Consider the following 72089-nt stretch of genomic DNA (forward strand, 5'->3'; position numbering starts at 1 on the left):
GGCTGCCAGCTCGGGGTCCCTGACCCTGGAACTGCTTCCCTTCACTCCTTTTTACCTTTTGTGCTGATGCTCCTTTCTCCTTGTCTCTATCTGCAGCTCAGTCTTTATTTCTCCCCTGATTCTCATAACAAGGCTCTTGGGGCTATCAGAACCCTTAGGACCACACAACTCAGCCCTCGTCTTACCCAAGTGCAGATGGAGCCAGAGAGAGGAACAGACTTGCCCAAGATCACTCAGCTTCTGTTGACCTCTCCCAAGTCCCTCTTTCCTGATTTTCAATTTCTAACTATTCCATGTGTCTTGGTCTCCACCTCAATCTTTGTTTCCTTTTTCTTTTCCTTTCTCTTCTCTCTTTGGACCCAGTGATGAAGGCCATCTACCTCCTAGATGGGACTACATCAGCAGTGTGTCCATTCAGCTTCCCCACCTCCATAGTTGGGCATCTGGGTTGACCAGCATGGAAAGGGGAATCAGAGTGGGCAGTGCCAGGCTCAGAGGCGTGTCTAAGCTCCCTGGACCTGCGCTCCACTCTGGCCCAGCTGGCTCAGCTGACTGCTTCAGAGTAAAGCACAAGTGAGAGTGAGAGGAGAGTGAGCCTGAGCCTGGGCCTTTGGAAGCTGCTCAATCTCAGCCCCTGGGAAAGTGGGATCTTGAATGGGAAGGGGAACCTCATCTCTGATGAGGCCTGGTCAGTCTCTCCACAGTTTACCTGCAACAGGCCAAAGCTGCTTTTCCTTCCAAGTAGGGCAGATTTCTCACAAACAACCTCATGCAAAGTTTAGACAAGTGGGGCTTGCTTGGTAAGAACTGCTGGAGGCCAGAGAGGGGACAGCCACAGACTTGCTGAGAGAACAGCTTCTCAGAAGTGCTATAACTCTGGCCTTCCAGCAGAGGGAGTCCTGTCTTTACAAAAGGTGTGTCCTCTTTTTCCCTGCTGCCCTCCCAGCCAAGGAGACCAATTCCCCTGACACTTGATGGGGTTAATCTGTACTCTAGCTGCAGGGAGAGGAATCCCCCAGGGGTCCTAATAGTGGTTAGAATTTGGTGTCCTCTTTAGGAAAGGTAGAACAATCAGAAGTGGAAACCCATCTGATCCCCTTGAAATGAAAGGCTGTTAAATATGACCTTGCACAAAGGAGAGAGCGAGCAGAGTGAAAGCAAGGATAAAAAAGCAAGGAGGTCTAGGACCTGCAAAAGATGTTTTGGAAATATGGTTATCAAAAGAGACACAAATTGGAAACCAAACCTGTCCCTCCCAAAGCAGAGCATTTGGTCATCTTTATTATGACACTGATACAGACTGAAATTTCTCCACAATTCCTGAGCAGCATCCATCCACTTATCATTTATAGACACCAACTCCTAACTTGCAACTGGGTTATGCAAGGGTTGCTAAGGAACGAGGGGAGATACAGTAGGTAGGGCAGGGGTTGCTTAGTAACTAGGAGTCCCTTGGTGATGGAGTGGCCAGAGCAGGTCTGGAACTGATGAGGGTCTGCGAACAAAGTCAGCCCACACCTGAGCCTCCTGTTGGCCTCTTGGCCCAGAGGTGACAGAGCTTGCCTCTTTAGCTCCCCGGGACTGTCCCTCATGAAAAGTACACCCCAACTCCCTGAGTGTCCTCTGTAAGCTCTTGCCCCAACCATTCCTCCCCAACCTCCCTCTGCAGGAATCTGATCAGATTCCTGGACTCGGGACCAGGTAGGACTCCTGAGCAAGCAAATGGGAATCTCACACTGGGGAGACAGGGGACTCTGGCCTCACAGTGATGTAGAGCTGGGAAATTTGGGGTTTGGGTGAAAGAGGCTACCCTAGACAAGCATCTCTGACATATTTTCAGTTCACAGGAAATGTCTTCATTTCTGAGTCTCCCATTCCAGGCAGGTCCTCATCCTACCTTCATACCTGCGCATAGCTACAGGGGTGCACCCCACACTTTCCCTTCCCAAGGCTATCCTGGGGGCTGGGTCTCTACGCTGCCCTGGCTTGGGTCTGCTATGGCTAACCCAGGTTCTTTGCAGCCTCCCTTCAGATGACTTCACTTCAGCTCAGCCTAATGGAGACATAAAGCAAGTATTCGGAGCCCCAGTCTGGCTTTCTCAGGAATGCCCCATTCTCTGCACTCCAGGCACAGAGGTGTCCCTGCTCTCTCCCAGACACCCTGGACAGTTACACCCTTCCATTCCTCGCAGCCTGTCTCCCTAGGCTGAAGCACCTATCCCACTGCTTCCCCTGTCAGACCCTCCTCCATTTTCCAGATCCTACCTATCTGCAATTTCCCCAGTGGTGACTCTCCCAACTGGATCAGAAGGAGCTGTGCATCCCTGTACTCTACTGGCCTCACTCAGCATGCCTTGACTCAGGGCTCGGACCCCAGAGAGGGAAAGAGTGGAGCTGCCCTCTGATCCACTGCTTCCTCTACTTCCTGGCAGTATGTACCCTTTGTAAATTGAGTGTTTATACACAGAAAAAGTAGTTTAAAACAAAGCCCTTTATGCAAAACATCTCTGACAAAGTATTCAAGTCATTGGGAAGTTTGCCCCTTAGAAGAAAACTGGAACATTCAGTTTTTGAATTACTTTCAAAATGTTTGAATTTTATATATATATATATATATATATATTTTTTTTTTTTTTCTCCAATTTTTAAAATTTTTTTGTTGTTCCACTTATTTTATTTATTTATCTTTATTGTTGAAAGTATTACAGATGTCTCATTTTCCCCCCAACTGACCCCCTCCACCTCGCTCCCACCCCCTCCCCAGGCCTTCACCCCGTTATTGACTGTGTCCATGGGTTATGCGTATATGCATATAACTTCTTTGGTTAATTTCTTTCCATCCTCCACCCCCCTTCCCTCTTTCCTCTGAAATATGATCATCTGTTGCATGTGTCAATGTCTCTGGATCTATTTAGTTCATCAGATTCTTCTGTTCATTAGCTTCTTCTTAAAGATGACCCTTCAACATTTCCTGTAGGGCTGGTCTGGTGGTGATGAACTCCTTTAGCTTTTTCTTATCTGCAAAGCTCTTTATCTGACCTTCAGTTCTAAATGATAGCTTTGCTGAGTAGAGCAATCTTGGTTGTAGTTCCATGTTTTTCATCACTTTGAATATTTCTTGTCACTCCCTTCTGGACTGCAAGGTTTCTGTTGAGAAATCAGCTGGCAGTCATATGGGTGCTCCCTTGTAGGTAACTAACTGCTTTTCTCTTTCTGCTTTTGAGATTCCCTCTTTGGCATTTTAATTATGATGTGTCTTGGTGTGGGCCTCTTTGGGTTCCTCTTGTTTGGGACCCTCTGTGCTTCCTGGACTTGTAAGTCTATTTCTTTCCCCAGGTAGGGGAAGTTTTCTGTAATTATTTTTTCAAATAGGTTTTCAATTTCTTGGTCTCTTTTTCCCCTTCTGGCACCCCAATAATATGAATGTTGGGCCAGCTGAAGTTGTCCCAGAGGCTCCTCATATCTTCATATTTCTGGATTCTTTTTGCTCTTCTGTTTGGGTGCTTTTTGTTTCCTCATGTTCCAAATTGCTGATTTGATTCTCAGTGTCCTCTATCCTACTGTTGATTCCCTGTAAATTTTTCTTCATTTTAGTTCATGTAGTCTTCATTTCAAATTGTTACTTTCTTATGTCATTGATGGTCTCAGTTGTTTTCGTAATATTCTTACTAATATGCTTGACCATTCTTATAACCATAATTCTGAACTCTGTATCTAGTAGGTTGCTTGGTTCTATTTCATTTAGTTTCTCTTCTAGAGATTTCTTCTGTTGTTTCCTTTGTAACATGTTTCTTTGCCTCCACATTTTGGCTGCTTCCAGGTGTTTGTTTCTATGTATTAGGTAGAGCTGCTATGTCTTCTGGAATTTGTAGAGTGGCTTTGTGTAGTAGGTGTCCTGTAAGGTCCAGTGGCTCAGCCTCCCCAGTCACCTGAGCTGGGCCTTCTAGGTGCTCCCCTGTGTGGGCTGTGTGCACTGTCCTGTTGTAGTTGAGCCTTGGTTGCTGTTGGCATCACTGGGAGGAATTGACCCCCAGGCCAATCAGCTGTGAGGACCAGCTGCAACTACAGCCAAAGAGCTGCTGTGCTGGAGACACCCCTACGGATCAACATTTACTTCAGTGGGGCTTTGGTGTTCACCAAGTGCACCCCTTGAGTGTGTCACTCGTGGATGTGGTAGGGTTGTAATCCAGCGTGGTCAAATCTGACCACCAGGTGCACTGTCTCTGGGGACTCCCAGGAGGTGAAAAGTCAGCCTCTGCCAGTGCCTTGCCCAGAGCCACCCAGCATGAGCTACATAGCAAACCGTAGTTGGCTGCTTCTTGTGTTGGCTTGGAGGTGTCCTGGAGAGGCCAAGCTATGAGCCAGTGCAGGCGGCCGCTAGTGCCAGGCCTGGGGCTGTTTCTCAAGCTGTATCGGGCCCGCTGTTGCTTGTTTGAGGGATTTTAGGAAAGTCCTAAGCGTAAGGCTCTAGAGGCCACTTGCATAGAAAAGCCCCTGGAAATGGCCTAGATGAGCTTGCAGGTAGAGGGTGGGGGGCCTCCGGGAATCACGGGGCGGGGCCAAAGGTGTGAGTCAGGTGCTGGAGGTTCAACTATGGTGCCTGCCTGCCAGCTGTGTGCGGGGAGGACTCGCCAAAGGGGCAATGACCGCTGCCAGCTCTTCTGCCTGGGAGGAAGCTGCCCCTCCACCTCCCGCCCCAACTTTAGGCACGTTAGTTCCTCCCCGAGTGTCCCAGGTCCTTTCAGGCTGCTGCCCGGCGCTGGGCTCAGAGGGAGCGCGCCTGAGTGAGTCCATGCTTGGGCCCTTTAAGAGGAGCTGCTGGGGCTCCCGCAGCCTCCGTGACCCTCAGCCACAGTCCCCGCTGGTTTCACAGCCCGAAGTTGTGGGGCCGTCTCTTCCTGGCCCTGGAGCCCTGGGCGGGGGGCCTGATGTGGGGCTGGGACCCCTCCCTCCCCCCAGCAACCCCACCGCCCGGATCCCCTCCTGGGTTTAAACTGCGGCACCGGGTGTGGGCCGGCGGCCGCATCTCGAGATTCAGCCCCGCTCCGCCCGCGTCCCTGCCCCTCCTCCTGGTCTCGATGCTCCTTCAGCTCCCTGGCTGTGGGGCTTCTGTTTGGCCAGATCTCAGGAGGCTCTGAGTGACGGTGGTTCTGTATTTTAGTTGTGATTTTGATGTGGTTGCGGGAGGCGGCGGGTACAGCTGTTACCTACGCTGCCATCTTGTTTCCTGTCCGAGAGTACCTGAATTTTCTATTTTTTAAATTGATTTTAGAGAGAGAGGAAAGGAGAGGGATAGAAAGATAGGAACCTTGATGAGAGAGAAACATCAGGAATTGAACCTTACCCCCAGTTTGCATTCTTTTTAAAAAATGTTTTTATTGATTTTTGAGAGGAAGGGAGAGGGAGGGAGAGAGAGGAACATCTATCAGTTGCCTCCGGTACCACCCCGACTGGGGATCAAACCCACAATTTGGGTATGTGCCCTGACCAGGAATTGAACAGAACTGGTGACCTCTTGGTGCATCAGACAACACTCAACCAACTGAGCCACACAGGCCAAGGCACCTGTTTGCATTCTTAAACAACATAGAGTTGTTTTGCCTGTTTTTGAAACTTGTATACATGGAATCACACAGTAATGTACTCTTTTGTGTCTGGCTTCTTTCCCTCAACAATACTTTTTTTAGATTCATTTATGTTGTGCAGTGTAGCTTCAGTTTATTAATTTTCATTGCTGCATAGTATTCCATTATATCACTGCAACACAATTTGTTTATCCATACTACCTTTAATAAACATCTGGGCCTGTTTTCAGTTTGAGGCTATTACAAAGAATGCTGCTGTGAACAAGAGTACAGGCTCTTGGTGCACACATGGCAGCCCTCCTGTGGGGTGTGAAACTACAGTCGGAGGGCTGTGTGTTCTACTTCCCTGGAAAGTGCCAAACCATTTTACAAAGTGAGTGTGCTATACTTCTTTCAGCCATGAATGAGAGTTTCTGTTGATTTCTACTGTTTCAACAGAAGCAATTTATTAAAATTAAGAACGGGTACTTATTTGTTTGGTGTCTGGCATATTCTCTCTACTGGGAAGCTCCACCGATGGGGGTAAAAAGCCATAGTTCACCAGAGTATCCTGGCATCCACTGCCTAGTGTCTGACATGTTGCAAGTGCTCAGTGCTTGTTTATGGAATGAATGGGAAAATAATTCTGTCTATTGAATATTGGGTCTCACATGCTAATTTGCCTATTTTATAAATAGAGAATTTTTGTGGAGAGGCTTCCTGACCTGAGGCTCGCGTGTTTGAAATTCACCCTGACTGGCCCCACTTTGTCCCACCATCTGCTGCTGTCCTTGTCTGTCTGGAGGGGTTGGGGGTAAATTACCATCAAGCCCACTGAGGGCAGCAGTGATTCTTTCCTCCAGGGCCAAGTTCTGCAGGAAGCAGACAAGGCATGGACCACCATGCTCCCAACAGCAGCTTAGGGGGACTGGGGCCCGTTTGCTACCTGTGCTAGGCTCTCTATTCGAAAGAGCAGCAATGGGACAGAACTAAAGGGTGTTCTGGCCAATCAGGAAGCTGTGGTCACGGGGTCCACTGACGGTGGAGTGCCCTGATTGTCCTGTGGGTCTTGACCCCTCACAGAGACCATTGCTTCTACAGAAAGACTTCAGGGCTGTAGAATAGGACACAGCCTTGTAGATTTCCAGAGTGGGATTGAGGGAGAATGGTGGTGCGAGGCTGGGATTATCCTGTTCCCTCCATCTCCGCCTGCAGGATTGGCTTTGCCGTGGCCTGGAGTCTGGCCCAGGATGAGGCCTATGTGGTAGTGAGCAGCTAGAAGCAGCGGAGCGGGGACTGGACAGTGGCCACACTGCAGGGGGAGAGGCTGAGCCTGAGGGGCACCAGGTTCCGAATGGGGATTGTGAGGATCTGGAGCAGCTGGTGGCCACAGTGAGGGGTAATGGGTAGAAGGACACAGGGAAGAGAACATGCAGGACCTTTTCCTTACTGCTCAGCCCTGGGAGGAATTGGGACCGGGATGGGGGTCTGGAGGCCCTGAAATCATGATTGCTCACAGCCTTTTTTTTTTTTTTTTTTTTTAAATATATCTTTATTGATTTCAGAGAGAGAGAGAGAGAGAAAGAGAGAAAGAGAAACATCAGTGTTGAGAGTCATTAATCAGCTGCCTCCTGCACGCCCCCCACTGGGGATGGAGCCTGAAACCCCGGCATGTGCCCTGGCTGGGAATCAAACCATTATCTCCTGGATCATAGGTCGATGCTCAACCGCTAAGCCACGACAGCCAGATGATTGCTCACAGTCTAACTGAACAGACACTGGTTCTCTGGAAAGTGGCCTGTTCATGAGAGGAACCTCGCCCCTTTGCCCCTCCCCCACACCCTGAAAGAACTATGGTTGAGGTGGTATCTAAAGGATTTTCCCCATCCCTAGCCTCCAGAGGCGTTCCTGTAGAAGACCCTGCTCCCCTGAGGCCCTCAGCACAGAGAGCCTACCCCAGGCCTATCCAGGGCACCTATCTTCACCAAGAGTTTGGATCTCACAGGAACGTTGTCACCACTCATGGTTGAGACAATATCTACTTGGCAAGGTTTGCATCAGTTTGCAGGGCACCTGGCTACTCCCCTCAGGCAGTCTCCACACTCACCTACCCCTTCATGTCATTCCTCCCCTCAGGCTCTGGAGCACAGTGGGAGTGTTGACTTCCTGGTGTATAACACCTCAGTGGACCCTCCTTAGGGGGAGCACCCTGGGGGCCAGTGAGGAGGTTTGGGACAAGGTGAGGGATTGCTGGGAACTGGCTGAGGGGCTGGTGTGGGGCTCCAGGAAGGTCTACCCTCACTGAGACTCTCCCGTCCTCTCCCAACTTTACTGTAAACGCTGGCATTGGGGCAGGCATGACCACTCCTCTTCCCACCCCCAACGTGTCCTGTTGCTACTTTCTGGCTTGTGTCTTTTTAAAGCTAGTTCTTATACTTTTTCTGCTTTCTTTTCTCTTCCTGTCCCTTTTGCATTTATTCAGCAAATATTTAGTGAGGAGTGTGCCAGACATGTTCCAGGCTCTGGAAACAGAGCTGTGGGATTAAGTCTCTGCTCTTGGCAGGACTCATGAATCCTAAAGCCTCTGCTCTCTGTCAGCAATTTAAGTTCTTACATCCTTGTGTGGGACTTACATTGGTGGTGGGGCTCATCTTTGCTGATTCGTACTTGCTGCTGAGATTCTCTGCCTTTTCTAGACCATGGTTCCTCATTGTCCCTCAGATGCACCTGCTGCACCTGTCAGACCTGGACCCATCCATCACTTGCCTGTGGGATCAGATGTTCCAACTTGATATGAGTCCACCTAAGGATCCTGCCACCTGGTGAACAAGGTTCCAGAATGCCTTGAGGTCTATCTTGGGCTTCATTACTCTCCCACAACTCCTGTTCCATTCACTCCTGTGTTTTGTATGCACAAGATGAACAGATGGAGTTACTTTCTTCCTGCCATTGTTAACATTCCCTTCTGCCCCAAGCACTGGGCCAGGGTGTTTCCTTCTGCCCTCCCCAGCTCTCTGCACTCTGTGGACATGATCTCAGGCCTGCCCCTCCTGCTCTCTGCCCTTGGCAGTGTCCTTCCCTTTATCCTCAGGGATGACCTGAAATCTGAGCTCCCCGCAGCTGCTGCCAGCAGCCTCCAGGCTGTCCAGCTTCCTTAATGCTTCTGAAGGATCATTTGTGATTGGGTAGCTGGCATTTCATTGCTGACAGTTTCCTAACTTTCTGGAGTCATTTGCCCTGTTAGTGTCTCAGTTCATGGGCTCATGACTCTTTTTCTCAGAGCTGTTTGAGATTGTCCCTCCTGAAGCTGGGTGCTCTTGCTGACAGAGGCCTTTCTTTCTCTGCCCCTCCCGTCCTCCAGGGACTTGCTATTGCATATGCGGTTCCGCACCCTGGACAGAAATCATCCCCCAATTATACCTCCCACCACTTTGGAGGTGGAATAGTCACAAAGTGAGTTTAGAATTTACCTGATGCTCTGCTTTTACCTGAATGCAGTTTTCCAGAAATGTGCTGTGAGGGGAATTCCTTCTCGCTCATCTTATCCTTGGGCCAGTCTGAGCACCACCCCAGACAGACCCCTGTTCTGTCCAGCGGGTAGGGGAATCTCTCATCTACCCCTACCCCCCACTTCTATCTCCTTTGTCCCTTCTTAAGGACTCTCCAGCATGCAATCTCTTCAGGCTCATGGTCCCTACTCAAGGCTTGGTGGCACACGGGGCTACTCTTCCTTCTTTGCTAATAGGGCAGTTTCCTTTAGCAAGGGCGGGACTCTCCCTTTTTCCTTGTCTCACCTTTGGCTCCTGAGTCTAGGAGGGGCCTTGTCTCAGCCCACCGTCCATGGAACTGATATACATGGAGCTTAGGGCAGACATTCTGTGGGCCGTGGAACCCTGTTTTGAGCCTAACTCTCAATTTTTTCCTCTTAAGTACTTCATGCTGGTCCCCTTTAGACATCTGAGCCACTTCCTCTAGTCCTCGGGGTCATCCCTACACTGGAAATCTGTCATCAGATGGACCTCGGCAGCACTCAGTGAAGCATTTCCCTTGCACACACTTAAGGTGATGAGTGGGAAAAACAATGGACAGGCCTGGTCAGTTACAGATGTGCAATCTCATTCCTTGCAGGCACAGGACACAGTTGACCTCACTAAAGATAGCGCCCCACAGGAGGCATCTGGTGACACTTTAGTGCCAGCTGGCACTCTGTCCTAGACGCTGGCTCAGTCTCTGCATCTTTCCTTGATAGTTCCTCTCTTACTTCTCCCCTGTTCCTAGACCCATTGGACAGAGGGTCAGGGACCCATATGTCTGAGCCCAGATCCAGGTTTTAGTCACAGACAGGATCAGCATGGGCACCTAATTCACAGAATGGCAATTCTCTGTTATGTCTCCGTCTTCGTGTTTGGCTGCAGGAAAGCTCAGAGCCAAGTCTGCAATAAACTGATGTGTTTGTGGCCCTCACAGCATACATTTTTGTGAAAATATAATAGAATAATGCTCAGTCCTTACCACGTGCTGGGAAATGTGGGCATCAACCTCACTCTTGCTTTTTCTTATTTTTCAACACTTATTTTTCCTAGTCTCCAGTTCTTCACGCAGAATGTCTATTTGATTTGTTTTGTGTTGTTGCATTGTACGTATGCCTTAAATTCTACCGGGACAAGGCAAGCATAAACATACAAAAACACAGAGAACAAGATGACTCTTCCAGAAACTGGCCTTGCACCTGCTACCTAGGACTTTCCTTCCACCTGTTCTTCAATGTTTTTCCAGTGCCCTCTGCTTGTTCTCTTTTATTAAAGGCCTGAACATTTCCTTCATTCAGCCCAGTCCTGAGAAGTTTGTATTTTCGGGGCTCTGCTCACAGGCCTGTCCCTTAGCCTGCCTGCCTAGTAAACCATTAGCAAGTCAGAAACACATCTTGCCTGGGTCAGAAGTGGGATTAATGTCTCTGATCTGCACACATCTGGATTTGCACTGACTGTGTCTCTCTTCACTCTCTGCAATGTCCCTGCTCTGATTTCAGATCCTTCACATTGACATTCATGTGAAGCCCCCAGCCCTGCTGCAGAGCCTGTTGCTGCTTCACATAGAGAAGAGAGGGTAAGGTTGCAGGGCAAGGGTTGAGACAGGAGGGAATTGGGGAGACTGAGGCATAGGAATTCAGTCAGGAGAGCACAGGGGCACAGCTGAGAGTGGAGAGGACAGAGGAGGCCTCCCTGGGATCTCCACATTGTCAGCCCTCTGCCTTTCCTCATCCTGTGCAGCTACAGCTTCTAATTCTGGTGGCTGCAGGATGAGGGTGATGTTCCAGGACCCAGGCATGTACCCATTGGCCTTGACATCACCAGGTTTGGGAAGAGGCTGTGCTTTAGCTTCTGAACCTTGTGGGCTATTCACCCACACCCTCACTTATCTAGATCTGCCACAGCTGGACAATCCCTTTTCACCAACTTAGAACCCAGTTTGCCCCATTTCTATCCACAGGGAGAAGTCATCCCAGGCCCTTCCTCATTCCCTAATTCTTGGTCTCCAGGACCCTGCCTCTGTTCATGATCCTTCACATCTGACTGCACTTTACACATGTCCCCAGTGTGTGTCTCATGACAGCGACTTGGGCCACCACTTCCCTTGGGATACACCTACTTCTCTGGCTCTTCCTTGCAAACACACCCTTTGAGAACTGTCTGGGGACTGTCTTGGAGAGAAGGAAAAGTGCCTGTCATTTCTTGTCTCCTCCTCGCCCATCTGCTTCTCGGAGGGGGCCCATCGATAGGCACTTCCCATCAGCCCCGGTGCCTCTTCACCAAGCCCGCTCTGCCCTCTTCCCCATGCACCTCGCTTTCTGCTCGTCTCTTCCCCCCGGGGAAGCAGAAGAGTATATTGGTTCTGAGCATGGGCATTGGGTCAGAGAGATAGTGGTGGCATTCCAGTTCTGCCACTTACTGGCTGTGTTACTAAACCTCTCTGAGCCTTGGTTTCTTCAGCTGTGAAATGGGGATAACAGTAGGACCTGTGTGAGGATGGCATTAGTCAACGACTGCAGTGTAACACCTCAATCAATGTTGACTTATTAGCTTCCTCCTCCTCCATGTCTGTCTATCTCCTCTCAGGAAGGGTGCTGTCCTCCTGGTTTCTCCATTTCAGCTTATATGCCACAGGTGGTGAGTGCTGGTTGGGAGGGGGTAAGTGGTTCCCTAGAGTCCCATGGGGTCAGTGCCTGGAACAGACCCCTCCCCCACTTACTTCTGCTGCCCTGGGCTGAACTGGTGTCCATGTGACTGTTGGGTTCCTGAGACACAGCTTTTGTTTTCAAACCAGGGTGGGGAGTGTGTCTGAGCTCTGGGCTTCGGCCAGGTGTGATGCTCTGTAGGTGAGAAATCCAACTACAGTAATGTTTTCCCCAACATCCCCCTATCCTCCTAATCACTCTTAATCCCATCTCAGGAGCTGGGTGCCTACAATGTCAGTAAGACAGTTCTGCTGGGCCTCACCAGGACTTGTGAGCTGGCCCCCAAGAGCATCCAGACTGACTTCAGCCAAGTGGTGAGCACTGAAGCATGTCCCCTGTTCCCTAGCCTGGCTCAGTAGAAACCCCACCCAGTGACTAAGGGATAAAGGAGATCAGCATCCTGACAGCTAAGATCCTCACCGTCCTCTGACCTCAGCCGTGACTCAGTCCATCAACACTTAGAAAGGCAAACTTGACATGTGACTACCTCAGGGCCCTGCCATCCCCTTGTTTTCTCAGCACTGACCCTTTAATCTCTTCCCTTTGCCCAGTTGCATAAGAACGAGGCTTTCTGTGACAACTTCAAGGGAAATCAGTGGCTGCAGAGGAAAGTGGAGTTTGGAGCTTCAGTGGTCTGGGTACGGTTGGGGAGGGGCAGCTGATTCTATCTCAGGAGCAGATACCCCCCACCATCTACTAGCCTTTCCTTTTGCTGAAGTTTGGGCTCCACACAGCCTTGTAGGGTGCAAGTAGCCCTGCTGAACCAGGGTCTGAGATCACTGACACTGTGTTCTGTCTTCCCTCCTTCCATCCAGGATCGGGCAGCTGGAGGTCTGTGCTCTACAGATGCCAGTTCTATCACCAGAGCGAACATTGTGGTAATCACTTCCCTTGGCTCTGATGCTTGAGGGCTGCAGAGCTGTGGGTCTAGGCCTAGGAGCCTAATGGCAAATGGACTAGGTAGTTGATCATTAAAGTCCGGGGACAGAGTCCAAACCTCTGCCAGATTAGCAATTTGGAGGCTTGCTCATGCCAGGCTTGAGCAAGAACCCACAGTAGTCTCATCCTTGGGATCCTCTGTGTGACTGTAGTAGATTTGGCTGCTGTGATCCCACTAACATAGAGGTTTTTGGTGTGGGGGCTGTGGAGCTGAAGGAGTTCATGGAGCTGGTGCTTTGGAGGAACCGTAAGGGACATGACTAGAGGCTCAGGCCACTGAAGCATCCCGGGTCCTTCTCTCTGTCCTCTATGCTTTAAACATTTTTCCCCCTAAAATGAAGTCAAATTTATCCTCAAGTCTGGAAACTCTTGGTAAGGGTAGAGCCAAGGGCAGCAAGGGTGAGGATAGGCCTCTCCTGTCTCCTACCTTCTGTTGCTGCCCTGAGCCTATCACAGGCCCCGTCACAGTGGCGGGCAGTGACTATTCAGAGTGGGCTCTGCTCCATTCTCTGAGCTGGGGCTGGTGGAGGCTGAGCATGACTGGAGGGAATAGTGGGAGGAGGTGGAAGAATTCTGGGGTTCTTCTGGGCTTCTACAGGGTAGTGGTTGTTCATTATTTCTGTGTGACACAGGCCTTTGGTCACCTGGAGAACAATGTCACACCAAGTTTCATGTATAATTCCAGGTTGAGAACTTCTAATTTAGACAGAAGAGAATTGTTGGTACTGAAGTTCCTCTTGGGGTTGGCTCCTCCTGGCGAAGGCCCTTTCTATTGTCCTGAGTCATATTTGGGGCCACTATCCTTCCGTGTGGACATGTCTGAGGCTCAGCAGAGTCGAGGAGAAACTGGACTTCAAGTCACTTAGGGCTCTGTAGACACCTCTCCTCCTCTCTTGCTGCCCATATGTCTTGCCCTGAATTGGTCCCAAGGGTGGAACTGAGTGAGACACAGCTTTCAGCCTGACCACTGGCCTTCACCTTGCTGAAGACCCTCACCAGAGCCCCCTCTTTGGACCTCCCAGAGATGGATCCTTGTCATGAGAATAATTCAGTTACAAAAGCATTTACTGCTGCCTACAGCAAACCACATGTTGGGCCAGGCACCCCGGAGAACACAAATGTAAGACCCAACTTCCCTTAAGTTCCTTCATTGTGGTGGGAAAGCAGCTGGTAAAACATTCATCAATAAAGCAGGAAGAATGTGTTCATTCATTCAATAACTTCATTGGTACCACTCAAAGCCATGCATTGTTCTAGGGCCTTAGGGTACAACCATGAACAAAACAAAGACCACAGCCCTACAGAGCTTCTATTCTAGTGGGGGAGACAGGCAATAAACAACATACATATTACAAAATAAACTGTGTACCTAATAACACACTATAAGAAAAAGACAGTAGGGTGGGGTACAATTCTGCATTCAATTCTGATGTATGGGTTCTTTCCCCACACCAAGCAAATATCTGACACCAGCTGTGTGTCCTACAGTTTAACTCAATCCTGATACTGTCTAACCAGAGATAGTGTCAGATTCCACAGGTTAAAGGCTCAGTCCTCTGAGACTACCCCCAGCCCCTAGCTCCCTTCTTTTCCCCCATAGTCTTTCTCAGGCCAAATTTCCAGCCAGGACTGTGGATCATGAATAATTGGACACAAGTGCTTCCTTGGGATAAATAACCTCAGTATTTACTCGGTTCCCAACAACCCATCGATGGTACTGAGAAATTTTCACCTGAGCTGATAGTGAAAAATAACAAAAAGAAAACCAAAGAAAGAAATCCCCAAGTTTGGCACATCAGAGTTTCTGTTGGCTTGTGGGTATTTGAGTGCTGGAAGGAGGTGGGGGTGGGGAAGGAGGACGTGGGGCTTTGTTAGTGAGGGATGCAGCGAGTGGGGCTAATTAGTTTGTAGCTTCCTCATTTGTGAGAGGGTGATCAGCTTGCTGGGACTTGGCATATCTGACTGTACCTCGGAACATTTTGTCTATATTTATACATTTCAAGTTAACCTTTCATCTTTGATCCCTTGAGAAAGATCTGGAAGAAAAAGTATTCGGAATAATGGGAAATTCTAGGGTATCCAGGGATAGCCACAGGTGAGGATAAACAGGGTGATGGCATTCCAGCTGGAGGGTTCCATCTTATGACCCCCTAGGATTCTCAACATTGTTTGGATGCTGTGACCTCAGGAATAAAAAATAACACAAGCTTTACCCCCTGGCCCTGTTTTTGTTTGTTTTGTTTGGTCCAGACCACTCTGGTGGTGGGTCCCGTGTCCCAGCACAGTGCAGCACTCACTTCTACATTAAGATCTCCAGCTGCGTCTGCCCAGCTCTCACTTGAGGGTCTGGGCTCACAGGCAGGAGGGCAGTTTGAGGGGCAGTGTCAGGGCAGAGGGTCCTGGTGCTGTTTTGGAGCAGAAAGAGTTGTCCCAGGGTGACCTGAAGCAGTGTAGCTGGGCTGAAGAGTCAAAGGTGAGGTTTCATGGAGGCTGGGTTCTGTGGGGTGAGATGAGGGCAAAACTGGGTGAATGCCCAAGGCTTTGTTTATTCACCACTGATATCACCACTGAAGGCCCTGGGTCAGATTTTGTCAAGAAGATAAACAGCCCATATAGCTAAAGCAAATAGTCCCCTTGGACTATTAAACACTGGAATAAACATTAGTTGATTAACAATAAATGAAAGATTGGGACTAGAATGGAAATGGAGGAAAAGAGTAAACAGAACCAAACCTATAGGCCACTAGTGTGCCCTCAGGCCTCCTTACCTGTAGGCTGGGAACCTGTGTGGAAGCAAGTGGGGGGACTAAAAGAGGTATGCAGGGTAGGACTGTTCTGCATGCCCTGGGTGACTGCACTCAAGTTTAGAGTTTCTGTCCCTTTAGCCCTTAAAGGCCAAAAGATGCTGTCCTCTATAGAGGGAGGGCTCTTATGAATCCCAGTGAGTAAAGTGATCCCTTTGCTGATCATTTTATCAGCAACCCTTGATGTTTTCTCATTTCTACCTGCTCCAGAGAAATAATTTGTCTGCATGCATGCAACTTGTAAGAAGCAAGGTTGAGATTTGAATCCACATCTGTCTCTCAACCACCCTCCATGACAAAGTGATAGCTGGGGCTCTATCAGCCCAGTTCTCTCTGGTAGGTCTGTCTTAGTTTGGTTTCTCTTGAGGGTAGAGCCTAAGACAAGAACTTTTGGACAGGAGATGTGAGGGAGCAGGAGTGAGGGAGAGAGCAGGGAAGCAGGGAAAGCCAATATAGGGGTGCGTAGGAAGGGTGCCAGTGTGTGCAACTGGATCCATTTAGGATCTCCCAAGTTGAGTACGGAATGCTTCTCAGGCTTAAAGTGTCCCCCCCTAAGGGTGGAAGGTGGAACACTTATCCATGTGCTCTCATCTTCTATCCATCCAGGATGCCCCTGGGAATGATTAACTCCCCCACACTTCCAATCAAAGAGGAAGATGCTGTCCACAATGCATGGAGTCAAAGCTCACAGAGAAGGTCTCACCCCAGCCAGGCTGGAAATCAGGATGAAGGCAAGAGGATGTGAGTCAGGGCACCAAAACTGTCTACTACAAGGTCTTTAGGAAGTATCAGTCCATGATCTCAAATATGTTTACAGGACAAAACACTCAACTCATTGTTTCTGTGAGGCCCCTGGGAGAAACACAATCTCTCCTCTTCCCCAAATGACAATTAGTCCACTTCCCCCAAAGGATAGCTTTCAGAAATTTTCACTGGACGCTTTGAAGTCACCAGATCTCAAATCTCCGGTTAAGGTCTGAGTGGTCCATATGGCTGTCTCAGGGGGTTCCCAGAAGAAACCAGAGAAGTGGAAAGATGGGAAGGCAGGAAAGGAAGATCAAAGAGGGAAATCTTAAACTAATCACACACAAAAAGAGCTGGAGTCTTTCAACAACTGAGTGTTGGTCTACTTGTCAAAAAATAGAATATTTTAAAGGCAATACTTAGTATCATAAAATTTACATATTAATTTTAAAACTCCCTTTACTCTTTTTTAAGCAAAAATCAGGACAGTTTTAAAATGTGAGGACCTGGGAGGGGAGGAATACAGGACCTTCTTTTGTTCCATTTCTGGTGACCTGGGTGAGACAATTGACAAAAGACACTAGTAGTAAGGATGGGTCCTTGGTGACCTGAAGCACCGCAGGCGTGGGACTGAGATGTGAGGCCTTGGGGTCTAATGATTGTATACCTCAGCAGTCACCTCTTCCAGAGTGCCAGACTTTTTTTTTTTAACTAAGTCCTCAAATATACTCTTTCCATTAAAAAAATTTTTTTTAATTGATTTTTAGAGAAAGAGGAAGGGATAGAGAGAAAGAGAGAAACACTGATGTGAGATCAAAAGATTCATTGGCTGCCTCCTGCACGCCCCCTACTGGGGATCGAGCTGAAACCTGGGTATGTTCCCTGATCCAGAATCTAACCGGCAGCCTTTCAGTGAACTGGATGACGCCCAACCAACTGAACCACACCAGCTGGGGCACACAAGGCATTTTGGGTCTTGAATGTCCTGGGTCAGATTTTACCAAGAAGATGACTATCCTTCCATCTGAAGCAAATGGTCCCCTTGGCCAATTCAACAGCTTACTGAGAGCACAATTGGCCCACATCTCAAGAGTTTCTTTTAACAGGCAGAAGGAGGGAGTATGGGATCAAGCAGAAGGAACCATCACCCCAACAACCCAACTTCAAAACAGACCCCAACAGCCCACATGAGATAGAGCCATTCCAAAATCCTCCTCTAACTCCTTTCTTCTTTTCTCCATTCTCCTAAAGTTTAACAGCTAACTCCATGTAAAACCTTTCAAGACTGCTCAGTGCCCCTCCTGTCTTATTTCACTTTGGGGGGTTAAGGATTGATGTAAGTGTGGGGAGGTGTGGGCCCCCTGAGGAGTCATAAGATCCAAGCCCACTTACTTGCCATGGAGGCTATGTTTTTCCTGCCAATTTTGCTAGTTTGTCTCCAGCGCACCTATTCTCTAGCCTTTTCCAAAAGAGATTGAAGCCTGCGCATCACCTGCTTTGGGGGCAGCTATTCCCATAATCTAGAAAAGATTACACAAAACGCCTGGTACATCCCACCTTTTCTCTCGTCTGCTATTTTGCAGATGAGGAAACTGAGGCCTGTGGAGGGGAAGAAACTTGACAATGTGGTGGGCTGGTAGGAGAAGTGGTCCTGAAATCCGGTTCCCTGATCCTTAGTCTCGGGTTGTCACAAGAAAGCCCTGTGCCAGGTTCCCTGGGCCATTACCTCCTGCACTGATGCTCCCCTTAGAAGTTCTCTTTTCTAGGTCAGGGGCTTCTGGATTTAAATAGAGAGTGTTGTGGACTGAAAGTGCGTTCCCCCTCCCAAATTAATATGTTGAAACCCTAATCCCCAATGTGACGATATTTGGAGATGGGACCTTTGGGGAGTCTTTGGGTTAGATGAAGTCATGAGAGTGGGTCTTGCATGGTTGAATTAATGCTCGTATAAAAGAGACATGAGATCTTTTTCACTCTCTGCCATGTGGGGACACAGCCAGAATCTGGCCACTTGCAAACCAGGAGGAGTGCCCTCAACCAGAACCTGACCATGCTGGCACTGTGATGTAGGACTTCAAGGCTCCAGACTGTGAGAAATAAATTTATGTTGTTAAGCCACCCAGTCTATGGTATTTTTGTTTTAACAGCCCAAGCTGACTAAGACTTAGGATTTGGCCTTAATCTTTGCCCAAATGACTTCTCTGTGGTGTTGATGAGTCAGAGAGCCTGGTCACCTATCCCAAACACCCATGGGCCCACCCCCAGGGCCTGATCCTGCTGAGGTTTTAGAATATATTCTATTAAAAGACTCTGATATCTCACAAAAAGTTGTTGAAGTGATCCTTACTTAGTGTTGAATCCATATATATTTTTAAAAACTAGCTCAACCTCTGTATTACTCAAATAGTATGGTAAAAGTAACTAATTGAATTAATATCTGTACTCTTTAGTTTGAAAGGTGCTATAAAAGCTAACCTTGGCAGCCAGAAGCTGACCTGGCACTATTATGCAGGTCTTGTTGCTGATAGGAGCTGACCTGGCCTCACAGCTAGGAGATGGTAATATTTAGTTTACCATAAACAATTTTGGGAAATACCAACATTAGACAACCTCACTCTGTTAACTTGATGGATAAAGACAAAAATGAAATCACTCTGTGTGTGTGTGTGTGTGGGGCGGATAGAAGAGTGTATGGGGGGTAAATGATGATGGAAGGAGACTTGACTTTGGGTGGTGAGCACACAATACAATATACAGATGATGTGTTATAGGATTGTACCCCTGAAACCTATATAATTTTATTAACCATTGTCACCCCAGTAAATTAAATAAAACAGAAAAAAAGATCACTCTGTAATCATGTCTAAACACAAAAGAAAATTATTGTCCAAAACACAAAAATGACTGAAAATCCATCCTCCATCCTTAATAACAAGAGTGACAGCTGCTGCTTTGTCAATGGCACCTTTAACTTTGCTCCTTTCTTCTCTCTTTCTAGACACAAATTAAGATATTTATCATTGGGATTCTAATCATGTAATTACCCCAGTACCCAATCCAGAGCAAAGCCTCGCTTCCTGGAATCCTCCTCAAAATCACTTAACACAAGCCCAATCCTCTAAGTCCTTTCTAACACTCTCTGACTGAGACACGCACTCTTCCCCATGGTGTGTGTTGTCCCTCATTGCCACGAATCAATAAACCCAATTTTATTTGACTACAGTTGTGTTCCTGGTGGTCTTTGGCTCAAGGGTATTGACAGCACTTACATTTATTTAAAAAATATTTTAACTTAACATAGTAAAAAATTGAAGTATAGTTGACCCTTGAGCAATAATGGGGTTAAGGGTACCAACCATCTGCACAGGTAAAAATGTTTAAAACTTTTGACTCCCCAAAATCTTAACTACTAATAGCCTACTGTTGACTGGAAGCCTTACTGATAACGTAAACAGTTGATTAACACATTTTTTATGTGTATTATATAGACTGTATTCTTTTATTTATTTTAAAAATACATCTTTATTGATTCAGAGAGAGAAAGGGAGAGGGGGAGAGAGAGACAGAAACATCCATGATGAGAGAGTCGTCATTGATCAGCTGCCTCCTGCACACCCCCGACCAGGGCTCGAGCCCGCAACCTGGGTATGTGCCCCGACCTGGAATTTAACTGTGATCTGGATCCTAGGTCGATGCTCAATCACTGAGCCTAGCCCGGCCGGGCTATAGACTGTAATCTTAAAGTAAGTTAGAGAAAAGAAAATGTTATTAAGACAATCATAAGGATGAGAAAATACATTTACTGTGCTTATTGAAAATAATCCACATGTAAGTGGACCTGCACAGTTGAAATCCATTGTTCAACAGTCAACTGTACTTTAAAAGGGTGAAAAGTAAAAGGTAGGTCTCCCTTCTACACTTGAGCCCTAGAATCTGGTTCCTTTCCCCAGAGGCGATCACTATTCCCAGCTACAGTCTATGCACGTACAGGCAGATACGCATATTTACTGATTAAGGTGCAGATCTCATTTGTCAGTACCATCATTGTTTGTCATTCCTTTCATCCATCTGTCCATCCATCTGTACCTGGGATTCCACAGTGCTTTGAACTTTCTCAGTCAGTGACATTATAAAGGAACCTCCGGATAGTGTCTGGACCATTTCTCATTAAATAAAGGCAGGAAAGAAAGGGTTTGGTGATGTTTTAAGCAGGTCCAGCCCTGTGGAAGGAGAAAGCCAGAATTCTGTGCTTTCTCAGTGGATCCATGTGGAGCTTATCTCTATTGCCCACAGCAGGGACCTCTGCATCTGTCTCCCCTCTCCCTCATTCCTGTGCTCCAAGATTACATCCCAAAGGATTTACCTGTCTTAGGCTCTGCTTTTGGAGGAACTTAAGTGAAGACAGTTACACAGTGAAATCAGTGGCAAGGCTGGGACTTGAACTGAGGTGTATCTGATAAAGACCTTTATGATTTGTTTTTAAGAAATGAGAAGTCCCAGGAGAAAGCCAGGGTCACTAAGAGATGAGAAGGGGGAGGCAGGTAGGGGTGCTGCTGCCCACCGCAGGGGGCTCTGTTAGATGTGGTGGGCACAGGCTGGATTCTCGGGCTGCTGGGAAGGAAGCAGTGACATAGGTCAGTGAAGGTAGAGTCCCCTATAGTCGCAACACACCTAGCATTAGTATAGCTGGATTTTATGAGAAACCACATTCCTTGGCTTTAGAAACACAAGCTAAAACAAAGCAAACTTCCTTTATTGTTTAAGGGAGTCAGCATGTGTATACAAATTCTTTGGCGAGAACAAGGTCCACATAGCTTCTCTCTTTTTTTAAAAGAGTTAAGTCCAAACTACTCTTGTAGCACTCTCCCTTGGAATTCCACATAGGAATTCCTTCCTTCCTTAACTTCTGATCTCCCTGAGAGAATGCACTTTAGTCTGCTATTAGTCACATTCAAGTGTGAATGGGTTTCTGATCTTGTGTGAAAGCAAGTATTGATGGGGAGGGAAGGGGTTGCTGGACAACTGAAGTAGGAGGGGCAATGATTGCTGCCTGGGAGGCAGAGGCAGACAAAGCCATCTCTCTTAACCTAGCTCAGCCTGATTCCAGGTGTTTAAGTGTCAGCTTAGAAAGGGACTGAGAGTTTCAAAGAACCCTATGTGACCTCCCTGCAGTACTGTGAGGTTGAACTGTGCAAAAGCCGAGACTCGTGGTATGAAAGGCAGAAGAGAAAGACACATACTCAAGCCTGAGAAATGTCTCCCAAAGACTGTAGTGGACCAGTAGTGATGTTTGTTTTCTTCTCAAAGGTCCTGTGATAACACACTAGTATTTGGGGGAAAGAGGGGTATTGTTTTCTATGTCAGCTCACACCTTAGCAGGGAGGAGTGGGCCCTGGGTCCTGCCAGATGGGAAGAGGGACAGTGGGGAGAGCAGGGAGGGACCAGGAGAAGCAGGGTGGGCAGGGGCGCTGACTGTAGAGCACCAATGGGCCGGTGTTCAGTATCTCAACCATACTCTCCTGACTGGCAGTGTGCTCTGGTACACCCAGGAGTCTATAGCTGAAGAGTAGACAGGGATGATGGTATCACTGTTAGAGAGCTGGGCTTCCCAGGCTGGTGCAATGGCTCAGGAACTGCATCTCCAGAAGGGGAGTCTTTCCTGATCCCCCAAGAGGAGCTCATTTCCCAGGAGTGTTCCTGTGAGTTAATTTCCAAGGCCAACATCCTTTCTCCACAGATTCTTTTTATTGCCATGGAGACCATCTGCTGCTCTGTCCAATGAAAAGTCTGAGCAGCAGGCACCATGACAACCTGTAGAGGTTGGGAGGACAGCTTCAAAGCACCTCAGAGAACAGAGCAAGGACAGAGGCCTAGGGACATTGTGATTGTCACAAGCGCAGTTGATGAAAGGGAGGCAACTTGACTCTGACTGCCTTCTTCTCTGTGAGCAGTGAGGGAGGGACGGGTGTGATGGGTGGGCATGGGGCTGGTGGCCAGAGTGAGGGGCAGTGGGTGGGAAGAGGTACAGTTGGGGACGTACAGATTCAGCCCCGCAGGAGGGGTTTGGGGATTTTAACATTGGTATCTAGGCCAACAATACTATAGTCCAGTATAGGGCTCTGCTCCGGGCATAAAACAAATGAATAGCCAGATGTGTCTGAGATGTTTCTGGCAGGTGGGAACTCACATAGTTTAGACCAGAACCTTACTAATCAAAGGATGGTCTGATAACTAGCAATTGGACAAGACCTGTGAGCTTGCTGGAGATGCAGAGTCTGAGAGCTCATCAAGCTGCTGAATGAGAGTCTGCATTTAGCAAGATCCCAAGTGATTTGTGTACCTGTTAATATTTGATGGGTGCAGCTCTAGCATACCCCAGGTGTCGGGTGGGGAGCCCACTAGAGTTGTGGTCTGAATTAAGAGCTGTTTATGGGTGACAATCTTGCAAGAGGTGAGCTGTGAGGCAAATCTGGAGAAAGAAATGTGCAGATGCATGCTGTAGAGACTGGGCTTGTGGTATGTGAGACCAAAGGAGGAAGGTTTCCAGACTGGAGGGAGAAGTGAGAAGGAATTGATTAGAAATGTTAGAGGTTTGAGAGAAGGATCAGACTCGAAGCAGCAACACTTAGTGAGTGAAGATCTGGACTGGTAGGAGCCCAACTATCAACCAGGCATTTTGTAGGGGTAGAAATTTGATGGTTCCATGGAGGTGAGAAATAACTATTCCACTCAGCCTCTGATCTCTGAGATCCCACTGCTCCAGGATGGCCTCAGACGAGGAGGTGTTACTTTCCTCTGGGTCATCCGCCCTCGATGTTCCCAGCCTGGTTGGGGTGGGAGAGAGGTTTCTGGGCACCCTTTACTCCATTCCTTCACCTCATATCCTCTGTCATTTCCTGTGGAGCACTGCAGGAGTGTGGACTTCCTGGTGTGTGTGGCAGGGGTCAACTCCTTGGTGGGGAGCACCCTGGGTGCTAGTGAGCAAGTGTACAAGGTGATGCCAGGGGTAGGACTTACACATCCTGCGTGGCTCTTTGTCCACCAGTTTTGCACGCCCCCCCCGCGTGTGTACACACACACACACACACACACACACACACACACACACAGAACCTAAGCTCCCACATACCCCTGTCTATACTGACTCAGGTGGGTAGGGGATGGAGCTTACCTGGGTCAAACTGTCCATCTAGCTCAACAGGCACTGACCACAGGCCCAGCCTATGCCAGGCACCAGCAATCTCCTCTATGTTGACTCTCCTTGCGCCGGTCACTGCTACAAAGTCCTGAGATGCCAGAAAACATTTCTCAGTCTGTCCATAGTGAAGGGTTCTAAGGATGTCGCAGTTTGGATTCACTGGCACCCACTCTGATTCTTACAGTCTGGCTGTCCCATGGAGCTCCCTCTGGGCTGTCCCAGGAACACCTCACCTTCCACAGGCAGCTGAGAGAAGAGACCCCCAGGCAGGCCCACTGTCCCAGGCAGAATCCACTGTGCGGTACAGGGGCTCCTGCTGCCCCTCAGACCCCTGCCTCTGCTATCCCGTGGGCCCCCCGAGAGGGGTCAGCTCAGCCCTGGCCCTCACCCTCTCCTGACTGGCCATCCCCCTCTTCTTTCCTTATAGACCCTGCTCTACTTCCTTTTCTTAGTTCTCACATTCCTGGCTTAACTGGCCCAATTCCCAATCCTCCCTCCTCACCCTCAGCCACACTCAAGCTTTTCTAGTTACAAAAAAAAATCCTGGTCGTGAACATTTCCTGACAGACTAAGTGCTCAGTGTGGATTCCCCTGCTCTCACGGGACCTCCCCTAAGGCAGTCACTAAGAAACACGTCATCCTGGTCTCCTGCCCGGCCCTGTTTCCCCAGCCTCCTCCCTGGAGGACAATGGGGAGAAGTTGACTGGGGAGAAGTTGTGTGGGACCAACTGTGGGAGGGTCTCTTGGGCAGCACAGGAACCGAACCTCAGAATCCTACACGTGCCCTCAGATTCCTTCTCGCAGAGGACTCTGTCCCTCACTCATAGCAAAGAAGGATGGAGCCTCAGTCACTCGCCACAGTCACGAGGCTTGGCTCCTGCTCCTGCCACAGGTCTCCAGGTGAGCAGTGAGAATGGGCACTAGACAGACTGCATCTCTCCCTCTCCTCTGGCTCTATCTTTGCTTTGATTTCACGTTCTGGATGTTAACATGAAGGCTCCAGACCTGCTGCTGAGCCAGCTGATGCCCCACATGGAGAGCAGGGGGTGAGGGCATGAGAGGGGCAGTGGGCATTGGGATCTCTCTCTGTGTGTTGGGCTTTTCTACCCCTCAGAAAGCACTTGGGCACGGGCCCAGGAAGTGAAGGATGGTGGGAAAGGTGGGAGGCATGTCCTTTGGGGAATATTCTCCATTTCCAAATCTGCCATCTTTCCCACGGGATGTGACATTCTGATGAAGGGAAACATTTGCTGGGGAGGCTGGACCTTTCACTGGTCCTTGTTTCTTTGATCTCAGAGAATGCAAGGACGTTGTTCCTTTCATGGCAGCTGCAGGGAATAAGGGTGCAGAATGTCGTAATCTGGAGTCCCAGCTCTGGCTCCCTAACTCTTGCCCTGCCCTGTGGGCCATCTCACCTGTTTCCCTTCTGGTCAGAGTCACCCGGTGGCACTGCTCGGACCTCACAGGGATCTCTAAGACACATGAGCATCACCTGGTTCTGCTCTTCTGGAGCACTGCCTCTCAACCTTGGGTCCCTGCCCAAGGAATGCTGCCCTGGTTGTGTTTACAGGCTGGCATTGACACCATTAGTGACCCTAAGGTCCACTAATTTAGTGGTCTAGCTTCTATCCCATGTTCCAGAAACTCTCTAACCTTCTCACGAATCTTGAGCCGGTTTCCTTTCAGCATGAAAGTACCATTTCCTGGCTCATCTGGTCTCTTAGTTGAACTCACCTTTCATCTTGTCCCATTGCCTTTCTCCTGGCAGCAGAAGCGCCGTGGTTCTGATCTCCTCTGTGGCTGCTTATGTGCCAATCAGTAAGCGTCAAACCCTCTGGACAGGCCTGGGCGAGGAGCAGCTGAGTGTGGTTTCTCATGAGGCCCTGCAATGGGCTGTGGGAGCACTGGCTGTTGATCAGAGGCATGGAATTAAAATGTGTAACACCAGCGGAACAACCTGAAGGCTACAGATCTGGTATTATAATATCACTTTGCAGTAACAGCCCTTAAACCCAGGCATGTAAAGCCATTTACCCAGGGTAAGCACAGCCAGTTTGTGGTAAAGCAAGTACTAAGCCTTGAGTTTTCCTAATTCCAGTTTCCTGACAGTTTGAAAGCCCAGTGCAGCTCTCTGTGTCAAGCTTGGATGCACATGACAGTGACTTCCTGACATTTCTTTAAGCCTAGAGAAACCCCTTCATCTCAGGACTTTACTTGTTGAAAACTATTGTGGGGTGGTGAGGGGTGGGAGAAGGAATTTTAATTTAGGTTTAAAGTCAGGCGTGTCTTAGCTTGAGACCCAGAGTCACAGCTCTGGCTGTTTAGGTAACATTCCCTCCTCCCTGCCCTAACCCACTTTGCCTACTCTTGCTTTTCAGAAGCTAGGAGTCTATAATACCAGCAAAGCAGCCCTATTGAGCCTCTTTAAGTCTCTGCCTATAAAGTTGGCCCCCAAAGGCCTCTGAGTGAATTGCTTTGTGCTAGGAATAATTAAGACTGACTTTATGCAAGTGGTGAGGCTCACAAACAGCTCCTACTCCCCATCTCTGCCCCATTTTCCCCACTTCCCTGGCCAAGCCCCCAAGGCGCACAGAGACCTGCACACTTGGGTTAGGGCCCCAGCCCACCTCATCACTCAGAGGCTCTGCACTGCAGCCTTTGGGACTGGCAGCCCTAACTGTCCTGCAGAAGAATGGGGTCTCTATTCTCGGTGGGCAGCAAACCAGAGTTCTGCCCCATGCCTCTCTCCTGAACAGGGTCATCTACCCACAGGGGTATCAGTCTACCTTGATGCTCCTCCCACCCACCCGTCTGCTTTCATCACCAACAGACCTGCAAAGCTAACATTGACTCTGAAAACTTTCCTCAGGAAAAAACATTGCCATACTTGCTACCTGACTTTAATAAAGTCTATGGGTTTTAGTGGTAGGTGGGGTTGGAGGCTTTAATGGTCTATGTCTATTTTGAAGAAAAGCTCAATTTCAAGAAGAGACAAAGCTCAGATCTTCTCCTCATCTCCTGGCTATTTCCCTTGTTACAGTTTGAGGACAGCACAGTCCTGGAGCTGGAGACTAGAGGGTGGGAGTGGTCCTGCTGAGCCCACCATGACCTTCCCTGGAGCCTGTTTTGACTAGAATCCTGTGAGATATTGGTCTATAGGGTCAATGTTGGGCCCCTCTGGGCCATCCTAACCAGAATCCAGAGCTCAGCACTGCAGGGGCTACTACCTTCCCTTCAGGTTTGGGGAGCCTGAGGAATGTGCAGGGATCTTGCTTACCTGTGCTCCTCAGATGCCAGCTACATCACCAGAGAAGCTGGCTACCCCCTTATGCTGGAAAGCAGGCTGGGTAAGAGAACAAGGCCATGGTCCTTGGTGGGAAACTGGGAGCTTAGTAGGGAAATATGAAAGTGGGGATCCTGAGGGTTCGGGGCCATATAGGAAAACTTGCTCAGGAAATGAGAAGGAAAGCAAGATATTTGAAACTTTTCATATGGAAATAAATATGTTTGGAAATTTTTAATCTGGACTCATCCCTATTTGGCTAGTGAATATAAGCAGTTTCCTTGATCTAGAAGCCCCATCCCTGGATTAGTCCCTTCCTTTATCACTATTCCCCATCCCTAAGACTTTACCTCTCCTTCCCTTCCTTCAGTCTTTTGCATGAAATTGAAAATTGGGCTGCTTTCCCTCTGTTCCTCCAGATGCACTCTCTCTACCCTTCTCTACTCTGTATTCTGGGAGGCTGAGCTGTATGGACTGCTTCAGCAGGTTTCCTTGACTTCTGGCTTCCAGTTTGGTTTGGTGAATGGGAGGCACTAGGGAGATTGGTGGGTGGGAAGAGAGTGAAATCAAGGAATTTATTTCTCAGGCCCCATTCCTGTCTGGTTGCCACATTGGATTGTTCTCTCCACCAAAAGCTACGTAGCTCTCTATTCAGGCAACACCTACCAGACAGCTCAGTTTTCATAAGTCCCCTCTCTTCTTGTCCCTTCAGGTCTTGGAGTGGTAATGGCTCCTTGCTGCTGCTGGCCCAGGGGCACTACACCATGCCTTGTTAGATGTTCTAAACCCTGTCCACTCTTTTGTAAATTATTTTTTTTAATTAAAATCTCCTTGATTATCTCATTTGAGAATATCCATGTTATCATATCTTTTCTTTTATAAGGTATTTAGCTTATTATTTGTTATTATTTAGCTCACATACACTAATAATTGTATAAGTTCAAGTGAACTTTTCTTTGAGTGTTAATAAATTTTTGCACACATGACCACTGCCACTATTAAAACATAGAACATTTCCAATGCCTCCAAAAGTCTCCTAGTGCTCCAGCCCATCTGACACTCCCGCCCACAGCCAAGGCAACCATTGATGTGTATTCTGTCATTTTGGATTTGTTTGTTTTCTAGAGTTTTATATAAATTGAATTATACAGTATATGTAATCTTTATGTCTGGCTTCTTCTGCTCAGCTTAATGCTTTTGAGATTCATCTTTGGTGTTGCACATCAACAGTTGATTCCATTATATTGCTAAGTAGCACTTCATTGTATGAACGAAGCCCAATGGAATAATATTCCATTGGTGGATGGTACCACAGTTTATCCATTCACCTACTGAAGAGCATCTTGGTTGCTTCCAAGTTTTGGCAACTATGAATAAAGCTGTAATAAAAATCTGTGTAGTCACTCTTCTCCTTATGGGACTCCAATTACATGTATATTATAATACTTCATGTTATCCCACAGGTTACTGAAGCTCTGTTAACTTTTTCCAGGCTTTTTCTTGCTGTGCTTCATTTTTGTAGCTTCTGTTGCTATGTCTTCAAGTTTACTGATCTTTCCTTTTTCAGTGCCTAACTTGCTATAAATATTTACCTTTAAGATACTGTATTTTTTATTTCTAGAAGTTTTAGGCCAGATCTAACTTTAAGGAGGGTTGGGAAATATATACTGTGTGCCCAGGAAGAAAAGGAAAATAGATTTTTGTAAATCTACAAATCTCTGCCACAATGGTCCAGACTGAATTCTTTCATCTCTCAAGTCTTCCATAGTGTGGTCTCTGCTTTCCTCTCTGATTTCACCTCCTACCACATTCCCCTTCATTCACCAAGCTCCAGTCACATTGGCCTTCTTTTAGACCTTGAACAGCATCTTTTCATATGTTTTTCCCTTTGCTTGGAACAGTCTCTTTACCACACCTGTTTCTTTTTGTTAGTTTTTTGTTCATTTGTTTTTCAGGTCTAAGATCAAATAGAACCTCCTCTGAAATACTTCCCTTGACCACCCTAAGTAATGTTGCTCCCACCCCAATTACTTTCTATGACATTATCTTTTTTCCCCCACAACACCGTTAACTCTGAACTTATCATTTTTGTCTTGAGTGTTTGCTTGTTTATTATATATTCATTCCAATGTTGGTTTTATAAGACCAGACACCTTGTCAGTCTGTTCATAGCCATGAGCACTTCCCATATAAGAGGTGTTCAATAAATATTTGTTGAATGGATTAACTGCCACCTTTCATTTTGGCTCAATGATTCTCCTGTTCATGTTTCATACTGAAGAGATCTTGTAATAGGCTCATCAATAGAATAGAAGTCATTTTAGGGAGTATCACAAATAGATGAAACACTTTCAGTTCTGAATTGGAGATTTTTCTTTCTCTGACATCATTCATTCACTCATTCATTCATTCATCATTTAACAAATATTTTGCATTTCTATTAAGTGTCTGGCATTTCCTATATAGCACTGAGAATAGAGTGAGTGGTAAATGACAGGTATATGATGTCTAGGTGCCATGATGGAGCTTGTATTCTTGTGGATTCAGGAGACCACATTCTCCCAGTTTCCCCATTCCACTTCCAACCCAGTCCTCCTTTGCTATTATGTATAAATATCTACTCACAGATTCGTGCTTTCAGTCTTCAACCCCTCCTTGTCAGCATCCTTCATTTCCTCACCAGAGTGTGAACACCTCCAGTGGAGGACCATCAAGATAACAGGGATCATTTAAAAAATGATCAAAAATCTTAATTTTTGCTATGTCCCTAGAATCTGGATCTTGGGTAAGTGCTCCATAAGTGTTTGCTGAATGACAGGCTTGCTTCTATTCCCTTCATTCATGGACAGCTGGCTCACAAGATTCCTATTTTCTCCAAGTCCTACCCTCAATCTGGGTGATTACATTGTTTACTTAAGTCAATATTTAACCTTCAAATTCTTTGACATCTTCAGTTCTAGTGACATTCAGCTCAACGTCATGTCAGCCACTCTCAAATACAGTGATAGCTTAGCCTTGTCATCATCCAAATCTCTCTCATCTTGAAATATTAAATGTACATACTCTACTCTCTGGCAACAGATTCCTATTTTTCTACCTCTTTCTGTTCTGTTTCCTATTACATCAGTTTTTCAATATTATATAGAATCCTTATTTCCTGAGCCTTCCACTTTGTTCTAATATAGCAATCCCTTCCCCTTTCTTTCCTCCTTTGTATAGTCTAGATTGCACAATATATCACTTAAATCTTTTTCTTATAAGTGCCTTCAGTTTTTCTCACAGTTTTTCCATTGTACTCCTTTGGGAGAACCCTTGTGCTAAATCAGTCCAGGTGTGTTTTTGTTGTTGTTGTTGATTTGTTTTTAGTATAGTTCAGTTGTTGTGCAAAACTGGAGAAATTATGGCTTCCAATACAATTTTGACTTTAAATGTCACCTGTTCCTATTTGGGACTGTCTCCTTTCCCTTCAACATGTACTTAAACCTTCACCAATTATACCAGTGCACTAGGGCTGCCATAACAAAGTACCACAGACTAAGTGGCTTAAACAACAGATATTTATTTATTTACAGTTCTGGAGGTTAGAAGCCTGAGAGCAAGATGTCAGTAGGGCTGATTTCTTCCAAGGCCTCTTTCCTTGGCTTGAAGATGACTGCCTCCTCCCTCTGTCTTTTTTTTTTTTTTTTTTAAGATATCTTTAATGACTTCAGAGGGAGGAAGGGAGAGGGAGAGAGAGATAGAAACATCAGTGATGAGTCATTGATCGGCTGCCTTCTGCACGTCCCCTATTGGGGATTAAGCCCACAACCAGGGCATGTGCCCTGACTGGGAATCGAACCCCGATCTCTTGAATCCTAGATTAAGACTCAACTGCTAAGCCATGCCCAGCAGGGACTCCCTCTGCCTTCATATGGTCTTTCCTCTGTGCATGTCTGTGTTCGAACTCCTCTTCTTAAAAGGACACCAATCATAATGGATTAGGACTCACCGAAATGACATAATTTAACCTTAATTACTCCTTTAAAGACTTGCATTCTGAGGTACTAGGGGTTAGACCTTCACCATATAAATTTGAGGGAGTGGACACAGTTTAGCCTATAACATCAACCTTCTCAAACCCAGTTCCTCATCACCTCACCCTCCATCTTCCTACAGGAGGCAGGAACAATGATCTAGGAACTCCAACTTCTTGTCCCTTCCACTACCTTATGAACCTGTCTGTGAAGGGTTCTTTCTTTTCCTTACTCTCTCCCATCAGTGAAAGGTGTCCTTCCCCATTTCACCATAGTCGGAGGTGGCTCTCAGCTTTGCTCTAACTGGGTTTCTCTTCCCACCTTCTTGAGGTCCTTGAGTTTTCAATTATTCTCATTTGTTTCTTCAATACCTCCAGTGGCAGAGTTAAGCCAGAGCAATTGATCTACCACATCTGACCCTATAGATCTCCAAGAGCCTGTGCAGCCAGGAGAGGTCCTTTTCATGCTGCTTTGTATTTGGGATTCTGCAGTTGGCTGTGGGCTCCTTGCCTGGAGCAGATGTTTCATTCAATTATTTTTTCCAGTGTCTGGAAAAGGAAGGAGGCTCGTCTGATGGCTTCTCCCTGTAACTTCCTATAATCCTCTGCTCCCTTTGGAGATAGGGGCAGGCAGGGAGGCCAAGTGGGACAGTTCTGTAAGTACTGGCTCACTCCTGGTTTGGGAAGCTGCTGGCAGAGTCACCTGTGTTCTTGAGTCAAGAAGAAGAGTTTGTGGGCTCCCAGGGCTATTTTCTGACTTTTTGGCTCCAGCATTTCCAGATCCCCTTGTACTCCTTGCTCCCTTACAAAACTGTATTCACTCTATGCCAGAAAAATCACTTGAAACTCAGAAGTAGGCAGAAGAGCTGGCAGGATATTTTCAGTGCAGTATTGGGTTTGACTTTCTATCATCTCTGAGCAAAGATTAATGTATAAATTTTTGTCTGTCAGAAATGCAAATAATTCTACTGGAAGAAATAGTCCCAAGGTTGTGGTTTATTGTCTTATTGGACATTAACTAATTTTTTGTCTAACCCCCAAATCTTATTCTAACATTTGCTATAAATACCTAGCTTTTCAAATGTTCTTTGAATTGGTCATAACATCTTATTGGTTCTCTCATTAACTAATGAATTGGATAAAATTTTGACACCTGTTCATTTTTTATTTTTATGGGTCACAATATTTTTAAATTATACTTAAACACTGATTTATTATATGCAGGGATAAACAAAAAGGAGAGGCTATTAGACTTTGCTGTAAAACCATTTTTATTAATTATGCTGCTGAACTTTTTATTATTACTTGTTTACCTTTCACATGAAAAAATGTTTAAATTCTCATTTATGAAGAGAAAGCTCTCCAGTATTCTTTTATTATTCTGTAGCTGTCACATAATACTCTCTTTTTCTTTTACAAAATGGTTTTAAAAAGTTGTCTAAAAAGTGGTCTCAGACCAAATGTCTAAGGCAATCCATGAAAAATATCATTGAATATGCAAAGTTGGTGGTAGAGGGGTGTGAAAGTTTCATGCTTATGGGAAATAATTACAATGACAAGAAAGGAGTTTGTTATGCTTTCCTACTGACTTAACTTTCCCACAAAGTTTTTACCTTTGCCTGGCACTTTCAGAATCTCTACTGACCCTTTTACCTCAATCAGCTTTTTTAATCTCTCAAAGTTAAGTGAAAGTTTCCAGCTGCAATACCTCTGCACAGACTTTCTCTTGCATCACCATAGAAACAAAACCCTCACTGTGGAAAAAGTCAAATTATAATGAGGAATACTGCTGTAAAATATGGAACAGAGAACAGAGTGTAGTAGAAAGGAGAGTGACAGCCAGGGCACTTGCATGGAGAGACAAAATGTAGAGTCTAATTCTTATCCTAAGAGCCTGAATACTTACAGGCCACAGTACTTGGCTAGAGGCTCCTACCATGGTGATGGAACAGCAATAGCAAGCTGCATACTAATAACTCTGAGTTGCTTCTGCATATTATTTGGGAAAATCCAGCAAAAATGACACATGAGATTTAATAAGTGTTATGGACTAAAAGTTTGTGTTCTCCCCAAATTCATACGTTGAAATTGAATCCCCAATGTGATGGGTATTTAGAGATGGGCCTTTGGGAGGAAATTGGGTCATGAAGGTGGAGCCCCATGATGGGATTAGTGCCCCTAAGAGAGACCAGAAAGCTAGCTGGTCTTTCCACCCTGTGAGGATGCAGTGAGAAGTCAGCAGCCTGTAACCCCAAAGAGAATTTTCACCAGAACTTGACCATGCTGGCACCCTAGTCTCAGGCTTGCAGCCTCCAGAAATGTGAGAAATAAATTTCTGTTGTTTAAAAGCTACCCAATCGGAGACATATCAAGATGGCGGGTTAGGAAACAGCTTTACCCGCCGCCTCCCGCAACCACATCAAAATTACAACTAAATACAGAACCACCATCACTCAGAGCCTCCTGAAATCTGGCTGAACAGAAGCCCTACAACCAGGGAACTGAAGGAGCATCGAGGCCAGTAGGAGGGGCGGAGACGCGGGCGGGTCGGGGCTGAATCTTGGAGACTCAGCCTCCGGCCCACACCCGGTGCTGCCATTTAAACCCAGGAGGGAATCTCGGCGGTGGGGGTTTCCTGGAGGAGCGAGGGGTCCCAGCCCCACAGCAGGCCCCCAGCCCAGGGCTCCAGGGCGGGGAAGAGACGTCCCAAAACTTTGGGTTGTAAAACCAGCGGAGACTGTGGCTGAGCATCGTGGGGGCTGTGGGAGCCCCAGGCTCTCCCCTTAAAGGGCCGGAGCACGGACTTACTCAGAGGCGCTCCCTCTGAGCCCCAGCGCCGGGCAGCAGCCTGAAAGGACCTGGGACACTCGGGGAGGAACTAACCTGCCTGAGGTTGGGGTGAGAGGTGGAGGGGCAGCTTTCTCCCAGGCAGAAGAGCTGGTAGAGGCCATTGCTCCTTTGGCGAGCCCTCCCCCACAGAGCTGGCAGGCAGGCGCCATGTTTGAATCGCCAGCACCTGACTCACACCTTTGGCCCTGCCCCTCCTTACTGCAAGCTCATCCAGGCCATTTCCAGGGGCTTTTCTATGCAAGTGGCCTCTAGAGCCTTATGCTTAGGACTTTCCTAAAATCCCTCAAATAAGCAGCAGTGTGCCCCATACAGCTTGATAAGTGGCCCCAAGCCTGGCACTAGCGGCCGCCTGCATTGGCTCATAGCTTGGCTTCTCCTGGACACCTCCAAGCCCAGCACAAGTAGCAGCCAACTATGGTTTGCTGTGTAGCTCATGCTGGGTAGCCCTGGGCAAGGCACTGGCAGAGGCTGACTTTTCATCTCCCGGGAGGCACCTGGTGGTCAGACTTGACCACGCTGGATTACAACCCTACCACATCCAAGAGTGACACTCAAGGGGCGCACTTGGTGAACACCAAAGCCCCACTGAAGTAAATCCTGCTCCATAGGGGTGTCTCCCAGCACAGCAGCTCTCTGGCTGTAGTTGCAGCTGGTTCTCACAGCCAATTGGCTAGGGAGTCAATTCCTCTCAGTGACGCCAACAGCAACCAAGGCTCAACTACAACAGGACAGTGCACAGCCCACACAGGGGAGCACCTAGAAGGCCCAGCTCAGGTGACTGGGGAGGCTGAGCCACTGGACCTTACAGGACACCTACTACACAAAGCCACCCTACAAATTCCAGAAGACATAGCAGCTCTACCTAATACATAGAAACAAACACCTGGAAGCAGCCAAAATGTGGAGGCAAAGAAACATGTTACAAAGGAAACAACAGAAGAAATCTCTAGAAGAGGAACTAAATGAAATAGATCCAAGCAAGCTAACAGACACTGAGTTCAGAATTTTGTTTATAAGGATGTTTAAGCATACTATTAGGGAAATAACTGAGAAAATCGATAACATAATAAAGTACCAATTTGAAATGAAGGCTACATGGATTAAATGAAGAATAATTTACAGGGAGTCAACAGTAGAGTAGAGGACACTGAGAATCAAATCAGCAATTTGGAACATGAGGAAACAAAAAGCACCCAATCAGAAAGAGCAAAAAGAAAAAAGAATCCAGAAATACGAAGATAATATAAGGAGCCTCTGAGACAACTTCAAGAGGCCCAACATTCATATTATTGGGGTGCCAGATGGGGAAGAAAGAGACCAAGAAACTGAAAACCTATTTGAAAAAGTAATTACAGAAAACTTCCCCTACCTGGAGAAAGAAATAGACTTACAAGTCCAGGAAGCACAGAGGGTCCCAAACAAGAGGAACCCAAAGAGGCCCACACCAAGACACATCATAATTAAAATGCCAAAGAGAGAATCTCAAAAGCAGAAAGAGAAAAGCAGTTAGTTACCTACAAGGGAGCACCCATAAAACTGTCAGCTGATTTCTCAACAGAAACCTTGCAGTCCAGAAGGGAGTGACAAGAAATATTCAAAGTGATGAAAAACATGGAACTACAACCAAGATTGCTCTACCCAGCAAAGCTATCATTTAGAACTGAAGGTCAGATAAAGAGCTTTGTAGATAAGAAAAAGCTAAAGGAGTTCATCACCACCAGACCAGCACTACAGGAAAAGTTGAAGGGTCATCTTTAAGAAGAAGCTAATGAACAAAAGAATCTGACGAACTAAATAGATCCAGAGTCATTAACACAGGCAACAGATGATCATATTTCAGAGGAAATAGGAAGGGGGGTGGAGGGTGGGAAGAGATTAACCAAAGAAGTTATATGCATGTATGCATAACCCATGGACACCGTCAATAATGGGGTGAAGGCCTGGGGAGGGGGTGGGAGCAAAGTGGAGGGGGTCAATTGGGAAGAAAAATGGGACACCTGTAATACTCTCAACAGTAAAGATAAATTATAAATAAATAAATAAATAAATAAATAAATAAATAAAAGCTACCCAATCTATGGTACTTTGTTATGGCAGTTCCAACAAAGAGATTGTACAAAATGGTAAGAAAAATACGAATGCCTAAGTAGATAGATGGGCAAAATTTATGAAAAACAATACATAACAAGGAAATCTAAGTGGCCAATAAACATATGGAAAAGTTTAACTTAATTATCAAGGAACTATAAATAAAAACAACGATGCCTGACCTTTTTTGCCTTTCAAGATGACAAAGATTTATTTATTTATTTATTTATTTATTTATTTATTTATTTATTTATTATTTCTTGATTTTAGATAGATAAAAGGGGAAGAGAGAGAGACAGAGAGAGAAACATCAATCCCCACACGCACCCTGACCCTAGAACCTGGGTATGTGCCCTGACTGGGAATAGAGCCTGCCACCTTTTGGTGTATGGGATGATGCTCCAACTGAGTCACACCGGCCTGGGCAAGATGACAAAGATTATAAAGGGACAATACTTACAGTGGTGATAAGGGTTGAGATGAATACATTCATCCATTTTTGGTTGAAGTGGAAACTCTACAACTTTTCAGAAAAGCAATTTGGCATTATGGATCAAGAACTTCATTTAATCCAGGATGTCCACTTATAAGAGCCAATAGTAAATGTTTCAATTTAGAAAATATTGAGTGCAAAATTATTTACAAAATCAAACATTGGAAATAGCCTGAATGCCCTCCAATAAGGAAACTTAATTATCTGTGTCCTGCCGGTGTCCCCTTGCTCACCTCACTTCAGCCACATTGTCCTCTGTGCTGTTGCCTGAATGGGCCAGGTTTGCTTCAGCATTAGGACAATTGCACTTCCTGTTCTCTCTCCTGGAGTACTCTCTCCCTAGATACCTGCCTGGTTTGCAACCTTACCTCATCCAGGTCTTTACTCAGATGTCACCTTCATAGTGACACCTTTTATAGAACTGCACTCCTCTACCATAGTCATTTTCCTGACTTCATTTTTCTTCCTAGCCCTTATTGCCATCTAACATTTTATGCAGGACTTCAATTATAAGTCAATCTATCTACAAATTTCATCATTGTCTAGTTGCCTTGAAAAAGGTTTTAAATTTTAAAGCCCAATTAAATTCTACATTTCATTGCACTGCAAGTTATTGCATATTTCTAAAAATAAGACAGAAAGAAGGACCTGTGAGTCAAATCAAGATTTAAAAGGGTAAAGACTCCAAAATGTGAAATTGGCTGAGTGAGAAGCCCTCTTTCCTTATTATGTGATAGTGACGTAGCTGGTTGAACTCTTCCTACTGCAGCTTAGCTGTCTCAGACTAAATGTCGAAGGTGGAGTTTTAGGAGACTTGGTAGAAAAATACTAGGATGTTAGAAGACATTGGCTATTTCATGAGGCTTTTAGTAAGGTCTTACGAAATAGAGGCAAGCTTTGTTCTGAGCTGACCTGGCTGAAAACAGGAAGGGGATGACATACAGCAACTATAGGGGCCTAAATCAGGGAATTAGCATCATGACTCCATTCACCATAGATCTAGGGGCACCCCTGGAGTCATGCAATGCATGACAGTGGCAGTGCTGGGAGGGGGTTTGAGTGTGATGGGCACCATGCACCATGTGGAAGGATCTGGAGTGGCAGGTGGCCACGGTGAGGGGGCAGAGGTGAGAACACACAGACCCAGCCCAGGGTAAGAGGGCTCTAAGTCAAAATACTCCTTTTTAAACATACTCTTGGCTATCTACTGTGTGCCAGACATACAGTAATGCTCTAGCACATTGCTCTGTGAGGTGCTCAATGTTGTCATAACAGCTCTATGGTGGGAAACAGACCTAGAGAGGTTAAGTGGTAAGGGTGATTTTGAACTGAGGTCTGCCTGACTCCAGAGCCCATGTTCTTAACCTTAATCCTGCACCTGGCAGTTCCCCGCAGGGAACAGACACCCAAAGTTTGGACGAGAGAAGCTGGGATGGTGCCCATAGCAGAGGCAGCCCTGTGGACTGGAGCAGGGGACACGTCAGGTTGGATAGCCCATCATGGGTACTGCTCTGCGGCTCTCCAGGAAAAGGTCATTTTTGAAGAGTCTTGAAGGGGAGTGGGAATCTACCAGGTATGTTTTCCAGAGAAGAGACTCCAGGTATAAGGGGTTTAAAGAGTGAAGACTCCCAGAAACAGAGCAGCGCTGAGAAGAGGGTTGTGCTTGGAAGTAAAAGGGGAGAAAGAAGGGGTGAGCCCAGCAGGGCCGGAAGCTCAGAGTTCAGGTGAGGTGCAGGCTTGTGACTTAGGCACTGTCCAGTCTCCTCCCAGGGTAGGTCTTAGGGTGAGATAATCAAGCATGAGGCCCCGATGATGCTGGCAGGAAATGTTGCTCAGTGTTTCTGGACCCACATGGCAGTATCTCGGAGGGGGTAAGCCCTGGCAGATGACTGTGAAGGGGGAGGAGGCTCCTGGTCCACAGTTTCATCTCTTCCTCACTCTGTGTTGCCTCCATCTCCCCCCACCGCGGCCCCAGAGCACTGTGGGGGTGTCGAGTTCCTGGTGTGCAACACTGTGGTCAACCTCCTGGCAGGAACATCCAGGGGCCAGTGAGCAGGTGTGAGACAAGGTAAGAGCCTGGGAGCACAGAGCTGTGAGGTTCTCTGTTTCCCATCTCTACTCACACACCTGCTCCCCCCCCACCCCTTACCTTTGAGCCATAGCCCTGGCTCCGTTGATACTGCAGATCTTCTCTCCTTCAGCGCTATTCCAAGCCCCGGGTGTGAGGGGACCCACCCAGCTCTGAGCCAGATTCTCTCCCCTGGCTCAGGTTTCTGAAGCTGCTGCAGTCTGGACTCACTGGTACCCACTCTAATTCCTGCAGTTTGAGCCAAGGATGCCTCACCTTCCACAGACAGCTGAGAGAAAGGACCCTCATTCAGGACCACCATCCCAGCCAGACTCCACCAGGCATTGCAGGGGCTCCTGCTGCCACTGATGCCCTGAGAGCCCCCTGAGATGGGTCAGCACAGTCCGGACCCTCCCACCACTGTGTCAGCAGAGCTGGGCCCTATGGTTGGGGAGAGCCATTTCTTCCTTATATAGGCTTCCTCTACTGACCACCCCCTCCCTCCTCTCCTTGCAGACCTGCCTCACTTTCTCATGCCCGTTTTCACATTCCCTGGCCTTTCCAGACCAGCTATGACCCCTTCCTCTCCTGCCCAGCCTCTGGCTTTTATAAGACACTCAAATTTCAGCGTCTCCCCCTGAGCTGTGCCCCACACAACACTGGTGTTTACAGCGCTGTGAAAATTCTCACTTCTACTCATTAACGCAGACACTAAGACACCAGCCTTCTTAGGGTCCTGTCCCGATAAGATTTTCACTGACCTGTTTTCTGGAAGGTAATGTGCCCTGTGGAGAGTCTGTGCAGTAAAGGACAGTGAGGAGGATCTTAGACCAAGTATTCCTGGGGGGCAGGGCACATCCTTTAGATCCCTTCTCCTCCATGGCTCTGGGGCCACACTCTAGGAGAAGAGCAGCCCAGATCCCCAGCTCCTACCCACAGGACTTCAGGCCAGCCGAGGACCTTATAGCTCCCCTTCCCCTGCTCTGATTTCAGATCCTGGGAGTGAATGTGAAGGCCTGGGCCCTGCTGCTGAGCCAGCTGCTGCTCCACATGGAGGGGGTGAGGGCACAGAGGGCCATGGAGTTGGGATGACTCTGCCCTGTTCTCTTCTATGCCAAGGGGATACTAGGGGAAGGGACCCCCAAATGGAATATCCCAAGCAGTGCAGGTAGGAGTGTGCTCTGTATGCCAGGATCACTCTCCTGTCACCTCCTGAACCACATCTTTAGGCTACTTGATCCCCAGGGGATGTGACCAACATAGTGAAAGGGAACACTTGGAAGCAACATGGCCAGCAGATTTCAAACACACAGAGGACCCTCTGTCACCTCTGATGTGCTCTGTCCTTGAGAATGGCAGGGTAGCTGCAAGGCATGGGGCCTGGTGTAAGCCAGAGCTACACCAGGATCAGGTTACACCTGACCGAAGAAGCCAGAGGAAGCCCTGCTGGTCCTCCCCTGCATGCCTCTGGGGCCTCTTGCCACTGAGCTTCTCCCCACCTTTGCTCTTTTCAGCTGAGTCAGCAACCAGTTCCCGCTCTTACTCTAGAGTTAGAGTTAAAACTCAGGTGGCTCGAAATGCATTTTTCTCCCAAGGGAGTAGCCCCTGAGTTGGTGACCACTGCTGCAATCTCACACTGATGGCTCCATGCTCCCAGGTCTGTTCTCCAGAGATCGGTTGCAGTTGGCCCTGCCCGTGTGGCTGGTTTCCCAGCACCACCCCACCTTCCATTCTCCTTAAGTTAGGTTCTGTCTCCTCACCACTTGGGAGAAACCCATTTTCTGGAAGCACCTGTCTTCTCGGTTGTGTTCATCTTCCACCTTGTCACACCTGCCTTTCTCCTTGCAGGGGAGGCTCTGTGGTGCTGACTGCCATTGCTCTGTCCGTGCACCTCAAACAGTGCGTGGATGCCAGGGTGTGGGAGAAATGAATATTGATCACATGTGATAATAAAATCCAAGCACACAACATTGTACACCTGCCCTGTCCACATTTAAAATCACACTCATTGCCATTATCTCATTCAGTCCCCACCCCAGAGCTGCTGTGTGTGGTTGTACAGCTTGGTCACTGAACAAGGCCACCCCATCCAGGGACTAGTGGGAGCTGAAATGCAGACTATGCTCTGCTTGCCCCACTATGCGCCCTGGTGCGGGACTACATTCTCCTGAAGGAAGAGGGTGGCTTTAACATTTGCATTCACCACTCCAGGCACCATGGGGATGTATCAGCTCAGAGCAATGTTTTGATTTTTTTTTTAAATTCATACGGGGGCAGCACAGGCCATCGGCATCCGGCATGACATTCCTGTGACTTTCACCAGGCAGAACTTTAAAACTCCATGTGGCAGATGAAGCGATTGAAGCCTGGAGATCTTAACTGACTTGGCCAAGGTCGACCAGTTCGGGATACGCCAGGGATCTGGCCTTGCATCTCTTCCGTCCAGTTCCCTGAACTTGCACCTAAGCTCTCCTCTCTGGGTCGAGCATAGGCAGACATAGCTTCTGCCTTCCTGACTTCTCTTTAAACCCAGGCTCCATCGTAATTCTACTCAGATTTTGCTCTTTGGTGATTCTTAGAGGCGGAGTGAGAGAAAAGTCTGAAATGCTTAACAACGAGCATGCTCATCCTCCGTGGCCCTGGGGATGTAGCAAGAGCCCCTCCTCTCACCTGCAGTGAACATTTTCTGTTTCGTTTTCCTTCTTCTATGCTGGGGGCCTACACTACCTGCAAAACTGCCTGCTGGGGTTTACCAGGTCCTTGCTGTGGGGTGGGGACCAAAGGGCATCCGGGTAAATTGCCTGTTCCAGGAGTGGTGAGGATCAGCTCCTGGCCGCTCCCATGCCAACCACCCTGTGCTTTCCCCAGCACAGCTGAGCCACCTCTGAGACCTCATGCTCAGGTCCCTCACTCTGCAGCCCTGGCCTGCAGCCTCTGAGACCAGCAGCCCCTCATTCTCTGTCATAGAACCAGGGCCCCATCCTCTGTGGGGACAGTCTGGTGGACCTCCCAGCCCCAGCATCCAGCAATGTTATCTTCCCACAAAGGCACACATCTGCCAAGGGCAGCTTCTCTTTATCCCTTCACAATCTTCTCTAGCACTGACCCTCTGCATTTTTTTAGTTTGAAGATAATCTGGCTTTGTAAAATTCTTTTAACATTAATTATGAATGGTAGCGGTAGGTGGCCTCCCAGAGGAGACAGGACTCTGGCTGTGTCATTTATCAGTTGTTCCTCTCATCCCGTTTGGGTTGCACAGCCAGGAGCTGGGATTTGGAGGGCAAAGGGGCCCCACCATATCCCTGGAGGGGCCTAGAAGGTAGGATCTGAGGGTAGAGGTGCGCTGAGCCTCCCAGCCAGGTCAGCAGGGCCAGATGCCGGAGCTCATTAGTGCATGGCTGAGACCTCAGTTCTGTCCTTCTTCCATGCAGGGCAGGGAGGCCAGAGGAATGTGCCGGGCTCACGTCTTTCCCGTGCTCTCCAAATCCAGCCACCTCACAGGGAGAACACCATGGTGGCCACTTCTCAAGGCTCTGATGTCCACCGCCAAGACTGGGGGTTGCTGCTCTGGGTGTAGACACCACATTTTACCCTGGGAAGCAGATGGTGATGAAATAGGAGAACAAAGGTCAGGCCCCCAGGAAGTGTCATAGGTACCAGGCGCCAGCTGCCAAAATCCTAAGACAGATCTAGTGTAGAGGTGCCAGGCAATGGGACAGAGTTGCTGCTCAGCAGTCACTGAGCTGAAATCTGTGTTCTTTTTTTTTTTTTTTTTTGCTAGCAATAATCTTGTTTTGAAAGTCCTAACCTCAGCTTCTTGTGAAGGCAAATGTGAGCAGGCACTTTGCCTACAAAAGCCATCCCCACATCAGTGGTCATTTCCTCACCACTGTCCCCATCCTCAGGAGAGCCTTCCTCCACATTTGTCACTTGAGCATCCTGAGATGCAGGAAAAGAGAGGGAGTTAGGGAGGTGGTAATTAAATGTCTTGCCCAATATCCCAGGAACACGGCTGGTCCCTCAGAAGGCCAGTGGCTCTAAGAGGAGATTCATTTCGTTGTCTCCCTCCCTACCTGGGAGCCATGGAAATAATCCTGAGTTAGGAGTGATCGATCTTCTGAGTCCCTCCTCTGCTGCTGTCCTTACCTTCCTGGGCCTCAGTTTCCTCAGCTGTTAAATAAGGGGTTGGATTCATAATCCCCATGCCCTCATCCTCTGGCTTTCTGTGAGATCCACCCAGTGTTTTCTGACCATCTGGCTTCCAGGTCACAGTGGTCTTGGTGGTTCCAACTCCCCTCAGCATGGACCACTCTGAGACCACTGCAAAGAGATGACCTCTGTCCTAACCAGGTTACTACTAGGGAGTAAAGAAAGCTAGGGAAATCTAGGGTCCTCAAGGGGTGGTGGCTCACACCCCCAGCTTCACCCCACAGGGCTGAGCCCTTCCAGTCCAATCATAGTTACATTCCAGCCCTTGTCCACTGGCTCCTCTGAGCTCACACCAGCTCCTCAGCTTCACCAATGCCACGCCGTGACCCTTCTCTCACACGCCTCCCTTGGCTGGCCCAGTCCCCAGACCCCTCGCTGGTTTTCTCCAATGGTTTTTTAAACTGCCACCGCCCTTTCCTCAAGCTTCACTTCTGTTCACTCTAAGAGATGACTTGCTGTGTACTTCACAGAGAAAATGAGATTAAGATGCTACTTGTCAACTGTCCCCACTCTGATCCAAAACTCCCTCACATTTGCTTCTATTCTTACCTGAGAGAGAACTCACACACCAGTGAGAGCTGTGTATCTTCCCTCTTCAGAGGAATCCTTCCATACCACTTGGGGTCCTATCTTCTCCCACCCCTCTGGGCACCTTAGTTCCATGAACTATCTTTTATCTGTAGCTTCAACCTTTTCAGAGCCTTTTAAACACAAAACAAAATCATCCAACAAAAGAAACAAAAAATCTAGTAACCCTAATTATCCTAGAGCCACCATGTTATTTTGCTCCTTCCTGTAATAGTCCCTCTCTCCTGTGTCTTCTGCAAGTTTTCTCATTACCAATGCACTTACTGAGGTTTTATTTGCCTGCCTTTTGGGTGTTTAGGAATTTAACATGCAGGTCCTTGCTGTTCTCCACACACTCAGAAACTCAGTAGGGTCTTCAAGGATTCTTTCCCAGTCACAGAGGTAACCCTCTAACCCTATGGCTATCTTATTGTTTGTTTCTTTTCTTTTCTTTTCTGTCTCAGAAATTGGCCATTTCTGCACTGTTTCTACCATGTGGCTGCCTCCATGGGCTTCATTGGCTGCCCAGTCGCCTATTCTATCATTTCAGTCCTACTCCAAGGAAATTTTTTCTAGGTCTCTGTGGAGTGGGGGAGGGGTATCTGTCATGGATTTTCTTTCAGGTTCTGAAAACAAGTTAGTGTCCATAAGTGTCACCTTCTAGATGAGCTTCCAGGACACTGTCATGATCCTTCTCAGGAGAGTTTAAAGTATGCTGCCCATTGGGCAGCTCACAAAGGAACTGGGCAGGGTCTCACTGCCTGGCATTTGGGGGCCTCGGTGGTCCCTCCCAGGACTCCAGCCAGGCAAAGAAGCTTTTCCCTCTCCTCTCATTGGTGCCTCAAGGCTCACAGAGGGGCAATCTCTGAGGGTAAGGGCGGAGATGCAAAACGGAGGGAGCAAGAGAGAGAAGCAGACTGCCCTGCACGAGGACCCCCGGGATCTACCAGAGGAATAAAATCAAATGCCTAGGAGTCTGGGGAGTTTGTGGGGGAGGGGAGGGAGAGAGGGGGAAGGAGGAAGAGGAGGGGAGAGAGAGAGAGGAAGAGAGAGAGAGGAAGAGAGAGAGAGAGGAAGAGAGAGAGACGATGTAGATTGTGTGTATGTAAGAAAATACGGTTATGTGGAACTTGAAGGTTGCTGGGGGCCCAGAGAGTGAACAAATTTGTATAAGGAGCTCAGGAGCATTTTGAAAGGAGGACTAAAACCCATATCCCTTCTTGATGGACTTGAAAAATCAGGTTACTAGGGGCAACTTGACCAAGGTCCAGTAAAGCTTCTAGCATATAATGTAGGAGAATACGCCCGTGATTTTCCGGTAGGGAAAGATTTCTCTAACGGGATGCAAGAATACAAGCCATACAGAAGAGATCAATACATTTGACTCCATTAAAATTAAGAGTTTCTTTTTTATCAAAAGACACTATTAAGAGGATTGCAAAGTAAGCCACGGAGTAGGAGAAAATACAACCAATGAACAAAAGAAAATGGGCAAGAGACTCCAAATGACAATGAAACAGGATTTTCTGTCCTGGCGGGTGTGGCTCAGTGGTTGGAGCCTTCGATTCCCTGTCAGCAGCTGTGCCTGGGCCGCAGGCTCCACCCTGGCCCCGCGGGCTGCGTGTGGAAGGCAGCCAATCGGTGTATTTCTCTTGCATCGCTGTTTCTCTCTCTCTGCCCCCATCTCCCTCCCTCCCTTCCACTCTCTCTAAAAATCAATGGGAAAATATCCTTGGGTGAAGATTAACAACACAGAAAATAAATAAATGAATAAATAAAACAGGATTTCCGAATGGCCCATAAACCTATAAAAAGGTCTCAGCCACATTAGTCATCAGGGAAATTCAAATTTAAAAACACAATGAGGTACACCAGAAAGTTAGAAAAGGCCTGGCAATATCTCGTGTTGGGGAAGACGTGGAGCGACAGGAGAGCAAAGCAGCGGCTCTGCTTCCAGATACATAAGCAACAGAAATGCTTGTCCTGTTTCGCTTCATTTGTAACAGACCTAAACCGAAACAACCCAATGTCCATCAACAGCAGAATGCATAAATAAATGGTGTTTTAGTCATATGGTGGCATACTCTACAGAGGGAAAGGGGGAAAATGAACACGACTGTCCTGAGCAAGGAGTGAAGGCAACGGAATATTGGGTGAAATTAGCCAGTCACAAAACAGTACACGTTCCACGATTCCATTATGTGAGGCTGAAAGAAACGATGCCAAACGAAACCAAAGTGTTTATGGATACACTGAGTGGTTAAGGGGTAGAAATATAAAGAGGAGTGAGGCAGTGATTGCTATAGTTGTCAGAATATTGAGGGAGAGGTAGTGGAGAGAGGGGTTCATGGTGTTTGGGGGAGATGAAAGGGCTTTTAGGGTGCTGGCAATGTCTGTTTACTGGCCTGGGAGGGGGTTGTATGGATATTTATCTTTAAGATAACCATTGTGCTTGCTGCACATTTTTGTTTTGGGCTCTTCTTATAAATGTGCTCTACTTCACAATTTAAAAGTTAAAAAATTTCCTTTAGCCCTGGCTGGGTAGTTCAGTTGTTTAGAGCATTGTCCCAATATGCTAAGGTTGCAGGTTAGATCTCCGGCCAGGGCACATACAAGAAGCAACATGAATGCATAAATAGGTGGAACAACAATCGATGTTCCTCCCTCTCTCACACACATATCAATAAATAAAAAAAAATTTTTTTAAATCTACTTTACCTTCATTGTAAAGAAGATACTGGTATCTGGAGTGAACCTGCTTGCAAAACTCTGGTAGTTGTAGTTTGTGTGTGTGTGTGTGTGTGTGTGTGTGTGTGTGTGTGTGTGTGTGTGTGTGTGTGTGTACTGTTGGGACAAAAGGGTGCCACTTTGTTCCCTATTCCCTGGTATTGCAGTTGGAGCCACTTTTCTCTCCACTTTTCTGTTGAGGCTTTTTAGCACCCATTTGGCAGCTGAGCTGGGAAACCTGGCTATGAAAGAGAATTCAAGGACCTGGTTATCCATCTAAGGAAAATCATCAAGTCTGGTCAAGTTCGGAGTACATATCAAGGATTCAAGTTCTCTAGACGTTGCATTATGATCTGTAAATGCTGCTCCAAAGAGTCTGTTAAGAAATCAAAGCCGTCATTCCAGAGCCCAAGAACAGTGGTGTGTGGACATGGAAACGTGTTTGCTACCACATAGCTGCAAATGTTGATGCAGTTGGTACAGATCAGATCTCGGATGCAGTGCTCTGAGACAATAGACGCTGGAATCAAAACTGCTAAAGATGAAGATGCTAAGCCATTCTTAAAGGTTGCATGGTCTAAGATTCTTGAAAGGAAGAGCTATCTTTCATGTTTGTCCTGCATGATGAATTATAAAAACTAGACATAGAAAGAGAATGAATCGATTGGGTTTAATAATACTTAACATATATCATTAGAAAACATTGACCAAAAAGAAATTCCCTTTATTCCAGTCATATCATGTTTACACAGTGTTTAGGAGAAACTCCATAAAAGACGACTGTGATCAATTGTTTATACATTTTAACTAATGGCCCAAAATACTTCTTGTATTTCAGTTTGGGAGAAAGTGATAAATAATAACTGTGAGTCCAGGAGGGACAGATTAACTCAAGCAAGTTTATAAGCCATCACATTTATGAGCTATTTTACAAAACCCTAAGACATACTTATGGATTATTTTGAAACAAAATATCCCATTTTGTTTATACCTAAGCAGTATATACAATTTTGTATGGTTCAACTTTTAACAGTTCTGTTCTCTTAGGGCTTTTATTATAAATGTTGAAGCAAGAGCAGGTTAGAAATAGGTGTGGCATGGGGTGGCTGTCACCAGTGCTGATATTGCTCCCATGGACTTCTGCTCATCTTGTTCCTTTGTCCTTGATCTCCCTAGGGCCATCCTTTCCTATTAGAAGGAGGCATACATATGCCTCAAAAAACCGATGTCTTGTTAAAATAAATATTGTAATTGGTCAGTACACACCTAACTCACCACCTCTATCACTGTCTGTTTTCATATTTACTGAGCTGTATGTTTCAATCCATCAGTCGCATTTGTGTTTCTATTTATGTATCTGTCTAGATAACTAGTAACTTCATATTGTTCAATAAATATCTATTCCTTCACCCACCCTGCTAGCTGTTCAGGTAAGGACTTCTTCCTCTTACACCCATCTGCTCCAAGCAGTCATCTCCTAGCCGCCTAAACGGGGCTGTGGAAGGTGGATGGTGAAGGCTCATCTGAGTTTGAGCTCCAGGGCTGTTCCTCCTGCCTGGCTTATACCTCATCCTGCCAACATGTGTTTAGCACTCAGGGTGACAAGTGTTCCACCAGAAGTGCCCAGAACAGCAGGGAAAGATTCACAGGCTGGATGGCTCTTGAAAGAAGTGAAGGCATATGTGAAAGGAAAAGCGGTAGGTGGGGTTGTCTCCAAACTTCAATTCCCTTCCTCAGTGGCTTACCCTCTGGTCCCTGGTTCTTATCAGAGGCTCCCTCTGCTTCCTTCTCTTCTGTTGTTGACTATGCCTGGCAGCAAGCAGTCATATCCCCAACAGCAGCCATCTAAACCAACAAGAGCCACCATCTCTCCCTCCCAGAATAGCCCTGGTTATCCTAACCTGACCTGGGACTCCCAGCAGATGAGCACTAAACATGTTGTGGTTTGAGGGTGGGGATACATTGGTCTCAAAGCTTCCTCTTTTTCTTCTTGCTAGAAGTGAGGTCAATGTTTGCATTATGACTTTGGGTCAGAGGCAAAAGACTAGCCCAATTTGTGCAAAATTGGCTAAAATGCATAGCTAGTTCAGAAGCTCAAATTTAAGGAAGGCGTTTTTGTCGTCTTTACTAGTACAACTTTAACAATTGCAGCTGAATTTTATATGTAATCAAATGGAGAGAAAGACTTTAAAATTTGTTAGGTGCTGTAACATTTCTAAATTTTTTCATTAGGGATGAACTTTTAAAATGTGTCTTTCAACAATAAAGATAAATTAAGAGAGAAAAAAAGATTTTAGGTCAGGTGCTTGGTTAAACACAAGGCTGCTTATCACCAACTTAACATACCATTCGAGGTTGGACCCGGATATTTAACAACAAATCACATTTTCTTAAACAAAAAAGAAACATATGATTTGAAAAATATGTGCTTATTTGTGGGGAAAATGGAACAAACACCTGAAAGTGGAACTTTTCTGGGAAATTTGGGTCACACAGTTTGTATTTCTTAGAAGATCCATGTGCTGTCAGCAGAACCCAAATTGTTTGAGAATTGAGCTTTTTCACTTTGCTCTGTGCTAGGCAACCCCGGGTGCCTCTGCTGCTCTGGGCTAAGGTACAAATGATGATGGCTTGGCTTCAGAGGCAAAAGAATTGCTCTTTGCCACTGACTAGAAATGTAAATCTGAGTTATGTTATATATTATATATATATTATATATCATTTTTAGTTGGTAGTGTTTTTAAGTCAAATATCCATAAAAAAATTCTTCAACAAATGTAGCTGTTGTTGCACTCATTAGGTTTGGATTCTTATTAATTCACTGATTCATTCACCAGTTTCTATTGCAAAACACATAAGTGCTAAGTACTGCCAAAGGGTTTGGGGATTTGGAATACAGAGTGGCCCCTGACTTCAGGGTGCACCCATTCTAGTAGGTAAACAGACATATTGACATGTCAGAGTGTGAGAAGTGCTAGAACAGGAATGAGCTGTGCCTGTGGCCATATGGTGGATAAGCACACAGGAGGACACTGCCTCGTACTCTAGGTAGGACAAGAAGAGTTCAAGGCTAAAATGCACAGGAGTTAAGCCAAAGAAACAAGAAAGAGAATGGCATTCTTGACAGGGCAACAGCAGTGTGAAATAAGGATGCATTTAGGAAACTTGGTTTGGTATACCTGGGGCTCAGACACAAAGAAGGAGGAGCTGTAGGAAATGAGGATAGAGATATGAGCAGAAGCCAGAGCAAGAAATCCCTCAACGTCAAGTCAAGGATGTTGGACCCCGTCTTGAGGACAATGGAAAGCCAATGGAGGGAGTTTTTCTTAACCTTGCTTTATGAATGAGACAACCCTTTGTAGTTCCAAGCTTTATGCAAGCTCAGATTGAGTTCCTGGCCACGTCCAGGCTTGAAGCATGATCTACTCTTCCATATAGTTGTTAAAACACCAGCTTCTACATTTCGAGGCTCTCCATTCATTCATGAATATCTACTCTGTGCTTGTGTTATGCTGGGTAATGTTGATACAAGATTGAATACAAAAAGTGAATTGATTAATGTAGCATTCTGCTGTAACAGATAAACTCCAAAATTGTAGTGGCTTAATACAGGGGTCAGCAAACTACCACCCAGAAGCCAAACCAGCTTGCTGTCTTTTTTTTGTAAATAAAGTTTTACTGGAACACAGCCATTGTCACTCATTTGTGGATGGCTGTTTTCACAATGGCAGAGTTGAGTAATTGAGAGACCATATAGCCTGCAAAACCTAAATTTTTACTGTGTGACCTTTTACAGAAAGTTTGCTGACCCTTGACTTAATATGATAGAAGTTCATTTCTTTTTTATGTAAAGTTCAGTTGGAGACAGAGAGTAGCTCTATTCCACGAAATATCAGAGACTCAAGCTGATGGATGCTCTGCCATCTTCAAAAACTGACCTCTAAGCTAACCCTGGCACCAACATCTGGAAAGCCAAGAGGGGAGAGGGTGTGGAAGATCATGTGTGAAGGACTTGTGGGTCAGGCCTAAAAGTGTCAATCAACACTTCTGCTTACATCCCATTGGCCAGAACTCAGTCACATGGTTTTATCTAGACACAAAGTAGTCTAAGGAATGTTGGTCTTGGCTAAAAAGCAGCTGTCCAGATAACTATAGTATGGAAGGGGAATCTGAGTCTTTGGTGGAAAGCCATCATCTGTCACAATTTACTCCCTGCTTGGGAAGCTTGTGCTTCCACTAAGATGACCACATGTGCACAAACAATCAGAGCACAATTCTTTTAAAAGGCTTAAATCATGATGACTTCATCAGTAGCTCAGTAAATTACTGAACTTGACAGGATACATCATAATAAAATACGTGACTGAAGTACAAATATGAGGCATAGTGTCTGTTCTTATTACTGTCGAACAGAGAGGAAACATCAAATAGACACCTTGTGAAAATAAATACAAATATCTATTGAGCATCTGTCATATGCTGTACTGAACCTTTTGAATATAAGATCTTTATAAACATGTGCCACAGCCAGAGGAAGCCAACATCAGATTCATCTGTGCTGGCTATGTGCTTTCCCCCCCTGTCTCTCTCTCTCCTGCTCACTGTAATTACGGAGGATCAGAGGCAGCCTAGACAGGGAGAGGAGGAGCCCTTGTTGTGGAAAGAGAAGAGGACCACTCCTCCTCCCCTGATAAGTGCTTCCCGTGAAGCCAACTTAAACTGGAAAGGGAAGAAGCTTTCACAGAATATTTATTATTATATTAGACTGGACCAATTAATTACTAAAATGAGGCTATTCTTGGGACTGAAGAGGACTGGAGGGCTTTTATTGTCTAGGAGGAATTTCATCCAGCATCAGTGCTGTGCCATCCTTGAGACCACCACAGCCTCTGGAAGTCAGTTGTCTCGGCAACTACAGTATCGGCAAAACAAGGAACATATGCAGTGCCTATTTCATTTACTTCTGAATGGAAGTCTTGCATGGGGCCCTCTGGTTGGTGGAGCCAATGCCTGTGTCCTGTGCAGAAGAGGCAGGGAAGGTTGTTTTGTAGCTAGAAAGACTGCAGTGGGGCCTCGTTAGTCAGAAATTCTCCAAACATTAAAATAGTCTTCAAAAGGTGCCAGGTAGCCAGAAGACATTCAATTGTTCAAGTTTTAACATGAATTTAAAAAATAAATGAAAATGTATCTGGGATATGTTAGAGAGAGTTGGGATAGCACAAAGATCAGTGGTTCTAAACTCAAGTAGTGATCTTGGTCTAGGACCTAGATCTAGAGCTCACCCTGAATCCATGAGTGGACATCCAAGTCACAATCAACTCTCCCAGGGAATCTCTTGAAAATGACGAGGATAGTCTTCCCTGATCAACCTTTTCCTCTCCCCAGCAGTGCTGTCATAAGCCATGGCCTGGCTCATATCTTCATTTGCCATGTTTTTTGCACACTTTACTTCACACACACGCACACACAGCTGAATTTCCAGAGTCTTTTTTGGATGGTCTTCTCATGCCAAGAACTTACCCACCATTATCTTCAAATTATATCTGACGTATTTGGCAGGTTACATGAAGAATTCCTCAAAGACTCTAGAGATTCCACCTGCTCTACAATTAGCCACACTTGTTCACCACTTTCAACAAAGGGGAACCTGTACATTTTCCATTCAGTTTGGAAAATGGACAAAATGGTCCAGCTGCCCACGCCATTCCTGATTCAGTCAAACAGATCTCACTGGTATTCATTAAAATAAGGCCTCCCTGTTTGACAATGATCATTCTGTGTGGTTTCTATATGTTAAAAAATCTGTTCACCCTCTCTCCTCTTACTCTTAATTACAATAATCAGAATTGAAAGTGAATTTAAAAAGTAAGAAAATAATTAGAGAGAAATTAAATTTGGAGATCTAATTTCCAAATAAAAGGGGGTTCCAAAGGTGAAAAAAACAAACAAAAGGATCAAAATCAACACTCAAAGAAAACAAGAGAAAATATATTCTACTTGAAAAACATTGCAGAGAGTGCATCGAAAGTCCCAGGCAAATCAATAATAAAAGGAACACCATGACATAGTTTCATAAAAATGTAAAACTATAAGGAGACAAAAGAATTCTGCAAGTTTCCAAGCAGAAAAAAAGTAGGTCATTTTCAAAGAGCAAACTAGCTTTGGCTTTTTCCACTGCAATGAGCAATGCCACATGACAATGTGATGACATCTTCTATGGAAGGGATAGGCTGCAACTTAAGAATAATGGACCACATCAAGCCATTTGTATAGGGTGGCAACAGAGGGACATTCTCAGACATGTCCAATCTCAAAAAAAAATGTGGCAGCCAGGGGCCTCTTTTGAAAAGATTGCCCAGCCCGGCCGGGCGTGGCTCAGCGGTTGAGCGTCGACCTAGGATCCAGGCGATCAGGGTTCGATTCCCGGTCAGGGAACACGCCCGGGTTGCGGGCTGCAGCAGATCAATGACTCTCTCATCATTGATGTTTCTCTCTTTCTCTCCCTCTCCTTTCCTCTCTCTGAAATCAATAAAGATATATTTAAAAAAAAAAAAGAATTTAAAAGCAATAAAAATTTAAAAAAAGAAAAAAAAAAGAAAAGATCGCCCAAAGCTACAATATATAGTATGCAAGGCTAAAATTAGAGAAAAGAATCTTAATAGATAATGGCTAAAAAACGGACCTGTGATCATTGTTGAAGAAGTAAGGATAACAGTAAAATGATTGTTTCTGATGCCAGTATAATTATTTGAAGAAAAGCAAGACACAGAAAGCGTAAAAGAAACATAAAAGAGAAAAAAGCGAGAAATATTAAATTTAATTATGAATGGAAATTAGCATAGACAAGAAGAGTAGAATCCTTTGTCTTTCATAAAGGGGAGTAGAGCATACTTTTGATTACAGAAAGAGGGAGCAAGAATGCTTATAGAGTGTTTGAAGCTATTCACCTGTGGCTTTAAAATAGTTATTTTTTTGGTCTTTCAAAACATTTTAAAAGATAAAGCCAAAAAGACAAATAAAGATGTCTACTATGCATTGAAAGGATTAAGAACAAATGTACCAAATACTAGATTTAATATAAATAACCTAAACCCATCATTAAAAGCCTGTTTCTGCCTAAATCAATAAGCAAAATTAATATTCCAAAAGGTTAAAGTTAGAAAGGTTGCTCTAAGATAGGTCATTTAAAAGCAGTAAGAAAAAAAACAAAGAAAAAAGTTTATAAAAATTAATATCAGATAATAGAGTTGGAAACAAAATTGATTAATCATGATATATAGTTTCAATAACAAAAACTACCAATAACTGTTTAAATGAAGCTTTAAAGCAATGAGCATTAGAAATATAAAAAAGTTTTCATTGCTATATTCTCTTTCATCTTACAGAGATGAAAGCACAACAAAATATTATTTTTTATTCCCATTGATCTTTCATAGACCTCTTTTGCGAGTCTGTGGGCAGAACCTGATTATATAACACAATTTGGCTGTTAGTATTTCTACAAACTTCTATGCTGACTTAATAATATTGCTAGGGTTTGGAGCAGATATATATAAGGCCTACAACTAGGTAACATTGACCAGAGATGATTAATCTTCATATAAATTATTAAAACATCATTGGACTATGTTTACCAGGCCTTTGGTGAGCTTGATAAGTATTTCCATTAATTCTAGTTTAGTTTAGTGTAATGATGAATGTGAATATTAAGACTGAAAATAGATCTTTCTTATGCATCATCATTACGTACTAATTTTCTTATTTGGATCAGTATTGAGGGAACTGGAAAAACAATATCATTCATAGCATTTTTTTTTTACAGGAGAATAATTTATCCTCATAGGAACTACCCAATCCAATTTACAGAGCTTACCAGAGAACAGAGATTCTGCAAAAGAATTTGACTCTATTTCTCAAATAAGGCACTAGACTTACCAAGGTGATCACTTTGCAAGTTATATAAATGTCTACTCACTATGTTATACACCTAAAACTACTATAATATTCCATGTCAACTGTAATGAAAAAATGGAAAAATAAATAAATAAAAGCTTTAATTTGAAGGAGTAGATGGCCCTGAAACCCATCATTTATCAAGCCCTGAGGCATGTTCTGTCCAGGGCTCTGCATAACAAAGGACCAGGTCTGACCTAGGAAGGGTTGAGGAGCTGATGTTACAATCAGGAAAATGTTTGTGCTTATAAATATTAATTTAGCCTCTAAAGTCTCTGAGCCTCAATGTTTGTCTTTGGGAGATATATGTGTTTATGGGTGTGTGATCAAAAATTACCCGTTAGATGACTGGGATTAATGAGAAGACTTACAGTTCTCAGAATGGCAGGAGCATTCAGGAGGACAGGACTTGGAGGTGAATGCTCACCCCAACATTTCTACTAGCTTTCCTGCTGAAGTCCTATGATTAGATGGAAGAACCCAGACTTTGGAAAGTGGCTGTGGGGTTATCACTGTATCTTACTGATATAGGAAGAAAAGAAGTTAGAGCCTAGAGCCAGCTTCCTAACTAAGATTCAAACTCCAGAGGTAGTAAAAGAAATCAATAAAACAAACCAGGGGTCCTAGGAGAAATGGTTGATTGCAGGACCCGGGCAGGGAAAATATAAAATGAGCCTGGCATGTTTTGTGAGGATAGTAAGTAAGAAAGTGGTAAAAACAAAAAAAAGAAGGAGTTGGGAGTATATCAGTCTATTGAAAGGACATAGAAGCCCACCTGACGGAGCTCCCAGTGGCTAAAGGTGGAATAATTTGAGTAAAACCATAAATAATGATAGTATTAAAATATAACCCATAGAATAAATCTCCATGAGTCCACAATTATATAAATGATTGAATAAATAAATGATTTAGGAGAAACAGAAGATGCAATTAATAAATGTAGGAGGAGTGAGGAAAACAGAAAGTTATCATTAGAAGGTAATAATTGTGGCAGGCAAGAGCTATTTATCGATGCTAAAATTAGTGAGCAAAAGTTTGAAGAGGAGCAGGATACCTGAAAAATATTTTTCATCACTGTGGAGAAATCTGGAAAACACCATCTTAACCAAGTGATTAAGGTTAATGTCATCAGTAATAAGACACATTGACATCATGTATTCCCTACTAAGATGCACTGGGAAAGACACATCATTTATGCATCTTGCTAAAATGCATAATCTCAATTTAATCATGAGAAAGCGTCAAACAAACCCAAACCGGTAAGCATTCTACAAAATCTGAGGTACCCTTCAAAAGTATCAAGGTCATGAAAGACCAAGAAATACTGAGGAATTATTACAGATTGGAGGACACTAAGGAGACAGATCAACAAAATGCAATATGGGATCCTGGATTGGATCTTGGGCCAGAAAAATCTGGTGCAATTTGAATAAGCTATTTAGTTTAGTTAGTACTATTGCATCAGTGTCAATGTCTTGGTCTTAATCATTGTATTATGGCTCTGTAAGATGTTAACATTAGGGAAAGCTAGGTGTAGGACACATTAAACTGTACTATTTTGGCAATTTTTGTGAAAATTTGAAATAATTTCAAAATAAAAAGTTAAAAAGAATATAAAAGAATAAACTCCTCTTCTAGTTGACTTTTAAAGACAATATTAATATAGTAAGCACTTGTAAATGGGAAGAACAAGAAATTCAGAGATTTCTAAAAAAAATTTTCTACTTCTTATACTTTAAATATGTAATTCTTTTAAAAAATGTTTCTTGGCAAAGTTGTATCAAAAAAAGGAACTTAACTGTGAATTTAATTCATAGTGTTGGTTACTATGCTTTAAGAAGTAGATATCATGTGGCCCGGCCGGGTGTGGCTCAGCGGTTGAGCATCGACCTAGGATCCAGGCGATCGGGGTTCGATTCCCGGTCAGGGCACATGCCCGGGTTGCGGGCTGCAGCCGATCAATGACTCCCATCATTGGTGTTTCTGTCTTCTGTCTCTCCCTCTCCTTTCCTCTCTCTGAAATCAATAAAGATATATTAAAAAAAAAAAAAAGTAGATATCATGTAAATAATTTTAACATTTTAATATTGGCTATATAATTTCACAAGAAAAGAGGACATATAATATTTATAATCAAGATGTCTTTTTTGACAATTTTGATTTAAAAGCAACTCTATATCTTCTCCCTGACTTCCACCATGTAGAAACATTTACATAGCATTCTAGGTTATAAAAGTCTTCAGTTTATTTTCTCATGAAAAGCTCAGTTAATTTGAATTTCCTAAATTTCCTCTACCAGTTTTGTTGGTCAAATAAATTAATACCACTTTAAGCTTATAAAATTGCAAAATGATATATTCAATTACATTACTTGATAATATGCAATGTCTTTATAAAAAGATTAATTTTTATGACTCTACAAATGACTTAATGTGTCAACTTAAAATGTAGTTTCCAGATCCTTAGTTAATTTTTAGAACTTAGGCCAATATAAATTTGAGTTAACCGATAAATGATCTTTGGACAACATAATTTTGAGATACCTATGCTTTTATTTAATTCTTTACACAATAACATCAATTACCAGATTTAAAAGAATACACAAGTGTCTTTGGGTTAGAAATAGATATTTATTTTTGTAAAGATCATTTTTTATCCCCCAAGTCAGTACTTGAGAATAGACTTTCCCTATCTGGAATATAAAACAGACTCAGTAATTTGAGACTTTTGATGTGTGGAGGCTGGGCTTCTGAGAGGACACACAGGTATCCTGTAAAATAGTACATGAAGTCAGGAAGCCTGTAGTAATTGGTTGGTGATGTTCGGAAACAAATTTAATTTTGTCTGTATTTTACTTTATTAGAGTACCAAAGAAGAGATCAGGCTCCTAGTATGTGAACATCAAAAGCCTCTCCTCCGGAAAGCAGGTCCCGCACACTGGGTCTTATAGCATGTACAGGGAGCCATTGGCAATATTTATTCTAACTAGTGTACTGAATGAGCTGGTCTTAGTGGGATGCAAGCTGCAGGGAGAAAACATGATATTTATTCATAGCACTGCCTCTCTTCCATGCTAAGTTGAATCTCCATTTTCTGCACTCTAATGAAACCTTGGGTAGATCCAATAGCTTTTCTGGTCACTCTCAGTCACTAGTGAAGTCTAATTTTCCAGATATTAACAAGTTTGGCTCAGTTTTATATCAAAGCTTTACTCTCACCTAATTTAAAGTTTTCCCCCAACCCCTGGCTCAGTCCTGACTCAGGCTCAGAAACCCGAGGCCCAGAAAGGGGACCCTGTTTGGCTCTTCCCTGTTTCCGTCTGCTCTTTTCCTGTCCCTCCCTTACCCACTCTGTGATCTCTGGCTCCTTGGTGGCTGGCTCAGGGTAAGGAGGACAGGCACAGGGCGGAAAAGGTCTTCGGGGACTGGGATAGTCATAATCTGACTTTGGTGCCCTCTGGATGTGGCTGAGCTGGGAATTCACAACACAATACTTGAGAAGCTGGGAACACCAAGGCCCACACCGTGCCACCGGCCACACTTGGGCTGCGATGGGGTATTTGAGGGTGTCTGTTTCACAGTGTCCACTACCCTTCTTTCCTGCAGTGCACACACTCTGGGAAGGTGATCAGCTTCCGATAAATTCCAGTGTCACCTGCTGCTCTCATCCCAGACTCAGGTCTTCCCTCTGACCTGAGGCACCAATGCTGACCCTGGTTCTCTCTGCCTGACTCCGTCCTGTACAGTGCATTTTCTTCTGGGTTCTTTGATGGCTGCCCCTACAATCTGCCTCCTCTGAGGCTCCTCCAACCATCAGACATTTCTCTATATGTCTGAATCACAGCCCTTCAGCTCTTACGGAAATAAATGGCCACGAGTAGACAGGAGGAGAGGTGTCACTCAGTCTCCCTCACCTGCAACATCTGAGCTCCAGCTGTTGCCGGGACAGCAATCTGTTATGTATGCAATATGGCAATGCATTGGTCTAAGCGGAAACCCTGAGTTCCTAAAATTTAGGAGCCTCCAAAAGTATCCTTCAAGACTCTCCACATTCTGGCAAGGGTCTATCTTTACAGTCTTTCATCTATTTCACACTCACCTGCTGTCCATCAACACGAACCACAGCCCCACCCCCAATGTGTCTCATTTTCTGTTGATGCGTCTTTGGTCCTGGACAGCATCTCCCTCCCATGTCTGTTCCTCAGAGTCTGAAATGCTGCAGCAGACAGCCATCTAGAGAATTAAAAGTCTCCCATCCCATAGACTTATAGCACTTTGCTTGAACTTTAGTATAACCCTCATTTATTCCTGCCACACATATTCATTGAACAAAATTATTAAAAGGCAAGAGTGGTGGCGGAGAACACTGGAGCAGCATTGCCGTGTTCACAGCCTGGATGTGCTGCTTACAAGTTGTATGAGGTCTGGCAAGTTACTTTATCTCTCTGTGCCTCAGTTTCCTGAAATGTGGAAGTGGGGATAACAAAACACCTCTCTCTTAGGGTTATTACGAGAGTTCAATTCATTCATTCATGCAAAGCACTTAGGATGGCGCCACACAAGTAAGTACTCAATAAGTTTCAGTTATCCTTATATATGTTATGTTTAAAATAAAACACAGGACCCACTATGTTAAGTTGCCTCGCGATCACTTTCTCTGGGTCAGCATATGGGACAAACACAAAAGCTTAATATCTCCCTTTGATCACACGGAGCCTGACAGGCTTTCTTGAAGAATGCTCTGACACCTTCATTTTTAACAATTTTTCTCCAGCAGAGAATTGTCCCAGAATTCATGAGCTGAAAACTTTTTTTGTTCTGATTGCATCAACTTTTTCTGGCTCCAGTTCTCATCGAATGGTACTTATTTGGAACCTACTACATACACACCAGGGCTCTGCCAGGACTAGGTATGCCATTGTGCGCAAAACATATGTGATCTTGTCCTCAACACAATTTAAGGGAGATGAGTGTTAAATACACATAAAAATAATTGGACAAATAAATATATAATAATAAAACTATGGTAAGTGCTTGAAGAAACCAGGTAGGAAGGAAGCAAAACAAGAAACACCTAATTTACTTTGGGGGTTTGTGAAGATCCAGTTAAAGAAGTGATGTTTAATCAGAGACCTGAAATTTCAGCAGGAATAGCTAAGTGCGGAGTGAAAGGAATCCAGGTGTGTGCAAAGGACAGAAGGAAGGGAAGAGCTTATTGAGATCAAGAAAAGGGGCCTCAGACCAGGGAGCGAGATGAGACCCGAGAGGGAGGTGGGGCCAGGTCACGTGGGGGCTCACAGGCCCACAGAGATCCTGGCTCTATGCCAAGAGGGCTGGAAAGCCACTGAAGGGTTTCATGCGGTGGAGTGACAAAGAGTTGGATGTATATCTTTCAAAGATTACTCTGGCTGCAGTGTGAAGTACGGATTGGAAAGCAGGGAAAACAGATGGATCACAGCAGTGAAAACAGATGATTCCCAAAACGTATTGCTAAGCCAAAAAAGGCAAATCACAGGAGAACACATTCACATTGATTCCATTTATATAAAGGTCAAAAAACAGGCGAAACGAAGCAAAACATTATATATGTTACAAATATAAAGACACGCAAGGAAACGGTTATATCAAAATTCGAGATAGTAGTTGCTTCTGGGAGGCACCGCAGAGCTTCTGGTGTGGAAGGGGCAGAGGGGGGACTTCAAGGGCATTTAGAAATATTCTATTTCTTAAGTTGAGTGGCGGGTACAGGAGCATTTGTTCTTTAAAACATTCATTTACATTATATGTGCTCTTCCTTATGCATAATCTATTTCATAATAAACATTTAGGCTGCACAAGTACTTCAAAAAATTTTGAAGTGTTAAAATAGGGAAAAGTTGGGTGATGAATGTGTGAGTGCATGTTTTATTACTCTTTATATTTTTCTGTTTTATTATTCTTCATATTTTTCTGTTTGCCTGAAATATTTCAATAATAATAATAATAAACAAAAGAATAATAATAAATAACGAAGGAAAAATAGATCCCAAGAAGAAGAAAGGAGGGAGAGCCGGGGGTGGTGGTGCACCGCACAACTCCAAGGGCCTCTTGTTATTATCACGTATTGCCCGGTAGAGGTGTGCTCCAGGGATGTACTTACGGAGACGACAATGTGAATGTTGTTTCCTGGAGCTCTGCAGAGCAATGGCCCTGCCACTAGTGAGGAAGCCCCTGCTGAAGTCTGGGTTGTAGGTAACAACTTGGGCAAGAACAGTGTGGCAGTGAGGATAGAGACAAATAGACATATTCAAGTTACATTTAGGAGGGGGAAGAGAGGACTTGATGGATCAGATGTCTCAGTGTGTCAAAGGGATGAGAGACACACCTGCTCTGTGTCATTTGGCTTTTCACAAAACGCCTTTCCGAAAGCTGGGAGTCTGCTTGGTCACAAATGCTCCACAGAGGCTAATAACGCTCCACTTGAAGATTTTGAAAAGAATACACCTCAGAGTGTGGTTTTTCCAAAATCACCCCAAAGACCTTTGAATTCTGTTTTCATGCCAGAGTCCCCAACAGCAACTGCCAAACTGCTGTAGAGGGAGCATGAAGCAGAGAAGGTACTCCCGGGGCACCCCCAAACTGCCTGACTTGAAAATACGCCTGGAACTCCACTTGCATGTGCGTTCGTGCTACACACCGTGGCTTATACTCACCTGCTTAAGTTCCTAAGTTACAGGTTTCATTCAGGAAAATAGCTGCTGGGAGGCACCACAATTCCTGCCCCCTGGCGTGTGCACCATCCCGGGTCCTGCTTCTGGGCCTGAGTCAGCTAGCTTTCCCGGGCCCCTGAGTTGGCAGCCAATCCAGGACAAGGCAGGCAGGTTAGAGAAGACGGAGCCTTGGTGCCAGCACAGCCTTCCCTCGTGGTACGGACGTCAGCGTGGTGGCGGCAAAGAGTTTGATTTGGCATCGTACGTCAGGTGGAACCATGGGGTTCTCCAAGTCGCTCTGGTGTGGCTTAGGGGCACTCAGGACCCCCGTGTGATAGTGGACAGACCAACAGAACAATCATTTCTCCTTCGTTCATTCAAAAAGAGCTTATTAAGGACTTCTCCGGTGGGAGGCACAGGGTCAGACTTGATATAAAAATGAACAGGACAAAATACCATTTCTACTTTGTGAAATGTATATTGAGTGTTCTGAGAGCTAATTTGAGTAGTAACTGTCTTTCCTGCCCACGCACTAAAATTTCCCACCTTTCTTAAAAGTTTTGTTTGTGTAGCAATCTTTTACCCATTTTACTGGGAGGGTTGATTTTCAATTTACCTTTATTTTTAGCAAGGGCATATTACTAAGATGATTTTCAAAATCAAAATCAGTTGAATATTTTCTGTCCAAAAGTATTTTAAAGCCTATGTCTTAAGCTGATGTCCATGATCTAATGGTATTTCTCCTGTCTTACCCAGGGGCAAAGGGATATTAATGATGTATGTTCTTGGGGTTCTGTATGCAAATGATGAACAGGGAACTGAGTCTGAAACACCACAGAAGCCAGATTCAATTCAATTCACCAATGTCTATTGAGCAGGCCACAGTGGGAATGGCATGATTTATATTAAGACTTTGATACCAAAACCTGACAAAGCAAACAAAAAAAGGATATCATAGACCAATTTTACTTATGAATACAAATGGAAAAAAAATGTTAGTACAAGGAGATTCAACAGTATGTTAAAAGAATAATACATATGACCAAGGAGTTTTATTTCTGAAATGAAAATCTAGTTTTTAATAAGGAAATTGATTATATTCATAAGTTACAAGAGGAAAAAACCCACAATGAAATCATTTCCAAAGATGAAAATAGAGACTTAATATAATTTAACAGACATTTCTAACTAAATAAAAGCCATTAGAATATTACAATAAAAAGAATGTAAGAGAAATCAAAGGCAACATTGAATTAACAGTGAAACACTAGCACCCATTCCATTAGAGTCAGGAAGAAGACTGTAATACTCACTATCACTGCTTTTTAATAATGTGTAGGAAATCCATTTGATAGCCCAAGTTAAAAAAAAAAACTCTAAAAATATTAGAAAGGAAACAAGCTTTTTATTATTTTCAGATGTTATCCTTGTTTTCCTAAAAAATTCAAGAGTGAACAAAAAATTATTAGAGAAATGAGATGGTAATACAGTAACAAATTACAAAATAAATATTCTAAAATAAATAGCTTTTTATATATTGGCAACAGCCAGTTAGAAATATCTGAGAAGAATCCACTCACATTTGCCACAATAAAACAGTAAAGTATATGGGAGTAAGTGTAAACTGAAAAGAAATGTATAAAATCTATATGAAGAAAACTGTTCAATGTTACTGAAGGAAAGAGAAGAAAACCTACATGTGTGGAGTGACGCACCGTGTTCATAGATGAGAAAATTTGATATTGTTAAGATGGCAATTTTCCCTCAGGGAAATTTTTAAACTGAAGGCAATTCCATTAAAAATATTCTACATCGGAACTTGTAAAAATTTAAATCTGTAATAAACATTTGTTCATGGCTCCCCTTGATTTGCCAAAAGTTTTCATGCTGTCACCTTTGTTTTCTCATACACCTTTATTTTCTGAACTATTTGAAGGTACGTTGCATACCCCAATGTCACTTTGCCTCTAAATACTTGAACATGCATCTCCTAAGAATTAAAGCATTTTGACACAGCCATGGTATCAGTTTCATACTTGAGATAATATAATACCATCAAAAAAGGTGTTTATCAAACTTTACTCTGCATGCTAGGCACCTGGGGGTCTTGTCAAAATGCAGATTCTGATTCAGCAGATCTGGGATGGGGGCCAAGGTTCTGCATTTCTAACAAGTTCCCAGCTGCTGCTGGTGGTAGTGGTCTGCAGATCACACTTCGAGTTGCAATGATCAACAAAAAAGTTTAGTTTCAATTTTCTCTAATGAGGCTCCAAAAGTCTTCTTGTAGCTGTTTTTTTTCTTTCCTTTCTTTCAATTCAGGATCCAGTCAAATTTTACACATTGCAATTGATTGCCACATATTATTGGTCTTCTAAAATCTAGAACAGTCCTCCAGTTTTTCGTTGTTTGAAAAGTATAGGACAGTTGGTTGGTAGAATGTCCGGTGTTTTAGATTTCTTTGATGGTTTACTGATAATTACAAGTTGTTTGACAAGAACACAACATAGTTGATGTTATGTATTTTCTATTGCATAACAGCAGGATGCACTCGTGTCAGATGTTGCTCCGTTGTTTCGTATTTTTATTTAAAAACATTTTTATTTTAGAATAGACTTAGATTTATAGAAAAGTTGCAAAGATAGTGCAGAGAGTTTTCATGTACCCCACCCCCTATTTTTAACATCTTACATTCATGTAGTTCCTTTGCCACAATTAATCAACCAATAATAATTTATTATTAACTAAAGTCCATACTTGGGTTAATCAGATTTTCTTATTTTTTTTATCAGTATCTTTTTTTCTGTTCCAAGATTCCATCCAGGATACATTACATTCATCATGTCTCCTTAGGCTCTTCTTGGCTGTGAAAGTTTCTCAGACTTTCTTCATCTTTGATAACCTCAGTATTTTTCAGGAGTACTTGTCAAGTATTTTGTAGAATGTCTTCAGCTGGGAATTTTCTGATTTTTTTTTAATGATGGGCTGAGATAATGGGGTCTGAGGAGAAAGACTTCAAAGAGGTAGCATGCCATTCTCATTACATCAAATCAAGGATGTATACTATCAACCTTCTCCACGATGAAGTCACTCGTTTTCCTGCTTTCCCATGCTGTATTCTTTGTAGGAAGTTACTATGCACAGCCCACACTAAAGAAGTCAAGAGTTATGTTCTATTTACTTGAGAGTGTAGTATTTACATAAATTACTTGAAATTCTTCTACATGGGAGATTTGCCTATTTCCCCCCGTGCTCCCTTATTTATTTATTCAATCACTTGTGTATATCAATATGGACTTGTGGATATTTATTTCATATTTTGTGTTATAATATAATACTACTGTATTTATTTTGTTGCTCAAGTTGTTCCAACTCTGACCAGTGGGTTTATTTTTTGTAGAAATTGACATTCTAAATGTTGCATAGAATTGCAAATGGCAAGAACAACAGCAATGATTTACAGAAATGAAGACATATTACAAAGCTACAATATTTAAACCAGTGTGGTGTGGTACAAATATAGAAAAATATACCAGTGGAATAGAAGAGTCTCAGAAGAGATCCATACATATATTGTTGCTCGATTTACGCGAAGGGTCACAGTAGTGCAGTGGAGGAAAAATGGTCCTTCCAATAAGTAGTGCTGGATTAACTGCATATTCAAGTGGATCCAAATGAACCTATTCCAAACTACATACAAAATTCAATTGCAGATTAATCATACATTAAATGTGAAAGGTAAACATATAAAGCTTATTGAAGATAATATAGGTTCATAGCTGGCTCCTTCTCTCTGTGTCCTCACATTGTGGAAAGGGTGAGGGATCTTGCCAATATCTCTTTTCTAAAGACACTAATCCCATTCATGAGGGCTCTGCCACCATGATTTAGGCAGCTGCCAAACGGCCCACCTCCTCACATCATCACATTGGCATTAGGATTTCAACATATGAATTTTGGAGGACACAAATACTCAGACCATAGCATGCATTAATGCATTTCCTTGTGTTATGATTGGGTTTAATGTTGAGTCTTTTATTCACTGAGTATTTCTCGCGGGCCCACTATCGGCCAGATACTGTATGAGGCATTAGAGATACAATGATGAGCAAAATGGACCAAGTCCCTGATCTCAAGGAGCATACAGTCTGGTTGTGAAGTAAGGGTCAGATGTTAATCAAATTATAACATTTGTTTATTAATTACAAACTATGATTATTATGGTTTATCTGAGCTGAGGAGATGAAACTAAGAGTTTGGGAAGACCAAAGCAGCTAGTTTGCAGGACAGAGGATTGGAGATGGGAGAGCTGCAGAGAGAGAACTTCACAGATTTATAGAAGGTGCTTCTTGAGTATTTAGAGGAGTAGCAGTTAGCACATGCATGTGAGGAAACTAACCAAGGCCAGGGAAAGAACCGCTAGAAAGGTGCCTAGGTGCTCTCAGAAGGCAAGGACAGTGCCTGTTCCCAACAGCCAGACTGCAAATCTTATAATTTATAAAGCATTGGACAGAGTGCTCACAGGTGTCTTCTACAATAGTGGAGAATAATTATTCCTAAGCTGGGCACTGCTCTGATCTCATTTAACAAACCTTAAAAACAAGATCCAAGGGGATCACACAGTGCCCAACTAACTTCACTGCACCCAGAATAAAATTCAGGAGTATTAATGATAATACAAAAATATCCAGCACCCAAGAGGATAAAATTCATAATGTATAACTTCTAATAAATAATTACAAGGCATGCAAAGAAGCAGGACAATTTAATCATAATAAGAAAAAAAAATCAGTCAATCCCAACTGATATAGAAGTGACACAGATGTTAGAATTAGCAGACAAGAACATGAAAACAGGTATTATAGCTATATCCCATATGTTCACATGGCTATGGAGAGAAATGGAAGATTATTTTTTAAAGATCCAAATTGAACTTCTAAGAATGAACACTATAATGTATGAGATAAAAAAATATACTGGATGCAAATAACAGCAGACTAAAGGTTGCAGAAGAAAAAAAAATAGTGAATTTTAAAACACAGCAGCAGAACTATCCAAATGAAACACAGAAAAAAATATTTTTTTAAAAAAAAGAACAAATCATCAGTGAACTATGGGACAACTTCAGGTGACATATCTACACATTATTGGAGTCCCCAAAGAAGAGGAGGGAGGGGAGAAACAGAAAAGAAAAATACAAGAGTGGGCAAAAGTAGGTTTACAGTTGTTAGTATGGAAAACAATACAATAATTAATGAATAATAATACAAGAATAAACTCTATGTTTTGCATACATATAACTGCAAACCTACTTTGGCCCACCTCTGTCTTCAAAGAAATAAAGAGTGAAAGATTTCTAAATTTGATGAAAACTATAAACCCATATATCTAAGAAGCTTAATGAACCCCAAATACACAAAAAAAGTGAAAAAAATATTCCAGGGCACATTATAGTCAAATTTTTCTAAACTAGTGATAAAGAGACTATCCAAAACCTTCACAAATGCAGCAATCATCCCATTAGATCTGACCCTTTGGCTACAGACCCTAATGTAACCTAATAACTCCCAGAATAAGTGTGGGTGGGGGTGGGGGGCTTTCGTGCCTCCACTATTCAGAAACCTGCCCCAGGCTTCTCAGCCTGATGGGGAGCCCTGGGGGAAGAAAGGTCGTTTAGGAGAGGGAAGGAACTGGCCTCTCTGCAGTCTCCTCTTTCTCACAGATCTCCCTGGAGATCCCATTGCAGGCAGTAGCCCTCCTACAGTCCCCCAGTGATTAAGTCATGAATTCCAAATCTGCCTGCATGAGAGACCTTGTTTGTCAAAGGGGCGTGGAAGACAAACACTGTAGATCTTTATTTATGCCTAAGCAGGATCATAAACATTCCAACTTCTACCCTTGAGTTAGTGTTCTGACGATCTGGGCAGAAACCCATTTTGACCTAAATCAAATCAATGACATACTTTCGAGCACCTTCACCATCACATTTTACAAAAGGAACCTGACATTTCTATGCACTTCACTATTTTGATGCAGTACAGAGAAATTTGTGGCTTAGACTAGAAAGGATCATCATAAAACATCAGAAATATTTGCCTTTGCCCCATGTCTGACCCCGCAATGAGGCTTGGGGAGCTGAGCTGTGGTTTGGTGATGTCTACTACATACGTTACTTGGAAAACAAAGCCTTTTGAGGAAGGAATTGGATGGGAGGTTTGGAAAGCTAGGGCTTTCAGGGGGAGTAGTACTTGTTTACATGAAAGAAAATTGAAATGAAGCACCTCCTTCCTCCTCCAAGGTTCAGAGTGAGGCAGGCGTTAGTAACAAAGGACCATCTCTTTCCAAAGAAGTCTCTTCAGCAATCTCTTTAGAAACAGAGTAGGTCCCTCTCCATACTCTGATTCCTTCTTTATGTTCTTAAACTGAGAGGTTTTAAAAGTCATGAAATGACTTTTTAAACACTTTCTTTGAATATTTACGTATGGTGACATGGCTTTGGAATTTCTCATCTATAATATCTGGGTGTTGTTAAATACAAACAGCCACTAACCTTGAAAATTCTCTGAGCAGACAAAACCAGTTTAGTCATTGAAAATAAAGCATAATTCAGTTTATTTTGCAATACTAATTTGACCTTGGTTATTTCTTGCTTATGCCTCTGAAAATCATAAGCAAAACAAACTGATTCCCAAAGTTGGTATGAGGTAGCCACTGAGAAATTCTCTATCACTTAAGAAAATTCTATTATAACGGATCACTATGATGAACAGTCTCTGCTTTCTCACTGTACAAACTGCTTTATAACAACATACCCCTGAGCCTCATTCCATATTTTGGTTTTATTGCTGCCAGTTTGCAAACTGTCTTTTTGGTACGTGCCCAATAAATTTTTACTAATTACTCTTTTAAGGATTCATTGGTTTTACTTCAGCTATTTATGAATCTTTGACAATGCCCTGATCAAAATTTCAATTTTTACATTCTGTTATATATAAATATTTTTAAAATTGACAGAATTATAAGGAAATAAAGGCAAATCCATAAACATAAGAGGAGATCTTAACACATTTTTTCTGGAAACTGACATCAAGTGGACAACATCAATAAATATATATAAAATATTTAGAAGTAAACTTAACAAAATATGCACAAAATCTTTCAAAGAAAAAACTTTATTGAAAGATATAGAATAAAAGGTGGATATAAATAGATGTTTATGTTTCTAGATGAGAAAACTTAACATTGTAAAGATGTCAATTATCCCCGAAGTTAGTCTATAAATTCAAAGCAGTCCTAATTGAAACCTTAGCAGGATTTTTAGGGGACTTGTTTAGACTGTTCTAAAACAGCAGTGGAAAAATAAAGACACACTAATAGTTCAGACAATTTTAAAAGAGAAGAACACAGATATGCATATGTACCCTTTTGTCTGCATGACTCCATAGTCTGATAGCCTGGGGACTTGCTCCTGATATTTGCTGTTCAGAAGTATGGCCTGGTTTCTCTCTGTTCTCAGACTCTAAACACTAAGGAGAATTTTATTGGGGGTTAGTTGCCTTCACTCTAGCCTGGGACTTACATCACCCCCACTCTGCATCTCCACTCCAGATTCTTCTCTTGCACCAGCTCATAGGGATTGTCTAGTTTGTTTTACTGGCTTGCATCTTTTCCTGATCTTGTTTGGTCTAAGAGATGGACCATAGCTCTTGAACTTAGAAGCTAGAAAACGTGGTGAGAGGGTGTCGAAGGGGGGGAAAAGGGGGGACATCTGTAATACTTTCAACAATAAATATAAATTTAAAAATAAATAATAAATAAATAAAGTAGATAAACATGGTGCTTTATTTACTGAATTTTCCCAACCTTCTACTTCCTCACTAGGTGTGGTGGGTTTAAAATATGTTCACAATTTCACGGACACTCTTTCATTCAAGTGGTGGAGCCAATGCCTATTCATTTAAGCGTAGGCTCGGCTTAGTAACTTGCTCCTAATGGACAGAATGGCCAGCCGCGCATGGCTCAGCCGTTGAGCATCGACCTAGGATCCAGGCGATCGGGGTTCGATTCCAGGTCAGGGCACGTGCCCAGGTTGCGGGCTGCAGCCGATCAATGACTCTCTCATCATTGATGTTTCTAACTCTCTCTCTTCCTCTCCTTTCCTCTCTCTGAAATCAATAAAGATATATTAAAAAACAACAACAACAGAATGAAGCGGAAGCAATGGCGTGCAGGTCGGGAGAGAGGTCATAAAAGGTGCTGCAACTTCCAGCTTCCTCTCCAGGGGGAAATTTTTGCTTTGACACAGCCATGATCTAGCCAGGAGAAAAAAATACTTGCACTAGGAGTTAGGTAGCTGGACCAAGGTCCCCCCTCTGTTCATAAGTTACAGGGACTTTGGGAAAAGCACTTCACCTCACCGAGCCCTGAAACCTTCAAACTTTAGATGTTGAAAAAGATTTTCTTCAAGGTCTCTTCCAGCACCGAGGTTTTTTGATAGCCAGGTGTGCTTGATGGACACTAGAGAAAAGCACAAGTGCCCAGAGAAACACAGAACAATTTAAATCTGGGTGGGTTGTCATGAGAGCTGAACAATGAAAAACATTAAGGGCTGACTGGAGCATACACTGCCGCACTGCTCTTCCCTGGGCTTAGAAGACGGAGAGGCTCTTCAGGAAGCATGAATGTGGTCCAAGGTGGAAAACCCTTGTGCGCCTAGAGCAGTGACAGGCCCCAAGATGCTACCCCTCTCAGACTCCCCAGAGACACTTGTTTCCAGGAGGCCACCTTTGAGGCCATTTTAAAACATTCTTTCTTTACAGATTATTTTTTTTATGTTTTTTTTTCTCCTTCCTCCACTCCCCCAGGTACAGATTCTTTTTCATTGTCATAAATATTGCTCTGTCCTATTATGGGTCAGACACCAAGACAGCTGGAGGAACCAGAAGGGTCAGAGCAGAGATAAGGACCCAGATAACCAGTTAAGGGATCGTGACTGCCACTTCATGCTACTTAACTTACTGTGCACTTTTACTATAAAAAAGCCAGCACCATCGACTCATTCTCCTAAAACAGAAACGTCATTCATTCATCAGGAAGAAACATTTGAGAACTTCCAATGCGCCAGGCACTGAGCTGGTTACTGGGGACAAACCTGATATAATCAAGATACCATGGTCTCTGTCCTCAAAGATCTTACAGTTCAGTGGGAAGCCAAACATTAAACAAATAATTACACAAATAAATATTTAAATTTCAATATGATAAAGCCAGTGACGACATGGTGGGGGCTAGCTTAGTCAAAAGGGTCAGAGGAGGCTTCCTTAAATCAAGGCAGTTAAAAATAAGCTGTGGTGGTGAAGATGTGGAGAAACTGGAAACTTTGTGCATTACTGATTAAAATGCGAATGATGCAGCTGCTGTGGAAAACAGTATGGAGGGTCCTCAAAAATTAAACAGAATTACCATATGATCTGACAACTCCACTTCTGAGTATACTCCCAACAGAACTGAAAGTAGAATCTTAAAGAGATATTTGTACATTCATGTTCATAGCAGCATTATTCACAATAGCCAGAGGGCGAAAGCACCCCAAATGTGCACTGATGGATAAATGGATAAACGGAGTGTGGTGTATACGTGCAATGGAATATTATTCAGCCTTTAAAAGGAAGGAAATTTTGACACATGCTACAGCATGGATGAACCTTGAAGACATTAAACTCAGTGAAATAAACCAGTCACAAAGGGACAAACTCATAGAGACAGAAAGTAGAATGATGGATGCCAGGGGCTGGGAAGAAGGGAGAATGGGAGTTCTTATTTAATGGGAACAAAGTTTCTGTTTGGGAAGATGAAACAACTCCCTGGAGATGGATGGAGGTGATAGTTGCACAACATGGTGAATATACTTAATGCCACTGACCTATACACTTAAAAAGTACTTACAATGGTAAATGTATGTTATGTATATCTTGCTACAATTCTTTAAAAAAATAAGCTGAAGCTTAAAAGATGAGTATGAGACAGATAAGAAAGAGGGACATGAAGAGACCTCTAGGAAGGGGGGCCGAATATTCAGTCTTGGGTGTAGAAACATTTCTATTATGAGAACTAGAAAGAGCCCTAGCTGGTGTTTCCCAGTGGTTAGAGCATTGGCCTGCCCACCAAAGGGTCGCAGGTTCCATTCCAGGTCAGGGCATGTATCTGGGTTGCAGGTTCGATTCCTGGCCCCAGTTGGGGCATGTGCAGGAGGCAACCAATCAATATGTCTCACATCAATGTCTCTTTCTCTCTCCCTCCCTCCCTCTCTCTCTCCCTCCCTCCCTCTCTCTCTCCCTCCCTCCCTCTCTCCCTCCCTTCCACTCTAAAAGTCAATGGAAAAAATATCCTCTGGTGAGGATTAACAACAACAACAACAACAAAGGCCAGTGCTCCTGGAAGGTGGGGTGTTGGCAGAAGGCAGGGGATATGGCAAAAGATGAAGCTGGGAAGGTAGTTACTCTCACAACCAGTCAGCAAACCACATAGATCCAACCAGAGAAACCTCCCCTGGATCTAGGCTGCCCCTGCTTTAGCCAAGACCCTAAACATCTTTTGGTAGTAGAACTAAAACCATCTCTTAACTGGGGCCCTCCCAGCTGCTAGTCTTTCCCTACTTGCCTACCAATTTACCACATGGAGAGATAGACCCCAGGTTCTGGGGACAGATTCCTTCTTGTTTCACACACTGAGGGTCATACTGCTACAGTCATCTCTCTAGGAGCCCTGCAGATGTGTCTCCCTCATTTCCCCTGCCACATTAATCGCAACTGTTTATCAATAGGCTGACGTACTGGGTGTGATGACTTGGTCATCACAGAGCAGTCACTTGATAAATATTTGTTAAATTTAATTGATAGGGAAAGCTAAAGTTATTTAAGTTTTTACACCTTACAGCTGTTTCCAAATCAGATTTGAGGACAGCTGGTCAGGGTCAGGCTGACCCAAAAGCAAAGAGACCATTTATGCCTCTTTGTGCCGCCACATCCAAATCCACCAGCTAACGAATACTAATTCACTGACTAACTGCTGTGATGCAGAGGGAAGAATCCAGGCGAGAGGAGGACACTCTGGTCAATTCTAGAGGCATGGAATTCTAGCTTAGAAGGAAGCAACTCACTCCTCCCCTCCCCAACGTTTCACACTGGCCTGGTTGTGCTTATCTAAGACAAAACGTGATTAGTTATGTTCACCTCCTGCTTCCCTTTTAATATGGTTAGAGGGCTATACCAGTGCTGCTGGCCTGGGTGCAAAAGCATTGACCACCTATGGTAGTACCTGCCTCTCCTGGAGGTCTGGAAATCATACGACAGAACTGAGCAGGGTAGACCCTGAGGGCTGTAACTTTACTTTGTTATTATGTAGAGAATCCAACCCCAATCCAACACCAGTTAAAGTGGTGTGTCTTGATGGGTTCCTTAGGAATCAGAACTCCAGGCAAAGCTTACATGTGAACACTTTATTGAAGGGCAAGGCAGCAAAGTGAAGAGCAGAGAGGGAGGGAGAGAAGGAAGGAGGGAGGGAAAGCAAATTCAAAGGGGCCTGTTACAGAGCTGTCACAGCCTCATGAGGAACACAGCTAGGTGAGAAGGAATGGGATCCAGGGCGAAAGGTGGAAGTGCTGGCTTTACA

The 72089-nt window shown here is 44.4% G+C and overlaps 1 pseudogene; it reads left to right on the plus strand.

Annotated features, from left to right (window-relative positions):
* The first annotated feature begins 6729 nt into the window (after positions 1–6729).
* On the plus strand, positions 6730–27543 carry LOC107531660 (dehydrogenase/reductase SDR family member 2, mitochondrial-like; annotated as a pseudogene).
* Positions 27544–72089: the final 44546 nt, after the last annotated feature.

The sequence above is a fragment of the Miniopterus natalensis genome, chromosome 1 (assembly GCF_054644295.1).
Source record: "Miniopterus natalensis isolate mMinNat1 chromosome 1, mMinNat1.hap1, whole genome shotgun sequence".
NCBI lineage: Eukaryota > Metazoa > Chordata > Mammalia > Chiroptera > Miniopteridae > Miniopterus > Miniopterus natalensis.